This window comes from Ambystoma mexicanum, unplaced genomic scaffold (assembly GCF_040938575.1).
Source record: "Ambystoma mexicanum isolate Mex_15411 unplaced genomic scaffold, UKY_AmexF1_1 Mex_scaf4, whole genome shotgun sequence".
In the NCBI taxonomy this organism is placed as follows: domain Eukaryota; kingdom Metazoa; phylum Chordata; class Amphibia; order Caudata; family Ambystomatidae; genus Ambystoma; species Ambystoma mexicanum.
Genome location: NW_027182455.1, coordinates 3367460 through 3439548, shown reverse-complemented (window position 1 = coordinate 3439548; position 72089 = coordinate 3367460).

Sequence of the window (72089 nt, the reverse complement as noted above, 5' to 3'; positions counted from 1 at the left end):
TCAGGTTTGGTAATAGAATCATTGAGATATCACATCTCATGCTGTAGGAAGTGTCTAAGGATTGGAATGGGAAGGACTTGGATATCACATCTCATGCTATAGGTAGACTCTCAGGTTTGGAAAGGGAAGGAGTGGGATATCACATTTCATGTTCAAGGAAGGATCTCAGGTTTGGTATTAGAGGCATTGAGATATCACATCTCATGCTATAGGAAGGGTCTCAGGATTGGAATGGGAAGGAGTTGTATATGACATCTCATGCCATAGGAAGGGTCTCAGGTTTGGTATCAGCATTGAGATATCACATCTCTGCTATCGGAAGGGTCTCAGGATTGGAATGGGAAGGAGTTGGATATCCCATCTTATGTTATAGGAAGGGTCTCAGGTTTGGTATTAGAAGCATTGAGATATCACATCTCATGCTATAGGAAGGCTCTCACGTTTGGAAAGGGAAGGAGTTGGATATCACATTTCATGTTAGAGGTAGGATCTCAGGTTTGGTATTAGAGGCATTGAATATCACATCTCTTGCTATCAGAAGGGTCTCAGGATTGGAATGGGAAGGAGTTGGATATCACATCTCATGCTAAAGGGAGGGTCTCAGGTTTGGAAGGGGAAGGATTTTGATATCACATCTCATGTTATAGGAAGGATCTCAGGTTTGGTATTAGAGGGATTGAGATATCACATCTCATGCTATCGGAAGGGTATCAGGATTGGATTTGGAAGTAGTTGGATATCCCATCTCATGCTATAGGAAGGGTCTCAGGTTGGAATGGGAAGGAGTTGGATATCACATCTCATGTTATAGGAAGGGTCTCAGGATTGGAATGGGAAATACTTCGATATCACATCTCATGCTATAGGAAGGCTCTCAGGTTTGCAAGGGGAAGGAGTTGGATATCACATTTCATGTTAGAGGTAGGATCTCAGTTTTGGTATTAGAGGCATTGAGATATCACATCTCATGCTATCAGAAATGTCTCAGGATTGGAATGGGAAGGAGTTGGATATCACATCTCATGCTAAAGGGAGGGTCTCTGGTTTGGAAGGGGAAGGATTTGGATATCACATCTCATGTTATAGGAAGGATCTCAGGTTTGGTATTAGAAGCATTGAGATATCACATCTCATGCTATAGGAAGGGTCTCAGGTTTGGAATGGGAAGGAATTGGATATCACATCTCATGTCATAGGAAGGATCTCAGGTTTGGTATTAGAAGCATTGAGATATCACATCTCATGCTATAGGAATGGTCTCAGGATTGGAATGGGAAGGAGTTGGATATTAGATTCTTGCTATAGAAAGGGTCTCAGGTTTGGAACGGGAAGGAGTTGGATATCACATCTCATGTTATAGGAAGGGTCTCAGGTTTGGTCTAAGCATTGAGATATCACATCTCTGCTATCAGAAGTTTCTCAGGATTGAAATGGGAAGGAGTTGGATATCCCATCTCATGTTATAGGACGGGTCTCAGGTTTGGTAATAGAATCATTGAGATATCACATCTCATGCTGTAGGAAGTGTCTAAGGATTGGAATGGGAAGGACTTGGATATCACATCTCATGCTATAGGTAGACTCTCAGGTTTGGAAAGGGAAGGAGTGGGATATCACATTTCATGTTCAAGGAAGGATCTCAGGTTTGGTATTAGAGGCATTGAGATATCACATCTCATGCTATAGGAAGGGTCTCAGGATTGGAATGGGGAGGATTTGGATATCACATCTCATGCTATAGGAAGGATCTCAGGTTTGGTATAAGCATTGAGATATCACATCTCATGCTATAGGAAGGGTCTCAGGATTGGAATGGGAAGGAGTTGGATATCACATCTCATGCCAAAGGAAGGGTCTCAGGTTTGGTACAAGCATTGAGATATCACATCTCTACTATCGGAAGGGTCTCAGGATAGGAATGGGAAGGAGTTGGATATCACATCTCAAGCTATCTCAGGATTGGAATGGGAAGGAGTTGGATATCACATCTCAAGCTATCACAGGATTGGAATGGGAAGGAGTTTGATATCACATCTCAAGCTATAGGAAGGGTCTCAGGTTTGGAAAGGGAAGGATTTGGATTTCACATCTCATGTTATAGGATGGTTCTCATGTTTGGTTTTAGAAGCATTGAGATATCACATCTAATGCTATCGGAAGGGTCTCAGGTTTGGAAAGGGAAGGATTTGGATTTCACATATGTTATTGGATGGTTCTCAGGTTTGGTTTTAGAAGCATTAAGATATCACATCTCATGCTATAGGAAGGGTCTCAGGTTTTGGAATGGGAAGGAGTTGGATACACATCTCATGTTATAGGAAGGATCTCAGGTTTGGTATTAGAAAAATTGTGATATCACATATCTTGCTATAGGAAGGGTCTCAGGATTGGAATGGGAAGGAGTTGGATATGACATCTCATGCCACAGGAAGGGTCTCAGGTTTGGTATAAGCATTGAGAAATCACATCTCTGCTATCAGAAGTTTCTCAGGATTGAAATGGGAAGGAGTTGGATATCCCATCTCATGTTATAGGACGGGTCTCAGGTTTGGTAATAGAATCATTGAGATATCACATCTCATGCTGTAGGAAGTGTCTAAGGATTGGAATGGGAAGGACTTGGATATCACATCTCATGCTATAGGTAGACTCTCAGGTTTGGAAAGGGAAGGAGTGGGATATCACATTTCATGTTCAAGGAAGGATCTCAGGTTTGGTATTAGAGGCATTGAGATATCACATCTCATGCTATAGGAAGGGTCTCAGGATTGGAATGGGGAGGATTTGGATATCACATCTCATGCTATAGGAAGGATCTCAGGTTTGGTATAAGCATTGAGATATCACATCTCATGCTATAGGAAGGGTCTCAGGATTGGAATGGGAAGGAGTTGGATATCACATCTCATGCCAAAGGAAGGGTCTCAGGTTTGGTACAAGCATTGAGATATCACATCTCTACTATCGGAAGGGTCTCAGGATAGGAATGGGAAGGAGTTGGATATCACATCTCAAGCTATCTCAGGATTGGAATGGGAAGGAGTTGGATATCACATCTCAAGCTATCACAGGATTGGAATGGGAAGGAGTTTGATATCACATCTCAAGCTATAGGAAGGGTCTCAGGTTTGGAAAGGGAAGGATTTGGATTTCACATCTCATGTTATAGGATGGTTCTCATGTTTGGTTTTAGAAGCATTGAGATATCACATCTAATGCTATCGGAAGTTTCTCAGGATTGAAATGGGAAGGAGTTGGATATCCCATCTCATGTTATAGGACGGGTCTCAGGTTTGGTAATAGAATCATTGAGATATCACATCTCATGCTGTAGGAAGTGTCTAAGGATTGGAATGGGAAGGACTTGGATATCACATCTCATGCTATAGGTAGACTCTCAGGTTTGGAAAGGGAAGGAGTGGGATATCACATTTCATGTTCAAGGAAGGATCTCAGGTTTGGTATTAGAGGCATTGAGATATCACATCTCATGCTATAGGAAGGGTCTCAGGATTGGAATGGGGAGGATTTGGATATCACATCTCATGCTATAGGAAGGATCTCAGGTTTGGTATAAGCATTGAGATATCACATCTCATGCTATAGGAAGGGTCTCAGGATTGGAATGGGAAGGAGTTGGATATCACATCTCATGCCAAAGGAAGGGTCTCAGGTTTGGTACAAGCATTGAGATATCACATCTCTACTATCGGAAGGGTCTCAGGATAGGAATGGGAAGGAGTTGGATATCACATCTCAAGCTATCTCAGGATTGGAATGGGAAGGAGTTGGATATCACATCTCAAGCTATCACAGGATTGGAATGGGAAGGAGTTTGATATCACATCTCAAGCTATAGGAAGGGTCTCAGGTTTGGAAAGGGAAGGATTTGGATTTCACATCTCATGTTATAGGATGGTTCTCATGTTTGGTTTTAGAAGCATTGAGATATCACATCTAATGCTATCGGAAGGGTCTCAGGTTTGGAAAGGGAAGGATTTGGATTTCACATATGTTATTGGATGGTTCTCAGGTTTGGTTTTAGAAGCATTAAGATATCACATCTCATGCTATAGGAAGGGTCTCAGGTTTTGGAATGGGAAGGAGTTGGATACACATCTCATGTTATAGGAAGGATCTCAGGTTTGGTATTAGAAAAATTGTGATATCACATATCTTGCTATAGGAAGGGTCTCAGGATTGGAATGGGAAGGAGTTGGATATGACATCTCATGCCACAGGAAGGGTCTCAGGTTTGGTATAAGCATTGAGAAATCACATCTCTGCTATCGGAAGGGTCTCAGGATTGGAATGGGAAGGAGTTGGATATCCCATCTTATGTTATAGGAAGGGTCTCAGGTTTGGTATCAGCATTGAGATATCACATCTCTACTATCGGAAGGGTCTCAGGATTGGAATGGGAAGGAGTTGGATATCCCATCTTATGTTATAGGAAGGGTCTCAGGTTTGGTATTAGAAGCATTGAGATATCACATCTCATGCTATAGGAAGGGTCTCAGGATTGGAATGGGAAGGACTTGAATATCCCATCTCATGCTATAGGGAGGCTCTCACGTTTGGAAAGGGAAGGAGTTGGATATCACATTTCATGTTAGAGGTAGGATCTCAGGTTTGGTATTAGAGGCATTGAATATCACATCTCATGCTATCAGAAGGGTCTCAGGTTTGGAAGGGGAAGGATTTTGATATCACATCTCATGTTATAGGAAGGATCTCAGGTTTGGTATTAGAGGGATTGAGATATCACATCTCATGCTATCGGAAGGGTATCAGGATTGGATTTGGAAGTAGTTGGATATCCCATCTCATGCTATAGGAAGGGTCTCAGGTTGAAATGGGAAGGAGTTGGATATCACATCTCATGTTATAGGAAGGGTCTCAGGATTGGAATGGGAAATACTTCGATATCACATCTCATGCTATAGGAAGGCTCTCAGGTTTGCAAGGGGAAGGAGTTGGATATCACATTTCATGTTAGAGGTAGGATCTCAGGTTTGGTATTAGAGGCATTGAGATATCACATCTCATGCTATCAGAAATGTCTCAGGATTGGAATGGGAAGGAGTTGGATATCACATCTCATGCTATAGGAAGGGTCTCAGGTTTGGAATGGGAAGGAATTGGATATCACATCTCATGTCATAGGAAGGATCTCAGGTTTGGTATTAGAAGCATTGAGATATCACATCTCATGCTATAGGAATGGTCTCAGGATTGGAATGGGAAGGAGTTGGATATTAGATTCTTGCTATAGAAAGGGTCTCAGGTTTGGAACGGGAAGGAGTTGGATATCACATCTCATGTTATAGGAAGGGTCTCAGGTTTGGTCTAAGCATTGAGATATCACATCTCTGCTATCAGAAGTTTCTCAGGATTGAAATGGGAAGGAGTTGGATATCCCATCTCATGTTATAGGACGGGTCTCAGGTTTGGTAATAGAATCATTGAGATATCACATCTCATGCTGTAGGAAGTGTCTAAGGATTGGAATGGGAAGGACTTGGATATCACATCTCATGCTATAGGTAAACTCTCAGGTTTGGAAAGGGAAGGAGTGGGATATCACATTTCATGTTCAAGGAAGGATCTCAGGTTTGGTATTAGAGGCATTGAGATATCACATCTCATGCTATAGGAAGGGTCTCAGGATTGGAATGGGAAGGATTTGGATATCACATCTCATGCTATAGGAAGGGTCTCAGGTTTGGTATAAGCATTGAGATATCACATCTCATGCTATAGGAAGGGTCTCAGGATTGGAATGGGAAGGAGTTGGATATCACATCTCATGCTATAGGAAGGGTCTCAGGATTGGAATGGGAAGGATTTGGATATCACATCTCATGCTATAGGAAGGGTCTCAGGTTTGGTATAAGCATTGAGATATCACATCTCTGCTATCGGAAGGGTCTCAGGATAGGAATGGGAAGGAGTTGGATATCACATCTCAAGCTATCTCAGGATTGGAATGGGAAGGAGTTGGATATCACATCTCAAGCTATCACAGGATTGGAATGGGAAGGAGTTTAATATCACATCTCAAGCTATAGGAAGGGTCTCAGGTTTGGAAAGGGAAGGATTTGGATTTCACATCTCATGTTATAGGATGGTTCTCATGTTTGGTTTTAGAAGCATTGAGATATCACATCTAATGCTATCGGAAGGGTCTCAGGTTTGGAAAGGGAAGGATTTGGATTTCACATATGTTATTGGATGGTTCTCAGGTTTGGTTTTAGAAGCATTAAGATATCACATCTCATGCTATAGGAAGGGTCTCAGGTTTTGGAATGGGAAGGAGTTGGATACACATCTCATGTTATAGGAAGGATCTCAGGTTTGGTATTAGAAAAATTGTGATATCACATATCATGCTATAGGAAGGGTCTCAGGATTGGAATGGGAAGGAGTTGGATATGACATCTCATGCCACAGGAAGGGTCTCAGGTTTGGTATAAGCATTGAGATATCACATCTCTGCTATCGGAAGGGTCTCAGGATTGGAATGGGAAGGAGTTGGATATCCCATCTTATGTTATAGGAAGGGTCTCAGGTTTGGTATTAGAAGCATTGAGATATCACATCTCATGCTATCAGAAGGGTCTCAGGATTGGAATGGGAAGGAGTCGGATATCACATCTCATGCTAAAGGGAGGGTCTCAGGTTTGGTATTAGAAGCATTGAGATATCACATCTCATGTTATAGGAAGAATCTCTGGTTTGGTATTAGAGGCATTGAGATATCACATCTCATGCTATCAGAAGGGTCTCAGGATTGGAATGGGAAGGAGTCGGATATCACATCTCATGCTAAAGGGAGGGTCTCAGGTTTGGTATTAGAAGCATTGAGATATCACATCTCATGTTATAGGAAGAATCTCAGGTTTGGTATTAGAGGCATTGAGATATCACATCTCATGTTATAGGAAGGGTCTCAGGATTGGAATGGGAAGGATTTGGATATCACATCTCTTGCTATAGGAAGAGTCTCAGGTTTTTTATTAGAAACATTGAGATATCACATCTCATGCTAAAGGAAGGGTCTCAGGTTTGGAAGGGGAAGGATTTGGATATCATATCTCATGTTATAGGACGGGTCCCAGGTTTGGTATTAGAAGCTTTGAAATATCACATCTCATGCTATAGGAAGGGTCTCAGGATTGGAATGGGAAGGAGTTGGATATCACATCTCATGCTAAAGGAAGGGACTCAGGTTTGATAGAAGCATTGAGATATCACATCTCATGCTATAGGAAGCGTCTCAAGATTGGAATGGGAAGGAGTTGGATATCACATCTCATGCCATAGGAAGGGTCTCAGGTTTGGTCCAAGCATTGAGATATCACATCTCTGCTATCGGAAGGGTCTCAGGATAGGAATGGGAAGGACTTAGATATCACATCTCATGCTATAGGGAGGGTCTCAGGTTTGGAAAGGGAAGGATTTGGATTTCACATCTCATGTTATAGGATGGTTCTCATGTTTGGTTTTAGAAGCATTGAGATATCACATCTAATGCTATCGGAAGGGTCTCAGGTTTGGAAAGGGAAGGATTTGGATTTCACATATGTTATTGGATGGTTCTCAGGTTTGGTTTTAGAAGCATTAAGATATCACATATCAGGCTATAGGAAGGGTCTCAGGTTTGGAATGGGAAGGAGTTGGATACACATCTCATGTTATAGGAAGGATCTCAGGTTTGGTATTAGAAAAATTGTGATATCACATATCATGCTATAGGAAGGGTCTCAGGATTGGAATGGGAAGGAGTTGGATATCACATCTCATGCTAAAGGAAAGATCTCAGGTTTGGAAGGGGAAGGATTTGGACATCACATCTCATGTTTTAGGACGGGTGTCAGGTTTGGTATTAGAAGCATTGAGATATCACATCTCATGGTATAGGAAGGGTCTCAGGATTGGAATGGGAAGGAGTTGGATATCACATCTCATGCTAAAGGCAAGATCTCAGGTTTGGAAGGGGAAGGATTTGGACATCACATCTCATGTTTTAGGACGGGTGTCAGGTTTGGTATTAGAAGCATTGAGATATCACATCTCATGGTATAGGAAGGGTCTCAGGATTGGAATGGGAAGGAGTTGGATATCACATCTCATGCTAAAGGAAAGATCTCAGGTTTGGAAGGGGAAGGATTTGGACATCACATCTCATGTTTTAGGACGGGTGTCAGGTTTGGTATTAGAGTATTAGAAGCATTGAGATATCACATCTCATGGTATAGGAAGGGTCTCAGGATTGGAATGGGAAGGAGTTTGATATCACATCTCATGCAATCGGAAGGGTCTCAGGTTTGGAATGCGAAGGAGTTGGATATCACATCTCATGTTATAGGAAGGATCTCAGGTTTATTATTAGAAGCATTGAGATATCACATCTCATGCTATAGGAAGGGTCTCAGGATTGGAATCGGAAGGAGTTGTATTTGACATCTCATGCCATAGGAAGGGTCTCAGGTTTGGTATAAGCATTGAGATATCACATCTCTGCTATCCGAAGGGTCTCAGGATTGGAATGGGAAGGAGTTGGATATCCCATCTCATTATAGGAAGGGTCTCAGGTTTGGTATTAGAAGCATTGAGATATCACATCTCATGCTATAGGAAGGGTCTCAGGATTGGAATGGGAAGGACTTGAATATCACATCTCATGTTATAGCAAGGGTCTCACGTTTGGTATTAGAAGCATTGAGATATCACATCTCATGCTATAGGAAGGGTCTCAGGATTGGAATGGGAACGACTTGGATATCACATCTCATGGTAAAGGAAGGGTCTAAGGTTTGGAAGGGGAAGGATTTGGATATCACATCTCATGTTATAGGACCGGTCTCAGGTTTGGTATTAGAAGCATTGAGATATCAAGTCCCATGGTATAGGACGGGTCTCAGAATTGGAATGGGAAGGAGTTGGATATCACATCTCAAGCTATAGGAAGGGTGTCAGGATTGGAATGGGAAGGAGTTTGATATCACATCTCATGCCATGTTATGGGTCTCAGGTTTTGTAGAAGCATTGGGATATCACATCTCATGCTATCGGAAGGGTATCAGGATTGGATTTGGAAGGAGTTGGATATCCCATCTCATGCTATAGGAAGGGTCTCAGGTTGGAATGGGAACGAGTTGGATATCACATCTCATGTTATAGGAAGGGTATCAGGATTGGAATGGGAAGGACTTGGATATCACATCTCATGCTATAGGAAGGCTATCAGGTTTGGAAGGGGAAGGAGTTGCATATCAAATTTCATTATAGAGGTAGGATCTCAGGTTTGGTATTAGAGGCATTGAGATATCACATCTCATGCTATAGGAAGGGTCTCACGATTAGAATGGGAAGGATTTGGATATCACATCTCATGCTATAGGAAGGGTCTCAGGTTTGGTATAAGCATTGAGATATCACATCTCATGCTATAGAAACGGTCTCAAGATTGCAATGGGAAGGAGTTGGATATCACATCCCATGTTATAGGAAGGATCTCAGATTTGGTATTAGAAGCATTGAGACATCACATCTCATGCTATAGGAAGGGTCTCAGGATTGGAATGGGAAGGAGTTGGATATCACATCTCATGTTATAGGAAGGGTCTCAGGATTGGAATGGGAAGCACTTCGATATCACATCTCATGTTATAGGAAGGCTCCCAGGTTTAGAAGGGGAAGGAGTTGGATATCACATTTCATGTTAGAGGTAGGATCTCAGGTTTGGTATTAGAGGCATTGAGATATAACATCTCCTGCTATAGGAAGGGTCTCAGGATTGGAATGGGAAGGATTTGGATATCACATCTCATGCTATAGGAAGGGTCTCAGGTTTGGTATAAGCATTGAGATATCACATCTCATGCTATAGGAAGGGTCTCAGGATTGGAATGGGAAGGAGTTGGATATCACATCTCATGCTATAGGTAGGCTCTCAGTTTTGGAAAGGGAAGGTTTTGGATATCACATCTCATGCTATAGGAAGGGTCTCACGATTGGAATGGGAAGGATTTGGATATCACGTCTCATGCTATAGGAAGGGTCTCAGGATTGGAATGGGAAGGAGTTGGATATCACATCTCATGCTATAGGAAGGGTCTCAGGAATGGAATGGGAAGGAGTTTTATATGACATCTCATGCCATAGGAAGGATCTCAGGTTTGGTATTAGAAGCATTGAGACATCACATCTCATGTTATAGGAAGGGTCTCAGGATTGGAATGGGAAGGAGTTGGATATCACATCTCATGCTATAGGAAGGGTCTCAGGTTTGGTATAAGCATTGAGATATCACATCCCATGCTATAGGAAGGGTCTCAGGATTGGAATGGGAAGGAGTTGTATATGACATCTCATGCCATAGGAAGGGTCTCAGGTTTGGTATCAGCATTGAGATATCACATCTCTGCTATCGGAAGGGTCTCAGGATTGGAATGGGAAGGAGTTGGATATCCCATCTTATGTTATAGGAAGGGTCTCAGGTTTGGTATTAGAAGCATTGAGATATCACATCTCATGCTATAGGAAGGGTCTCAGGATTGGAATGGGAAGGACTTGAATATCCCATCTCATGCTATAGGGAGGCTCTCACGTTTGGAAAGGGAAGGAGTTGGATATCACATTTCATGTTAGAGGTAGGATCTCAGGTTTGGTATTAGAGGCATTGAATATCACATCTCATGCTATCAGAAGGGTCTCAGGATTGGAATGGGAAGGAGTTGGATATCACATCTCATGCTAAAGGGAGGGTCTCAGGTTTGGAAGGGGAAGGATTTTGATATCACATCTCATGTTATAGGAAGGATCTCAGGTTTGGTATTAGAGGCATTGAATATCACATCTCATGCTATCAGAAGGGTCTCAGGATTGGAATGGGAAGGAGTTGGATATCACATCTCATGCTAAAGGGAGGGTCTCAGGTTTGGAAGGGGAAGGAGTTTGATATCACATCTCATGCAATCGGAAGGGTCTCAGGTTTGGAATGCGAAGGAGTTGGATATCACATCTCATGTTATAGGAAGGATCTCAGGTTTATTATTAGAAGCATTGAGATATCACATCTCATGCTATAGGAAGGGTCTCAGGATTGGAATCGGAAGGAGTTGTATTTGACATCTCATGCCATAGGAAGGGTCTCAGGTTTGGTATAAGCATTGAGATATCACATCTCTGCTATCCGAAGGGTCTCAGGATTGGAATGGGAAGGAGTTGGATATCCCATCTCATTATAGGAAGGGTCTCAGGTTTGGTATTAGAAGCATTGAGATATCACATCTCATGCTATAGGAAGGGTCTCAGGATTGGAATGGGAAGGACTTGAATATCACATCTCATGTTATAGCAAGGGTCTCACGTTTGGTATTAGAAGCATTGAGATATCACATCTCATGCTATAGGAAGGGTCTCAGGATTGGAATGGGAACGACTTGGATATCACATCTCATGATAAAGGAAGGGTCTAAGGTTTGGAAGGGGAAGGATTTGGATATCACATCTCATGTTATAGGACCGGTCTCAGGTTTGGTATTAGAAGCATTGAGATATCAAGTCCCATGGTATAGGACGGGTCTCAGAATTGGAATGGGAAGGAGTTGGATATCACATCTCAAGCTATAGGAAGGGTGTCAGGATTGGAATGGGAAGGAGTTTGATATCACATCTCATGCCATGGTATGGGTCTCAGGTTTTGTAGAAGCATTGGGATATCACATCTCATGCTATCGGAAGGGTATCAGGATTGGATTTGGAAGGAGTTGGATATCCCATCTCATGCTATAGGAAGGGTCTCAGGTTGGAATGGGAAGGAGTTGGATATCACATCTCATGTTATAGGAAGGGTATCAGGATTGGAATGGGAAGGACTTGGATATCACATCTCATGCTATAGGAAGGCTATCAGGTTTGGAAGGGGAAGGAGTTGCATATCAAATTTCATTATAGAGGTAGGATCTCAGGTTTGGTATTAGAGGCATTGAGATATCACATCTCATGCTATAGGAAGGGTCTCACGATTAGAATGGGAAGGATTTGGATATCACATCTCATGCTATAGGAAGGGTCTCAGGTTTGGTATAAGCATTGAGATATCACATCTCATGCTATAGAAACGGTCTCAAGATTGCAATGGGAAGGAGTTGGATATCACATCCCATGTTATAGGAAGGATCTCAGATTTGGTATTAGAAGCATTGAGACATCACATCTCATGCTATAGGAAGGGTCTCAGGATTGGAATGGGAAGGAGTTGGATATCACATCTCATGTTATAGGAAGGGTCTCAGGATTGGAATGGGAAGCACTTCGATATCACATCTCATGTTATAGGAAGGCTCCCAGGTTTAGAAGGGGAAGGAGTTGGATATCACATTTCATGTTAGAGGTAGGATCTCAGGTTTGGTATTAGAGGCATTGAGATATAACATCTCCTGCTATAGGAAGGGTCTCAGGATTGGAATGGGAAGGATTTGGATATCACATCTCATGCTATAGGAAGGGTCTCAGGTTTGGTATAAGCATTGAGATATCACATCTCATGCTATAGGAAGGGTCTCAGGATTGGAATGGGAAGGAGTTGGATATCACATCTCATGCTATAGGTAGGCTCTCAGTTTTGGAAAGGGAAGGTTTTGGATATCACATCTCATGCTATAGGAAGGGTCTCACGATTGGAATGGGAAGGATTTGGATATCACATCTCATGCTATAGGAAGGGTCTCAGGATTGGAATGGGAAGGAGTTGGATATCACATCTCATGCTATAGGAAGGGTCTCAGGAATGGAATGGGAAGGAGTTTTATATGACATCTCATGCCATAGGAAGGATCTCAGGTTTGGTATTAGAAGCATTGAGACATCACATCTCATGTTATAGGAAGGGTCTCAGGATTGGAATGGGAAGGAGTTGGATATCACATCTCATGCTATAGGAAGGGTCTCAGGTTTGGTATAAGCATTGAGATATCACATCCCATGCTATAGGAAGGGTCTCAGGATTGGAATGGGAAGGAGTTGTATATGACATCTCATGCCATAGGAAGGGTCTCAGGTTTGGTATCAGCATTGAGATATCACATCTCTGCTATCGGAAGGGTCTCAGGATTGGAATGGGAAGGAGTTGGATATCCCATCTTATGTTATAGGAAGGGTCTCAGGTTTGGTATTAGAAGCATTGAGATATCACATCTCATGCTATAGGAAGGGTCTCAGGATTGGAATGGGAAGGACTTGAATATCCCATCTCATGCTATAGGGAGGCTCTCACGTTTGGAAAGGGAAGGAGTTGGATATCACATTTCATGTTAGAGGTAGGATCTCAGGTTTGGTATTAGAGGCATTGAATATCACATCTCATGCTATCAGAAGGGTCTCAGGATTGGAATGGGAAGGAGTTGGATATCACATCTCATGCTAAAGGGAGGGTCTCAGGTTTGGAAGGGGAAGGATTTTGATATCACATCTCATGTTATAGGAAGGATCTCAGGTTTGGTATTAGAGGGATTGAGATATCACATCTCATGCTATCGGAAGGGTATCAGGATTGGATTTGGAAGTAGTTGGATATCCCATCTCATGCTATAGGAAGGGTCTCAGGTTGGAATGGGAAGGACTTGGATATCACATCTCATGATAAAGGAAGGGTCTAAGGTTTGGAAGGGGAAGGATTTGGATATCACATTTCATGTTAGAGGTAGGATCTCAGGTTTGGTATTAGAGGCATTGAATATCACATCTCATGCTATCAGAAGGGTCTCAGGATTGGAATGGGAAGGAGTTGGATATCACATCTCATGCTAAAGGGAGGGTCTCAGGTTTGGAATGGGAAATACTTCGATATCACATCTCATGCTATAGGAAGGCTCTCAGGTTTGCAAGGGGAAGGAGTTGGATATCACATTTCATGTTAGAGGTAGGATCTCAGGTTTGGTATTAGAGGCATTGAATATCACATCTCATGCTATCAGAAGGGTCTCAGGATTGGAATGGGAAGGAGTTGGATATCACATCTCATGCTAAAGGGAGGGTCTCAGGTTTGGAAGGGGAAGGATTTTGATATCACATCTCATGTTATAGGAAGGGTCTCAGGTTTGGTATAAGCATTGAGATATCACATCTCTGCTATCGGAAGTGTCTCAGGATTGGAATGGGAAGGAGTTGGATATCCCATCTCATGTTATAGGACGGGTCTCAGGTTTGTTATTAGAATCATTGAGATATCATATTGCATGCTGTAGGAAGGGTCTAAGGATTGGAATGGGAAGGACTTGGATATCACATCTCATGCTATAGGTAGGCTCTCAGGTTTGGAAAGGGAAGGAGTTGGATATCACATTTCATGTTAGAGGAAGGATCTCAGGTTTGGTATTAGAGGCATTGAGATATCACATCTCATGCTATAGGAAGAGTCTCAGGATTGGAATGGGAAGGAGTTGGATATCACATCTCATGCTATAGGAAGGGTCTCAGGTTTGGTATAAGCATTGAGATATCACATCTCATGCTATAAGAAGGGTCTCGGGATTGGAATGGGAAGGAGTTGGATATCACATCTCATGTTATAGGAAGGATCTCAGGTTTGGTATTAGAAGCATTGAGACATCACATCTCATGCTATAGGAAGGGTCTCAGGATTGGAATGGGAAGGAGTTGGATATCACATCTCATGCTATAGGAAGGGTCTCAGGTTTGGTATAAGCATTGAGATATCACATCTCATGCTATAGGAAGGGTCTCAGGATTGGAATGGGAAGGAGTTGTGTATGACATCTCATGCCATATGAAGGGTCTTAGGTTTGGTATAAGCATTGAGATATCACATCTCTGCTATCGGAAGGGTCTCAGGATTGGAATGGGAAGGAGTTGGATATCCCATCTCATGTTATAGGAAGAGTCTCAGGTTTGGTATTAGAAGCATTGAGACATCACATCGCATGTTGTAGGAAGGGTCTCAGGATTGGAATGGGAAGGACTTGGGTATCACATCTCATGCTATAGGGAGGGTCACAAGTTTGATATTAGAAGCATTGAGATATCACATCTCATGCTATAGAAAGGGTCTCAGGATTGGAATGGGAAGGAGTTGGATATCACATCTCATGCTATAGGAAGGGTCTCAGGTTTGGTATAAGCAGTGAGATATCACATCTCATGCTATAGGAAGTGTCTCAGGATTGGAATGGGAAGGAGTTGGATATCACATCTCATGTTATAGGAAGGATCTCAGGTTTGGTATAAGCATTGAGATATCACATCTCTGCTATCGGAAGGGTCTCAGGATTGGAATGGGAAGGAGTTGGATATTCCCATCTCATGTTATAGGAAGGGTCTCAGGTTTGGTATTAGAAGCATTGAGATATCACATCTCATGCTATAGGAAGGGTCTCAGGATTGGAATGGGAAGGACTTGGATATCACATCTCATGCTATAGGGAGGGTCTCAAGTTTGATATTAGAAGCATTGAGATATCACATCTCATGATATCGGAAGAGTCTCAGGATTGGAATGGGAAGGAGTTGGATATCACATCTCATGATAAAGGAAGGGTCTAAGGTTTGGAAGGGGAAGGATTTGGATATCACATCTCATGTTATAGGACGGGTCTCAGGTTTGGTATTAGAAGCATTGAGATATCAAGTCTCGTTGTATAGGAAGGGTCTCAGAATTGGAATGGGAAGGAGTTGGATATCACATCTCAAGCTATAGGAAGGGTCACAGGATTGGAATGGGAAGGAGTTTGATATCACATCTCATGCCATAGTATGGGTCTCAGGTTTGGTAGAAGCATTGGGATATCACATCTCATGCTATCGGAAGGGTATCAGGATTGGATTTGGAAGGGGTTGGATATCCCATCTCATGCTATAGGAAGGGTCTCAGGTTGGAATGGGAAGGAGTTGGATATCACATCTCATGTTATAGGAAGGGTCTCAGGATTGGAATGGGAAGGACTTGGATATCACATCTCATGCTATAGGAAGGCTCTCAGGTTTGCAACGGGAAAGAGTTGGATATCACATTTCATGTTAGAGGTAGGATCTCAGGTTTGGTATTAGAGGCATTGATATATCACATCTCATGCTATCAGAAGAGTCTCAGAATTGGAATGGGAAGGAGTTGGATATCACATCTCATGCCATAGTATGGGTCTCAGGTTTGGTAGAAGCATTGGGATATCACATCTCATGCTATCGGAAGGATTTCAGGATTGGATTTGGAAGGAGTTGGATATCCCATCTCATGCTATAGGAAGGGTCTCAGGTTGGAATGGGAAGGAGTTTGATATCACATCTCATGCCATAGTATGGGTCTCAGGTTTGGTAGAAGCATTGGGATATCACATCTCATGCTATCGGAAGGGTATCAGGATTGGATTTGGAAGGAGTTGGATATCCCATCTCATGCTATAGGAAGGGTCTCAGGTTGGAATGGGAAGGAGTTGGATATCACATCTCATGATATAGGAAGGGTCTCAGGATTGGAATGGAAAGGACTTGGATACCATATCTCATGCTATAGGAAGTTTCTCAGGTTTGGAAGGGGAAGGAGTTGCATATCAAATTTCATTTTAGAGGTAGGATCTCAGGTTTGGTATTAGAGGCATTGAGATATCACATCTCATGCTATAGGAAGGGTCTCACGATTGGAATGGGAAGGATTTGGATATCACATCTCATGCTATAGGAAGGGTCTCAGGTTTGGTATAAGCATTGAGATATCACATCTCATGCTATAGAAACGGTCTCAAGATTGTAATGGGAAGGAGTTGGATATCACATCTCATGTTATAGGAAGGATCTCAGATTTGGTATTAGAAGCATTGAGACATCCCATCTCATGCTATAGGAAGGGTCTCAGGATTGGAATGGGAAGGAGTTGGATATCACATCTCATGTTATAGGAAGGGTCTCAGGATTGGAATGGGAAGCACTTCGATATCACATCTCATGTTATAGGAAGGCTCCCAGGTTTAGAAGGGGAAGGAGTTGGATATCACATTTCATGTTAGAGGTAGGATCTCAGGTTTGGTATTAGAGGCATTGAGATATAACATCTCATGCTATCAGAAGGGTCTCAGGATTGGAATGGGAAGGAGTTGGATATAACATCTCATGCTAAAGGGAGGGTCTCAGGTTTGGAAGGGGAAGGATTTGGATATCACATCTCATGCTATAGGAAGGGTCTCAGGATTGGAATGGGAAGGATTTGGATATCACATCTCATGCTATAGGAAGGGTCTCAGGTTTGGTATAAGCATTGAGATATCACATCTCATGCTATAGGAAGGGTCTCAGGATTGGAATGGAAAGGAGTTGGATATCACATTTCATGCTATAGGTAGGCTCTCAGTTTTGGAAAGGGAAGGTTTTGGATATCACATCTCATGCTATAGGAAGGGTCTCACGATTGGAATGGGAAGGATTTGGATATCACATCTCATGCTATAGGAAGGGTCTCAGGATTGGAATGGGAAGGAGTTGGATATCACATCTCATGCTATAGGAAGGGTCTCAGGAATGGAATGGGAAGGAGTTTTATATGACATCTCATGCCATCGGAAGGATCTCAGGTTTGGTATTAGAAGCATTGAGACATCACATCTCATGTTATAGGAAGGGTCTCAGGATTGGAATGGGAAGGAGTTGGATATCACATCTCATGCTATAGGAAGGGTCTCAGGTTTGGTATAAGCATTGAGATATCACATCTCATGCTATAGGAAGGGTCTCAGGATTGGAATGGGAAGGAGTTGTATATGACATCTCATGCCATAGGAAGGGTCTCAGGTTTGGTATCAGCATTGAGATATCACATCTCTGCTATCGGAAGGGTCTCAGGATTGGAATGGGAAGGAGTTGGATATCCCATCTTATGTTATAGGAAGGGTCTCAGGTTTGGTATTAGAAGCATTGAGATATCACATCTCATGCTATAGGAAGGCTCTCACGTTTGGAAAGGGAAGGAGTTGGATATCACATTTCATGTTAGAGGTAGGATCTCAGGTTTGGTATTAGAGGCATTGAATATCACATCTCTTGCTATCAGAAGGGTCTCAGGATTGGAATGGGAAGGAGTTGGATATCACATCTCATGCTAAAGGGAGGGTCTCAGGTTTGGAAGGGGAAGGATTTTGATATCACATCTCATGTTATAGGAAGGATCTCAGGTTTGGTATTAGAGGGATTGAGATATCACATCTCATGCTATCGGAAGGGTATCAGGATTGGATTTGGAAGTAGTTGGATATCCCATCTCATGCTATAGGAAGGGTCTCAGGTTGGAATGGGAAGGAGTTGGATATCACATCTCATGTTATAGGAAGGGTCTCAGGATTGGAATGGGAAATACTTCGATATCACATCTCATGCTATAGGAAGGCTCTCAGGTTTGCAAGGGGAAGGAGTTGGATATCACATTTCATGTTAGAGGTAGGATCTCAGTTTTGGTATTAGAGGCATTGAGATATCACATCTCATGCTATCAGAAATGTCTCAGGATTGGAATGGGAAGGAGTTGGATATCACATCTCATGCTAAAGGGAGGGTCTCTGGTTTGGAAGGGGAAGGATTTGGATATCACATCTCATGTTATAGGAAGGATCTCAGGTTTGGTATTAGAAGCATTGAGATATCACATCTCATGCTATAGGAAGGGTCTCAGGTTTGGAATGGGAAGGAATTGGATATCACATCTCATGTCATAGGAAGGATCTCAGGTTTGGTATTAGAAGCATTGAGATATCACATCTCATGCTATAGGAATGGTCTCAGGATTGGAATGGGAAGGAGTTGGATATTAGATTCTTGCTATAGAAAGGGTCTCAGGTTTGGAACGGGAAGGAGTTGGATATCACATCTCATGTTATAGGAAGGGTCTCAGGTTTGGTCTAAGCATTGAGATATCACATCTCTGCTATCAGAAGTTTCTCAGGATTGAAATGGGAAGGAGTTGGATATCCCATCTCATGTTATAGGACGGGTCTCAGGTTTGGTAATAGAATCATTGAGATATCACATCTCATGCTGTAGGAAGTGTCTAAGGATTGGAATGGGAAGGACTTGGATATCACATCTCATGCTATAGGTAGACTCTCAGGTTTGGAAAGGGAAGGAGTGGGATATCACATTTCATGTTCAAGGAAGGATCTCAGGTTTGGTATTAGAGGCATTGAGATATCACATCTCATGCTATAGGAAGGGTCTCAGGATTGGAATGGGAAGGAGTTGTATATGACATCTCATGCCATAGGAAGGGTCTCAGGTTTGGTATCAGCATTGAGATATCACATCTCTGCTATCGGAAGGGTCTCAGGATTGGAATGGGAAGGAGTTGGATATCCCATCTTATGTTATAGGAAGGGTCTCAGGTTTGGTATTAGAAGCATTGAGATATCACATCTCATGCTATAGGAAGGCTCTCACGTTTGGAAAGGGAAGGAGTTGGATATCACATTTCATGTTAGAGGTAGGATCTCAGGTTTGGTATTAGAGGCATTGAATATCACATCTCTTGCTATCAGAAGGGTCTCAGGATTGGAATGGGAAGGAGTTGGATATCACATCTCATGCTAAAGGGAGGGTCTCAGGTTTGGAAGGGGAAGGATTTTGATATCACATCTCATGTTATAGGAAGGATCTCAGGTTTGGTATTAGAGGGATTGAGATATCACATCTCATGCTATCGGAAGGGTATCAGGATTGGATTTGGAAGTAGTTGGATATCCCATCTCATGCTATAGGAAGGGTCTCAGGTTGGAATGGGAAGGAGTTGGATATCACATCTCATGTTATAGGAAGGGTCTCAGGATTGGAATGGGAAATACTTCGATATCACATCTCATGCTATAGGAAGGCTCTCAGGTTTGCAAGGGGAAGGAGTTGGATATCACATTTCATGTTAGAGGTAGGATCTCAGTTTTGGTATTAGAGGCATTGAGATATCACATCTCATGCTATCAGAAATGTCTCAGGATTGGAATGGGAAGGAGTTGGATATCACATCTCATGCTAAAGGGAGGGTCTCTGGTTTGGAAGGGGAAGGATTTGGATATCACATCTCATGTTATAGGAAGGATCTCAGGTTTGGTATTAGAAGCATTGAGATATCACATCTCATGCTATAGGAAGGGTCTCAGGTTTGGAATGGGAAGGAATTGGATATCACATCTCATGTCATAGGAAGGATCTCAGGTTTGGTATTAGAAGCATTGAGATATCACATCTCATGCTATAGGAATGGTCTCAGGATTGGAATGGGAAGGAGTTGGATATTAGATTCTTGCTATAGAAAGGGTCTCAGGTTTGGAACGGGAAGGAGTTGGATATCACATCTCATGTTATAGGAAGGGTCTCAGGTTTGGTCTAAGCATTGAGATATCACATCTCTGCTATCAGAAGTTTCTCAGGATTGAAATGGGAAGGAGTTGGATATCCCATCTCATGTTATAGGACGGGTCTCAGGTTTGGTAATAGAATCATTGAGATATCACATCTCATGCTGTAGGAAGTGTCTAAGGATTGGAATGGGAAGGACTTGGATATCACATCTCATGCTATAGGTAGACTCTCAGGTTTGGAAAGGGAAGGAGTGGGATATCACATTTCATGTTCAAGGAAGGATCTCAGGTTTGGTATTAGAGGCATTGAGATATCACATCTCATGCTATAGGAAGGGTCTCAGGATTGGAATGGGGAGGATTTGGATATCACATCTCATGCTATAGGAAGGATCTCAGGTTTGGTATAAGCATTGAGATATCACATCTCATGCTATAGGAAGGGTCTCAGGATTGGAATGGGAAGGAGTTGGATATCACATCTCATGCCAAAGGAAGGGTCTCAGGTTTGGTACAAGCATTGAGATATCACATCTCTACTATCGGAAGGGTCTCAGGATAGGAATGGGAAGGAGTTGGATATCACATCTCAAGCTATCTCAGGATTGGAATGGGAAGGAGTTGGATATCACATCTCAAGCTATCACAGGATTGGAATGGGAAGGAGTTTGATATCACATCTCAAGCTATAGGAAGGGTCTCAGGTTTGGAAAGGGAAGGATTTGGATTTCACATCTCATGTTATAGGATGGTTCTCATGTTTGGTTTTAGAAGCATTGAGATATCACATCTAATGCTATCGGAAGGGTCTCAGGTTTGGAAAGGGAAGGATTTGGATTTCACATATGTTATTGGATGGTTCTCAGGTTTGGTTTTAGAAGCATTAAGATATCACATCTCATGCTATAGGAAGGGTCTCAGGTTTTGGAATGGGAAGGAGTTGGATACACATCTCATGTTATAGGAAGGATCTCAGGTTTGGTATTAGAAAAATTGTGATATCACATATCTTGCTATAGGAAGGGTCTCAGGATTGGAATGGGAAGGAGTTGGATATGACATCTCATGCCACAGGAAGGGTCTCAGGTTTGGTATAAGCATTGAGAAATCACATCTCTGCTATCAGAAGTTTCTCAGGATTGAAATGGGAAGGAGTTGGATATCCCATCTCATGTTATAGGACGGGTCTCAGGTTTGGTAATAGAATCATTGAGATATCACATCTCATGCTGTAGGAAGTGTCTAAGGATTGGAATGGGAAGGACTTGGATATCACATCTCATGCTATAGGTAGACTCTCAGGTTTGGAAAGGGAAGGAGTGGGATATCACATTTCATGTTCAAGGAAGGATCTCAGGTTTGGTATTAGAGGCATTGAGATATCACATCTCATGCTATAGGAAGGGTCTCAGGATTGGAATGGGGAGGATTTGGATATCACATCTCATGCTATAGGAAGGATCTCAGGTTTGGTATAAGCATTGAGATATCACATCTCATGCTATAGGAAGGGTCTCAGGATTGGAATGGGAAGGAGTTGGATATCACATCTCATGCCAAAGGAAGGGTCTCAGGTTTGGTACAAGCATTGAGATATCACATCTCTACTATCGGAAGGGTCTCAGGATAGGAATGGGAAGGAGTTGGATATCACATCTCAAGCTATCTCAGGATTGGAATGGGAAGGAGTTGGATATCACATCTCAAGCTATCACAGGATTGGAATGGGAAGGAGTTTGATATCACATCTCAAGCTATAGGAAGGGTCTCAGGTTTGGAAAGGGAAGGATTTGGATTTCACATCTCATGTTATAGGATGGTTCTCATGTTTGGTTTTAGAAGCATTGAGATATCACATCTAATGCTATCGGAAGTTTCTCAGGATTGAAATGGGAAGGAGTTGGATATCCCATCTCATGTTATAGGACGGGTCTCAGGTTTGGTAATAGAATCATTGAGATATCACATCTCATGCTGTAGGAAGTGTCTAAGGATTGGAATGGGAAGGACTTGGATATCACATCTCATGCTATAGGTAGACTCTCAGGTTTGGAAAGGGAAGGAGTGGGATATCACATTTCATGTTCAAGGAAGGATCTCAGGTTTGGTATTAGAGGCATTGAGATATCACATCTCATGCTATAGGAAGGGTCTCAGGATTGGAATGGGGAGGATTTGGATATCACATCTCATGCTATAGGAAGGATCTCAGGTTTGGTATAAGCATTGAGATATCACATCTCATGCTATAGGAAGGGTCTCAGGATTGGAATGGGAAGGAGTTGGATATCACATCTCATGCCAAAGGAAGGGTCTCAGGTTTGGTACAAGCATTGAGATATCACATCTCTACTATCGGAAGGGTCTCAGGATAGGAATGGGAAGGAGTTGGATATCACATCTCAAGCTATCTCAGGATTGGAATGGGAAGGAGTTGGATATCACATCTCAAGCTATCACAGGATTGGAATGGGAAGGAGTTTGATATCACATCTCAAGCTATAGGAAGGGTCTCAGGTTTGGAAAGGGAAGGATTTGGATTTCACATCTCATGTTATAGGATGGTTCTCATGTTTGGTTTTAGAAGCATTGAGATATCACATCTAATGCTATCGGAAGGGTCTCAGGTTTGGAAAGGGAAGGATTTGGATTTCACATATGTTATTGGATGGTTCTCAGGTTTGGTTTTAGAAGCATTAAGATATCACATCTCATGCTATAGGAAGGGTCTCAGGTTTTGGAATGGGAAGGAGTTGGATACACATCTCATGTTATAGGAAGGATCTCAGGTTTGGTATTAGAAAAATTGTGATATCACATATCTTGCTATAGGAAGGGTCTCAGGATTGGAATGGGAAGGAGTTGGATATGACATCTCATGCCACAGGAAGGGTCTCAGGTTTGGTATAAGCATTGAGAAATCACATCTCTGCTATCGGAAGGGTCTCAGGATTGGAATGGGAAGGAGTTGGATATCCCATCTTATGTTATAGGAAGGGTCTCAGGTTTGGTATCAGCATTGAGATATCACATCTCTACTATCGGAAGGGTCTCAGGATTGGAATGGGAAGGAGTTGGATATCCCATCTTATGTTATAGGAAGGGTCTCAGGTTTGGTATTAGAAGCATTGAGATATCACATCTCATGCTATAGGAAGGGTCTCAGGATTGGAATGGGAAGGACTTGAATATCCCATCTCATGCTATAGGGAGGCTCTCACGTTTGGAAAGGGAAGGAGTTGGATATCACATTTCATGTTAGAGGTAGGATCTCAGGTTTGGTATTAGAGGCATTGAATATCACATCTCATGCTATCAGAAGGGTCTCAGGTTTGGAAGGGGAAGGATTTTGATATCACATCTCATGTTATAGGAAGGATCTCAGGTTTGGTATTAGAGGGATTGAGATATCACATCTCATGCTATCGGAAGGGTATCAGGATTGGATTTGGAAGTAGTTGGATATCCCATCTCATGCTATAGGAAGGGTCTCAGGTTGAAATGGGAAGGAGTTGGATATCACATCTCATGTTATAGGAAGGGTCTCAGGATTGGAATGGGAAATACTTCGATATCACATCTCATGCTATAGGAAGGCTCTCAGGTTTGCAAGGGGAAGGAGTTGGATATCACATTTCATGTTAGAGGTAGGATCTCAGGTTTGGTATTAGAGGCATTGAGATATCACATCTCATGCTATCAGAAATGTCTCAGGATTGGAATGGGAAGGAGTTGGATATCACATCTCATGCTATAGGAAGGGTCTCAGGTTTGGAATGGGAAGGAATTGGATATCACATCTCATGTCATAGGAAGGATCTCAGGTTTGGTATTAGAAGCATTGAGATATCACATCTCATGCTATAGGAATGGTCTCAGGATTGGAATGGGAAGGAGTTGGATATTAGATTCTTGCTATAGAAAGGGTCTCAGGTTTGGAACGGGAAGGAGTTGGATATCACATCTCATGTTATAGGAAGGGTCTCAGGTTTGGTCTAAGCATTGAGATATCACATCTCTGCTATCAGAAGTTTCTCAGGATTGAAATGGGAAGGAGTTGGATATCCCATCTCATGTTATAGGACGGGTCTCAGGTTTGGTAATAGAATCATTGAGATATCACATCTCATGCTGTAGGAAGTGTCTAAGGATTGGAATGGGAAGGACTTGGATATCACATCTCATGCTATAGGTAAACTCTCAGGTTTGGAAAGGGAAGGAGTGGGATATCACATTTCATGTTCAAGGAAGGATCTCAGGTTTGGTATTAGAGGCATTGAGATATCACATCTCATGCTATAGGAAGGGTCTCAGGATTGGAATGGGAAGGATTTGGATATCACATCTCATGCTATAGGAAGGGTCTCAGGTTTGGTATAAGCATTGAGATATCACATCTCATGCTATAGGAAGGGTCTCAGGATTGGAATGGGAAGGAGTTGGATATCACATCTCATGCTATAGGAAGGGTCTCAGGATTGGAATGGGAAGGATTTGGATATCACATCTCATGCTATAGGAAGGGTCTCAGGTTTGGTATAAGCATTGAGATATCACATCTCTGCTATCGGAAGGGTCTCAGGATAGGAATGGGAAGGAGTTGGATATCACATCTCAAGCTATCTCAGGATTGGAATGGGAAGGAGTTGGATATCACATCTCAAGCTATCACAGGATTGGAATGGGAAGGAGTTTAATATCACATCTCAAGCTATAGGAAGGGTCTCAGGTTTGGAAAGGGAAGGATTTGGATTTCACATCTCATGTTATAGGATGGTTCTCATGTTTGGTTTTAGAAGCATTGAGATATCACATCTAATGCTATCGGAAGGGTCTCAGGTTTGGAAAGGGAAGGATTTGGATTTCACATATGTTATTGGATGGTTCTCAGGTTTGGTTTTAGAAGCATTAAGATATCACATCTCATGCTATAGGAAGGGTCTCAGGTTTTGGAATGGGAAGGAGTTGGATACACATCTCATGTTATAGGAAGGATCTCAGGTTTGGTATTAGAAAAATTGTGATATCACATATCATGCTATAGGAAGGGTCTCAGGATTGGAATGGGAAGGAGTTGGATATGACATCTCATGCCACAGGAAGGGTCTCAGGTTTGGTATAAGCATTGAGATATCACATCTCTGCTATCGGAAGGGTCTCAGGATTGGAATGGGAAGGAGTTGGATATCCCATCTTATGTTATAGGAAGGGTCTCAGGTTTGGTATTAGAAGCATTGAGATATCACATCTCATGCTATCAGAAGGGTCTCAGGATTGGAATGGGAAGGAGTCGGATATCACATCTCATGCTAAAGGGAGGGTCTCAGGTTTGGTATTAGAAGCATTGAGATATCACATCTCATGTTATAGGAAGAATCTCTGGTTTGGTATTAGAGGCATTGAGATATCACATCTCATGCTATCAGAAGGGTCTCAGGATTGGAATGGGAAGGAGTCGGATATCACATCTCATGCTAAAGGGAAGGTCTCAGGTTTGGTATTAGAAGCATTGAGATATCACATCTCATGTTATAGGAAGAATCTCAGGTTTGGTATTAGAGGCATTGAGATATCACATCTCATGTTATAGGAAGGGTCTCAGGATTGGAATGGGAAGGATTTGGATATCACATCTCTTGCTATAGGAAGAGTCTCAGGTTTTTTATTAGAAACATTGAGATATCACATCTCATGCTAAAGGAAGGGTCTCAGGTTTGGAAGGGGAAGGATTTGGATATCATATCTCATGTTATAGGACGGGTCCCAGGTTTGGTATTAGAAGCTTTGAAATATCACATCTCATGCTATAGGAAGGGTCTCAGGATTGGAATGGGAAGGAGTTGGATATCACATCTCATGCTAAAGGAAGGGACTCAGGTTTGATAGAAGCATTGAGATATCACATCTCATGCTATAGGAAGCGTCTCAAGATTGGAATGGGAAGGAGTTGGATATCACATCTCATGCCATAGGAAGGGTCTCAGGTTTGGTCCAAGCATTGAGATATCACATCTCTGCTATCGGAAGGGTCTCAGGATAGGAATGGGAAGGACTTAGATATCACATCTCATGCTATAGGGAGGGTCTCAGGTTTGGAAAGGGAAGGATTTGGATTTCACATCTCATGTTATAGGATGGTTCTCATGTTTGGTTTTAGAAGCATTGAGATATCACATCTAATGCTATCGGAAGGGTCTCAGGTTTGGAAAGGGAAGGATTTGGATTTCACATATGTTATTGGATGGTTCTCAGGTTTGGTTTTAGAAGCATTAAGATATCACATATCAGGCTATAGGAAGGGTCTCAGGTTTGGAATGGGAAGGAGTTGGATACACATCTCATGTTATAGGAAGGATCTCAGGTTTGGTATTAGAAAAATTGTGATATCACATATCATGCTATAGGAAGGGTCTCAGGATTGGAATGGGAAGGAGTTGGATATCACATCTCATGCTAAAGGAAAGATCTCAGGTTTGGAAGGGGAAGGATTTGGACATCACATCTCATGTTTTAGGACGGGTGTCAGGTTTGGTATTAGAAGCATTGAGATATCACATCTCATGGTATAGGAAGGGTCTCAGGATTGGAATGGGAAGGAGTTGGATATCACATCTCATGCTAAAGGCAAGATCTCAGGTTTGGAAGGGGAAGGATTTGGACATCACATCTCATGTTTTAGGACGGGTGTCAGGTTTGGTATTAGAAGCATTGAGATATCACATCTCATGGTATAGGAAGGGTCTCAGGATTGGAATGGGAAGGAGTTGGATATCACATCTCATGCTAAAGGAAAGATCTCAGGTTTGGAAGGGGAAGGATTTGGACATCACATCTCATGTTTTAGGACGGGTGTCAGGTTTGGTATTAGAGTATTAGAAGCATTGAGATATCACATCTCATGGTATAGGAAGGGTCTCAGGATTGGAATGGGAAGGAGTTTGATATCACATCTCATGCAATCGGAAGGGTCTCAGGTTTGGAATGCGAAGGAGTTGGATATCACATCTCATGTTATAGGAAGGATCTCAGGTTTATTATTAGAAGCATTGAGATATCACATCTCATGCTATAGGAAGGGTCTCAGGATTGGAATCGGAAGGAGTTGTATTTGACATCTCATGCCATAGGAAGGGTCTCAGGTTTGGTATAAGCATTGAGATATCACATCTCTGCTATCCGAAGGGTCTCAGGATTGGAATGGGAAGGAGTTGGATATCCCATCTCATTATAGGAAGGGTCTCAGGTTTGGTATTAGAAGCATTGAGATATCACATCTCATGCTATAGGAAGGGTCTCAGGATTGGAATGGGAAGGACTTGAATATCACATCTCATGTTATAGCAAGGGTCTCACGTTTGGTATTAGAAGCATTGAGATATCACATCTCATGCTATAGGAAGGGTCTCAGGATTGGAATGGGAACGACTTGGATATCACATCTCATGGTAAAGGAAGGGTCTAAGGTTTGGAAGGGGAAGGATTTGGATATCACATCTCATGTTATAGGACCGGTCTCAGGTTTGGTATTAGAAGCATTGAGATATCAAGTCCCATGGTATAGGACGGGTCTCAGAATTGGAATGGGAAGGAGTTGGATATCACATCTCAAGCTATAGGAAGGGTGTCAGGATTGGAATGGGAAGGAGTTTGATATCACATCTCATGCCATGGTATGGGTCTCAGGTTTTGTAGAAGCATTGGGATATCACATCTCATGCTATCGGAAGGGTATCAGGATTGGATTTGGAAGGAGTTGGATATCCCATCTCATGCTATAGGAAGGGTCTCAGGTTGGAATGGGAACGAGTTGGATATCACATCTCATGTTATAGGAAGGGTTTCAGGATTGGAATGGGAAGGACTTGGATATCACATCTCATGCTATAGGAAGGCTATCAGGTTTGGAAGGGGAAGGAGTTGCATATCAAATTTCATTATAGAGGTAGGATCTCAGGTTTGGTATTAGAGGCATTGAGATATCACATCTCATGCTATAGGAAGGGTCTCACGATTAGAATGGGAAGGATTTGGATATCACATCTCATGCTATAGGAAGGGTCTCAGGTTTGGTATAAGCATTGAGATATCACATCTCATGCTATAGAAACGGTCTCAAGATTGCAATGGGAAGGAGTTGGATATCACATCCCATGTTATAGGAAGGATCTCAGATTTGGTATTAGAAGCATTGAGACATCACATCTCATGCTATAGGAAGGGTCTCAGGATTGGAATGGGAAGGAGTTGGATATCACATCTCATGTTATAGGAAGGGTCTCAGGATTGGAATGGGAAGCACTTCGATATCACATCTCATGTTATAGGAAGGCTCCCAGGTTTAGAAGGGGAAGGAGTTGGACATCACATTTCATGTTAGAGGTAGGATCTCAGGTTTGGTATTAGAGGCATTGAGATATAACATCTCCTGCTATAGGAAGGGTCTCAGGATTGGAATGGGAAGGATTTGGATATCACATCTCATGCTATAGGAAGGGTCTCAGGTTTGGTATAAGCATTGAGATATCACATCTCATGCTATAGGAAGGGTCTCAGGATTGGAATGGGAAGGAGTTGGATATCACATCTCATGCTATAGGTAGGCTCTCAGTTTTGGAAAGGGAAGGTTTTGGATATCACATCTCATGCTATAGGAAGGGTCTCACGATTGGAATGGGAAGGATTTGGATATCACGTCTCATGCTATAGGAAGGGTCTCAGGATTGGAATGGGAAGGAGTTGGATATCACATCTCATGCTATAGGAAGGGTCTCAGGAATGGAATGGGAAGGAGTTTTATATGACATCTCATGCCATAGGAAGGATCTCAGGTTTGGTATTAGAAGCATTGAGACATCACATCTCATGTTATAGGAAGGGTCTCAGGATTGGAATGGGAAGGAGTTGGATATCACATCTCATGCTATAGGAAGGGTCTCAGGTTTGGTATAAGCATTGAGATATCACATCCCATGCTATAGGAAGGGTCTCAGGATTGGAATGGGAAGGAGTTGTATATGACATCTCATGCCATAGGAAGGGTCTCAGGTTTGGTATCAGCATTGAGATATCACATCTCTGCTATCGGAAGGGTCTCAGGATTGGAATGGGAAGGAGTTGGATATCCCATCTTATGTTATAGGAAGGGTCTCAGGTTTGGTATTAGAAGCATTGAGATATCACATCTCATGCTATAGGAAGGGTCTCAGGATTGGAATGGGAAGGACTTGAATATCCCATCTCATGCTATAGGGAGGCTCTCACGTTTGGAAAGGGAAGGAGTTGGATATCACATTTCATGTTAGAGGTAGGATCTCAGGTTTGGTATTAGAGGCATTGAATATCACATCTCATGCTATCAGAAGGGTCTCAGGATTGGAATGGGAAGGAGTTGGATATCACATCTCATGCTAAAGGGAGGGTCTCAGGTTTGGAAGGGGAAGGATTTTGATATCACATCTCATGTTATAGGAAGGATCTCAGGTTTGGTATTAGAGGCATTGAATATCACATCTCATGCTATCAGAAGGGTCTCAGGATTGGAATGGGAAGGAGTTGGATATCACATCTCATGCTAAAGGGAGGGTCTCAGGTTTGGAAGGGGAAGGAGTTTGATATCACATCTCATGCAATCGGAAGGGTCTCAGGTTTGGAATGCGAAGGAGTTGGATATCACATCTCATGTTATAGGAAGGATCTCAGGTTTATTATTAGAAGCATTGAGATATCACATCTCATGCTATAGGAAGGGTCTCAGGATTGGAATCGGAAGGAGTTGTATTTGACATCTCATGCCATAGGAAGGGTCTCAGGTTTGGTATAAGCATTGAGATATCACATCTCTGCTATCCGAAGGGTCTCAGGATTGGAATGGGAAGGAGTTGGATATCCCATCTCATTATAGGAAGGGTCTCAGGTTTGGTATTAGAAGCATTGAGATATCACATCTCATGCTATAGGAAGGGTCTCAGGATTGGAATGGGAAGGACTTGAATATCACATCTCATGTTATAGCAAGGGTCTCACGTTTGGTATTAGAAGCATTGAGATATCACATCTCATGCTATAGGAAGGGTCTCAGGATTGGAATGGGAACGACTTGGATATCACATCTCATGATAAAGGAAGGGTCTAAGGTTTGGAAGGGGAAGGATTTGGATATCACATCTCATGTTATAGGACCGGTCTCAGGTTTGGTATTAGAAGCATTGAGATATCAAGTCCCATGGTATAGGACGGGTCTCAGAATTGGAATGGGAAGGAGTTGGATATCACATCTCAAGCTATAGGAAGGGTGTCAGGATTGGAATGGGAAGGAGTTTGATATCACATCTCATGCCATGGTATGGGTCTCAGGTTTTGTAGAAGCATTGGGATATCACATCTCATGCTATCGGAAGGGTATCAGGATTGGATTTGGAAGGAGTTGGATATCCCATCTCATGCTATAGGAAGGGTCTCAGGTTGGAATGGGAAGGAGTTGGATATCACATCTCATGTTATAGGAAGGGTATCAGGATTGGAATGGGAAGGACTTGGATATCACATCTCATGCTATAGGAAGGCTATCAGGTTTGGAAGGGGAAGGAGTTGCATATCAAATTTCATTATAGAGGTAGGATCTCAGGTTTGGTATTAGAGGCATTGAGATATCACATCTCATGCTATAGGAAGGGTCTCACGATTAGAATGGGAAGGATTTGGATATCACATCTCATGCTATAGGAAGGGTCTCAGGTTTGGTATAAGCATTGAGATATCACATCTCATGCTATAGAAACGGTCTCAAGATTGCAATGGGAAGGAGTTGGATATCACATCCCATGTTATAGGAAGGATCTCAGATTTGGTATTAGAAGCATTGAGACATCACATCTCATGCTATAGGAAGGGTCTCAGGATTGGAATGGGAAGGAGTTGGATATCACATCTCATGTTATAGGAAGGGTCTCAGGATTGGAATGGGAAGCACTTCGATATCACATCTCATGTTATAGGAAGGCTCCCAGGTTTAGAAGGGGAAGGAGTTGGATATCACATTTCATGTTAGAGGTAGGATCTCAGGTTTGGTATTAGAGGCATTGAGATATAACATCTCCTGCTATAGGAAGGGTCTCAGGATTGGAATGGGAAGGATTTGGATATCACATCTCATGCTATAGGAAGGGTCTCAGGTTTGGTATAAGCATTGAGATATCACATCTCATGCTATAGGAAGGGTCTCAGGATTGGAATGGGAAGGAGTTGGATATCACATCTCATGCTATAGGTAGGCTCTCAGTTTTGGAAAGGGAAGGTTTTGGATATCACATCTCATGCTATAGGAAGGGTCTCACGATTGGAATGGGAAGGATTTGGATATCACATCTCATGCTATAGGAAGGGTCTCAGGATTGGAATGGGAAGGAGTTGGATATCACATCTCATGCTATAGGAAGGGTCTCAGGAATGGAATGGGAAGGAGTTTTATATGACATCTCATGCCATAGGAAGGATCTCAGGTTTGGTATTAGAAGCATTGAGACATCACATCTCATGTTATAGGAAGGGTCTCAGGATTGGAATGGGAAGGAGTTGGATATCACATCTCATGCTATAGGAAGGGTCTCAGGTTTGGTATAAGCATTGAGATATCACATCCCATGCTATAGGAAGGGTCTCAGGATTGGAATGGGAAGGAGTTGTATATGACATCTCATGCCATAGGAAGGGTCTCAGGTTTGGTATCAGCATTGAGATATCACATCTCTGCTATCGGAAGGGTCTCAGGATTGGAATGGGAAGGAGTTGGATATCCCATCTTATGTTATAGGAAGGGTCTCAGGTTTGGTATTAGAAGCATTGAGATATCACATCTCATGCTATAGGAAGGGTCTCAGGATTGGAATGGGAAGGACTTGAATATCCCATCTCATGCTATAGGGAGGCTCTCACGTTTGGAAAGGGAAGGAGTTGGATATCACATTTCATGTTAGAGGTAGGATCTCAGGTTTGGTATTAGAGGCATTGAATATCACATCTCATGCTATCAGAAGGGTCTCAGGATTGGAATGGGAAGGAGTTGGATATCACATCTCATGCTAAAGGGAGGGTCTCAGGTTTGGAAGGGGAAGGATTTTGATATCACATCTCATGTTATAGGAAGGATCTCAGGTTTGGTATTAGAGGGATTGAGATATCACATCTCATGCTATCGGAAGGGTATCAGGATTGGATTTGGAAGTAGTTGGATATCCCATCTCATGCTATAGGAAGGGTCTCAGGTTGGAATGGGAAGGACTTGGATATCACATCTCATGATAAAGGAAGGGTCTAAGGTTTGGAAGGGGAAGGATTTGGATATCACATTTCATGTTAGAGGTAGGATCTCAGGTTTGGTATTAGAGGCATTGAATATCACATCTCATGCTATCAGAAGGGTCTCAGGATTGGAATGGGAAGGAGTTGGATATCACATCTCATGCTAAAGGGAGGGTCTCAGGTTTGGAATGGGAAATACTTCGATATCACATCTCATGCTATAGGAAGGCTCTCAGGTTTGCAAGGGGAAGGAGTTGGATATCACATTTCATGTTAGAGGTAGGATCTCAGGTTTGGTATTAGAGGCATTGAATATCACATCTCATGCTATCAGAAGGGTCTCAGGATTGGAATGGGAAGGAGTTGGATATCACATCTCATGCTAAAGGGAGGGTCTCAGGTTTGGAAGGGGAAGGATTTTGATATCACATCTCATGTTATAGGAAGGGTCTCAGGTTTGGTATAAGCATTGAGATATCACATCTCTGCTATCGGAAGTGTCTCAGGATTGGAATGGGAAGGAGTTGGATATCCCATCTCATGTTATAGGACGGGTCTCAGGTTTGTTATTAGAATCATTGAGATATCATATTGCATGCTGTAGGAAGGGTCTAAGGATTGGAATGGGAAGGACTTGGATATCACATCTCATGCTATAGGTAGGCTCTCAGGTTTGGAAAGGGAAGGAGTTGGATATCACATTTCATGTTAGAGGAAGGATCTCAGGTTTGGTATTAGAGGCATTGAGATATCACATCTCATGCTATAGGAAGAGTCTCAGGATTGGAATGGGAAGGAGTTGGATATCACATCTCATGCTATAGGAAGGGTCTCAGGTTTGGTATAAGCATTGAGATATCACATCTCATGCTATAAGAAGGGTCTCGGGATTGGAATGGGAAGGAGTTGGATATCACATCTCATGTTATAGGAAGGATCTCAGGTTTGGTATTAGAAGCATTGAGACATCACATCTCATGCTATAGGAAGGGTCTCAGGATTGGAATGGGAAGGAGTTGGATATCACATCTCATGCTATAGGAAGGGTCTCAGGTTTGGTATAAGCATTGAGATATCACATCTCATGCTATAGGAAGGGTCTCAGGATTGGAATGGGAAGGAGTTGTGTATGACATCTCATGCCATATGAAGGGTCTTAGGTTTGGTATAAGCATTGAGATATCACATCTCTGCTATCGGAAGGGTCTCAGGATTGGAATGGGAAGGAGTTGGATATCCCATCTCATGTTATAGGAAGAGTCTCAGGTTTGGTATTAGAAGCATTGAGACATCACATCGCATGTTGTAGGAAGGGTCTCAGGATTGGAATGGGAAGGACTTGGGTATCACATCTCATGCTATAGGGAGGGTCACAAGTTTGATATTAGAAGCATTGAGATATCACATCTCATGCTATAGAAAGGGTCTCAGGATTGGAATGGGAAGGAGTTGGATATCACATCTCATGCTATAGGAAGGGTCTCAGGTTTGGTATAAGCAGTGAGATATCACATCTCATGCTATAGGAAGTGTCTCAGGATTGGAATGGGAAGGAGTTGGATATCACATCTCATGTTATAGGAAGGATCTCAGGTTTGGTATAAGCATTGAGATATCACATCTCTGCTATCGGAAGGGTCTCAGGATTGGAATGGGAAGGAGTTGGATATTCCCATCTCATGTTATAGGAAGGGTCTCAGGTTTGGTATTAGAAGCATTGAGATATCACATCTCATGCTATAGGAAGGGTCTCAGGATTGGAATGGGAAGGACTTGGATATCACATCTCATGCTATAGGGAGGGTCTCAAGTTTGATATTAGAAGCATTGAGATATCACATCTCATGATATCGGAAGAGTCTCAGGATTGGAATGGGAAGGAGTTGGATATCACATCTCATGATAAAGGAAGGGTCTAAGGTTTGGAAGGGGAAGGATTTGGATATCACATCTCATGTTATAGGACGGGTCTCAGGTTTGGTATTAGAAGCATTGAGATATCAAGTCTCGTTGTATAGGAAGGGTCTCAGAATTGGAATGGGAAGGAGTTGGATATCACATCTCAAGCTATAGGAAGGGTCACAGGATTGGAATGGGAAGGAGTTTGATATCACATCTCATGCCATAGTATGGGTCTCAGGTTTGGTAGAAGCATTGGGATATCACATCTCATGCTATCGGAAGGGTATCAGGATTGGATTTGGAAGGGGTTGGATATCCCATCTCATGCTATAGGAAGGGTCTCAGGTTGGAATGGGAAGGAGTTGGATATCACATCTCATGTTATAGGAAGGGTCTCAGGATTGGAATGGGAAGGACTTGGATATCACATCTCATGCTATAGGAAGGCTCTCAGGTTTGCAACGGGAAAGAGTTGGATATCACATTTCATGTTAGAGGTAGGATCTCAGGTTTGGTATTAGAGGCATTGATATATCACATCTCATGCTATCAGAAGAGTCTCAGAATTGGAATGGGAAGGAGTTGGATATCACATCTCATGCCATAGTATGGGTCTCAGGTTTGGTAGAAGCATTGGGATATCACATCTCATGCTATCGGAAGGATTTCAGGATTGGATTTGGAAGGAGTTGGATATCCCATCTCATGCTATAGGAAGGGTCTCAGGTTGGAATGGGAAGGAGTTTGATATCACATCTCATGCCATAGTATGGGTCTCAGGTTTGGTAGAAGCATTGGGATATCACATCTCATGCTATCGGAAGGGTATCAGGATTGGATTTGGAAGGAGTTGGATATCCCATCTCATGCTATAGGAAGGGTCTCAGGTTGGAATGGGAAGGAGTTGGATATAACATCTCATGATATAGGAAGGGTCTCAGGATTGGAATGGAAAGGACTTGGATACCATATCTCATGCTATAGGAAGTTTCTCAGGTTTGGAAGGGGAAGGAGTTGGATATCACATTTCATGTTAGAGGAAGGATCTCAGGTTTGGTATTAGAGGCATTGAGATATCACATCTCATGCTATAGGAAGGGTCTCAGGATTGGAATGGGAAGGAGTTGGATATCACATCTCAAGCTATAGGAAGGGTCTCAGGTTGGGTATAAGCATTGAGATATCACATCTCATGCTATAGGAATGGTCTCAGGATTGGAATGGGAAGGAGATGGATATCACATCTCATGTTATAGGAAAGATCTCAGGTTTGGTATTAGAAGCATTGAGATATCACATCTCATGCTATAAGCAGGGTCTCAGGATTGGAATGGGAAGGAGTTGTATATGGCATCTCATGCCATAGGAAGGGTCTCAGGTTTGGTATAAGCATTGAGACATCACATCTCATGCTATAGGAAGGGTCTCAGGATTGGAATGGGAAGGACTTGGATATCACATCTCATGCTATAGGCAGGATCTCAGGTTTGGAAAGGGAAGGAGTTGGATATCATATTTCATGTTAGAGGTAGGATCTCAGGTTTGGTATTAGAGGCATTGAGATATCACATCTCATGCTATCAGAAGGGTCTCAGGATTGGAATGGGAAGGAGTTGGATATCACATCTCATGTTATAGGAAGGATCTCAGGTTTGGTATTAGAAGCATTGAGATATCACATCTCATGCTATCGGAAGTATCTCAGGTTTGGTATTAGAGGCATTGAGATATCACATCTCATGCTATCATAAGGGTCTCAGGATTGGAATGGGAAGGAGTTGGATATCACATTTCATGCTAAAGGGAGGGTCTCAGGTTTGGAAGGGGAAGGATTTGGATATCACATCACATGTTATAAGAAGGATCTCAGGTTTGGTATTAGAAGCATTGAGATATCACATCTCATGCTATCGGAAGGGTCTCAGGATTGGAATGGGAAGGAGTTGGATATCACATCTTATGCTATAGGAAGGGTCTCAGGTTTGGAACGGGAAGGAGTTGGATATCACATCTCATGTTATAGGAAGAGTCTCAGGTTTGGTATAAGCATTGAGATATCACATCTCTGCAATCGGAAGTGTCTCAGGATTGGGATGGGAAGGAGTTGGATATCACATCTCATGCTATAGGAAGGGTCTCAGGTTTGGAACGGGAAGGAGTTGGATATCCCATCTCATGTTATAGGACGGGTCTCAGGTTTGGTATTAGAAGCATTGAGATATCACATCGCATGCTGTAGGAAGGGTCTGAGGATTGGAATGGGAAGGAGTTGGATATTACATTCTTGCTATAGGAAGGGTCTCATGTTTGGAATGGGAAGGAGTTGGATATCACATATGCTATAGGAAGGGTCTCAGGTTTGGAACGGGAAGGATTTGGATATCACATCTCATGCTATAGGAAGGGTCTCAGGTTTGGAATAAGCATTGAGATATCACATCTCTGCTATCGGAAGTGTCTCAGGATTGGAATGGGAAGGAGTTGGATATCACATCTCATGTTATAGGACGGGTCTCAGGTTTGTTATTAGAATCATTGAGATATCATATTGTATGCTGTAGGAAGGGTTCTAAGGATTGGAATGGGAAGGTCTTGGATATCACATCTCATGCTATAGGTAGGCTCTCAGGTTTGGAAAGGGAAGGAGTTGGATATCACATTTCATGTTAGAGGAAGGATTTCAGGTTTGGTATTAGAGGCATTGAGATATCACATCTCATGCTATAGGAAGGGCCTCAGGATTGGAATGGGAAGGAGTTGCATATGACATCTCAGGCCATAGGAAGGGTCTCAGGTTTGGTATAAGCATTGAGATATCACATCTCTGCTATCGGAAGGGTCTCAGGATTGGAATGGGAAGGAGTTGGATATCCCAAATCATGTTATAGGAAGGGTCTCAGGTTTGGTATTAGAAGCATTGAGATATCACATCTCATGCTATAGGAAGGGTCTCAGGATTGGAATGGGGAGGACTTGGATGTCACATCTCATGTTATAGGGAGGGTCTCAAGTTTGATATTAGAAGCATTGAGATAACAAATCTCATGATATCGGAAGGGTCTCAGGATTGGAATGGGAAGGAATTGGATATCACATCTCATGATAAAGGAAGGGTCTAAGGTTTGGAAGGGGATGGATTTGGATATCACATCTCATGTTATAGGACGGGTCTCAGGTTTGGTATTAGAAGCATTGAGATATCAAGTCTCATGGTATAGGAAGGCTCTCAGAATTGGAATGGGAAGGAGTTGGATATCACATCTCAAGCTATAGGTAGGGTCTCAGGATTGGAATGGGAAGGAGTTTGATATCACATCTCATGCCATAGTATGGGTCTCAGGTTTGGTAGAAGCATTGTGATATCACATCTCATGCTATCGGAAGGGTATCAGTATTGGATTTGGAAGGAGTTGGATATCCCATCTCATGCTATAGGAAGGGTCTCAGGTTGGAATGGGAAGGAATTGGATATCACATTTCATGTTATAGGAAGGCTCTCAGGTTTGGAAGGGGAAGGAGTTGGATATCACATTTCATGTTAGAGGAAGGATCTCAGGTTTGGTATTAGAGGCCTTGAGATATCACATCTCATGCTATAGGAAGGGTCTCAGGATTGGAATGGGAAGGAGTTGGATATCACATCTCAAGCTATAGGAAGGGTCTCAGGTTTGGTATAAGCATTGAGATATCACATCTCATGGGGTCTCAGGGTCTCAGGATTGGAATGGGAAGGAGTTGGATATCACATCTCATGTTATAGGAAAGATCTCAGGTTTGGTATTAGAAGCATTGAGACATCACATCTCATGTTATAGGAAGGGTCTCAGGATTGGAATGGGAAGAAGTTGGATATCACATCTCATGCTATAGGAAGAGTCTCAGGTTTGGAAGGGGAAGGAGTTGGATATCCAATCTCATGTTATAGGACTGGTCTCGGGTTTGGTATTAGAAGCATTGAGATATCACATCGCATGCTGTAGGAAGGTTCTCAGGTTTGGAATGGGGAGGAATTGGATATCACATCTCATGTCATAGGAAGGATCTCAGGTTTGGTATTAGAAGCATTGAGATATCACATCTCATGCTATAGGAATGGTCTCAGGATTGGAATGGGAAGGAGTTGGATATTACACTCTTGCTATCGGAAGGGTCTCATGTTTGGAATGGGAAGGAGTTGGATATCACATATGCTATAGGAAGGGTCTCAGGTTTGGACCGGGAAGGAGTTGGATATCACATCTCATGTTATAGGAAGGGTCTCAGGTTTGGTATAAGCATTGAGATATCACATCTCTGCTATCGGAAGTGTCTCAGGATTGGAATGGGAAGGAGTTGGATATCCCATCTCATGTTATAGGACGGGTCTCAGGTTTGTTATTAGAATCATTGAGATATCATATTGCATGCTGTAGGAAGGGTCTAAGGATTGGAATGGGAAGGAGTTGGATATCACATCTTATGCTATAGGAAGGGTCTCAGGTTTGGAACGGGAAGGAGTTGGATATCACATCTCATGTTATAGGAAGAGTCTCAGGTTTGGTATAAGCATTGAGATATCACATCTCTGCAATCGGAAGTGTCTCAGGATTGGGATGGGAAGGAGTTGGATATCACATCTCATGCTATAGGAAGGGTCTCAGGTTTGGAACGGGAAGGAGTTGGATATCCCATCTCATGTTATAGGACGGGTCTCAGGTTTGGTATTAGAAGCATTGAGATATCACATCGCATGCTGTAGGAAGGGTCTGAGGATTGGAATGGGAAGGAGTTGGATATTACATTCTTGCTATAGGAAGGGTCTCATGTTTGGAATGGGAAGGAGTTGGATATCACATATGCTATAGGAAGGGTCTCAGGTTTGGAAAGGGAAGGAGTTGGATATCACATCTCATGCTATAGGAAGGGTCTCAGGTTTGGAATAAGCATTGAGATATCACATCTCTGCTATCGGAAGTGTCTCAGGATTGGAATGGGAAGGAGTTGGATATCACATCTCATGTTATAGGACGGGTCTCAGGTTTATTAGAATCATTGAGATATCATATTGTATGATGTAGGAAGGGTCTAAGGATTGGAATGGGAAGGTCTTGGATATCACATCTCATGCTATAGGTAGGCTCTCAGGTTTGGAAAGGGAAGGAGTTGGATATCACATTTCATGTTAGGGGAAGGATTTCAGGTTTGGTATTAGAGGCATTGAGATATCACATCTCATGCTAATGGAAGGGTCTCAGGATTGGAATGGGAAGGAGTTGCATATGACATCTCAGGCCATAAGAAGGGTCTCAGGTTTGGTATAAGCATTGAGATATCACATCTCTGCTATCGGAAGGGTCTCAGGATTGGAATGGGAAGGAGTTGGATATCCCAAATCATGTTATAGGAAGGGTCTCAGGTTTGGTATTAGAAGCATTGAGATATCACATCTCATGCTATAGGAAGGGTCTCAGGATTGGAATGGGGAGGACTTGGATGTCACATCTCATGTTATAGGGAGGGTCTCAAGTTTGATATTAGAAGCATTGAGATAACAAATCTCATGATATCGGAAGGGTCTCAGGATTGGAATGGGAAGGAATTGGATATCACATCTCATGATAAAGGAAGGGTCTAAGGTTTGGAAGGGGAAGGATTTGGATATCACATCTCATGTTATAGGACGGGTCTCAGGTTTGGTATTAGAAGCATTGAGATATCAAGTCTCATGGTATAGGAAGGGTCTCAGAATTGGAATGGGAAGGAGTTGGATATCACATCTCAAGCTATAGGTAGGGTCTCAGGATTGGAATGGGAAGGAGTTTGATATCACATCTCATGCCATAGTATGGGTCTCAGGTTTCGTAGAAGCATTGGGATATCACATCTCATGCTATCGGAAGGGTATCAGTATTGGATTTGGAAGGAGTTGGATATCCCATCTCATGCTATAGGAAGGGTCTCAGGTTGGAATGGGAAGGAATTGGATATCACATTTCATGTTATAGGAAGGCTCTCAGGTTTGGAAGGGGAAGGAGTTGGATATCACATTTCATGTTAGAGGAAGGATCTCAGGTTTGGTATTAGAGGCCTTGAGATATCACATCTCATGCTATAGGAAGGGTCTCAGGATTGGAATGGGAAGGAGTTGGATATCACATCTCAAGCTATAGGAAGGGTCTCAGGTTTGGTATAAGCATTGAGATATCACATCTCATGCTATAGGAAGGGTCTCAGGATTGGAATGGGAAGGAGTTGGATATCACATCTCATGTTATAGGAAAGATCTCAGGTTTGGTATTAGAAGCATTGAGACATCACATCTCTCATGTTATAGGAAGGGTCTCAGGATTGGAATGGGAAGAAGTTGGATATCACATCTCATGCTATAGGAAGAGTCTCAGGTTTGGAAGGGGAAGGAGTTGGATATCCAATCTCATGTTATAGGACTGGTCTCGGGTTTGGTATTAGAAGCATTGAGATATCACATCGCATGCTGTAGGAAGGTTCTCAGGTTTGGAATGGGGAGGAATTGGATATCACATCTCATGTCATAGGAAGGATCTCAGGTTTGGTATTAGAAGCATTGAGATATCACATCTCATGCTATAGGAATGGTCTCAGGATTGGAATGGGAAGGAGTTGGATATTACACTCTTGCTATAGGAAGGGTCTCATGTTTGGAATGGGAAGGAGTTGGTTATCACATATGCTATATGAAGGGTCTCAGGTTTGGACCGGGAAGGAGTTGGATATCACATCTCATGTTATAGGAAGGGTCTCAGGTTTGGTATAAGCATTGAGATATCACATCTCTGCTATCGGAAGTGTCTCAGGATTGGAATGGAAGGAGTTGGATATCCCATCTCATGTTATAGGACGGGTCTCAGGTTTGTTATTAGAATCATTGAGATATCATATTGCATGCTGTAGGAAGGGTCTAAGGATTGGAATGGGAAGGACTTGGATATCACATCTCATGCTATAGGTAGGCTCTCAGGTTTGTAAAGGGAAGGAGTTGGATATCACATTTCATGTTAGAGGAAGGATCTCAGGTTTGGTATTAGAGGCATTGAGATATCACATCTCATGCTATAGGAAGAGTCTCAGGATTGGAATGGGAAGGAGTTGGATATCACATCTCATGCTATAGGAAGGGTCTCAGGTTTGGTATAAGCATTGAGATATCACATCTCATGCTATAGGAAGGGTCTCGGGATTGGAATGGGAAGGAGTTGGATATCACATCTCATGTTATAGGAAGGATCTCAGGTTTGGTATTAGAAGCATTGAGACATCACATCTCATGCTATAGGAAGGGTCTCAGGATTGGAATGGGAAGGAGTTGGATATCACATCTCATGCTATAGGAAGGGTCTCAGGTTTGGTATAAGCATTGAGATATCACATCTCATGCTATAGGAAGGGTCTCAGGATTGGAATGGGAAGGAGTTGTATATGACATCTCATGCCATAGGAAGGGTCTTAGGTTTGGTATAAGCATTGAGATATCACATCTCTGCTATCGGAAGGGTCTCACGATTGGAATGGGAAGGAGTTGGATATCCCATCTCATGTTATAGGAAGAGTCTCAGGTTTGGTATTAGAAGCATTGAGACATCACATCGCATGCTGTAGGAAGGGTCTCAGGATTGGAATGGGAAGGACTTGGGTATCACATCTCATGCTATAGGGAGGGTCTCAAGTTTGATATTAGAAGCATTGAGATATCACATCTCATGCTATAGGAAGGGTCTCAGGATTGGAATGGGAAGGAGTTGGATATCACATCTCATGCTATAGGAAGGGTCTCAGGTTTGGTATAAGCAGTGAGATATCACATCTCATGCTATAGGAAGTGTCTCAGGATTGGAATGGGAAGGAGTTGGATATCACATCTCATGCTATAGGAAGGGTCTCAGGTTTGGTATAAGCAGTGAGATATCACATCTCTGCTATCGGAAGGGTCTCAGGATTGGAATGGGAAGGAGTTGGATATTCCCATCTCATGTTATAGGAAGGGTCTCAGGTTTGGTATTAGAAGCATTGAGATATCACATCTCATGCTATAGGAAGGGTCTCAGGATTGGAATGGGAAGGACTTGGATATCACATCTCATGCTATAGGGAGGGTCTCAAGTTTGATATTAGAAGCATTGAGATATCACATCTCATGATATCGGAAGAGTCTCAGGATTGGAATGGGAAGGAGTTGGATATCACATCTCATGATAAAGGAAGGGTCTAAGGTTTGGAAGGGGAAGGATTTGGATATCACATCTCATGTTATAGGACGGCTCTCAGGTTTGGTATTAGAAGCATTGAGATATCAAGTCTCATTGTATAGGAAGGGTCTCAGAATTGGAATGGGAAGGAGTTGGATATCACATCTCAAGCTATAGGAAGGGTCACAGGATTGGAATGGGAAGGAGTTTGATATCACATCTCATGCCATAGTATGGGTCTCAGGTTTGGTAGAAGCATTGGGATATCACATCTCATGCTATCGGAAGGGTATCAGGATTGGATTTGGAAGGAGTTGGATATCCCATCTCATGCTATAGGAAGGGTCTCAGGTTGGAATGGGAAGGAGTTGGATATCACATCTCATGTTATAGGAAGGGTCTCAGGATTGGAATGGGAAGGACTTGGATATCACATCTCATGCTATAGGAAGGCTCTCAGGTTTGCAACGGGAAAGAGTTGGATATGACATTTCATGTTAGAGGTAGGATCTCACGTTTGGTATTAGAGGCATTGAGATATCACATCTCATGCTATCAGAAGAGTCTCAGAATTGGAATGGGAAGGAGTTGGATATCACATCTCATGCCATAGTATGGGTCTCAGGTTTGGTAGAAGCATTGGGATATCACATCTCATGCTATCGGAAGGATTTCAGGATTGGATTTGGAAGGAGTTGGATATCCCATCTCATGCTATAGGAAGGGTCTCAGGTTAGAATTGGAAGCAGTTTGATATCACATCTCATGCCATAGTATGGGTCTCAGGTTTGGTAGAAGCATTGGGATATCACATCTCATGCTATCGGAAGGGTATCAGGATTGGATTTGGAAGGAGTTGGATATCCCATCTCATGCTATAGGAAGCGTCTCAGGTTGGAATGGGAAGGAGTTGGATATCACATCTCATGCTATAGGAAGGGTCTCAGGTTTGGTATAAGCAGTGAGATATCACATCTCTGCTATCGGAAGGGTCTCAGGATTGGAATGGGAAGGAGTTGGATATTCCCATCTCATGTTATAGGAAGGGTCTCAGGTTTGGTATTAGAAGCATTGAGATATCACATCTCATGCTATAGGAAGGGTCTCAGGATTGGAATGGGAAGGACTTGGATATCACATCTCATGCTATAGGGAGGGTCTCAAGTTTGATATTAGAAGCATTGAGATATCACATCTCATGATATCGGAAGAGTCTCAGGATTGGAATGGGAAGGAGTTGGATATCACATCTCATGATAAAGGAAGGGTCTAAGGTTTGGAAGGGGAAGGATTTGGATATCACATCTCATGTTATAGGACGGCTCTCAGGTTTGGTATTAGAAGCATTGAGATATCAAGTCTCATTGTATAGGAAGGGTCTCAGAATTGGAATGGGAAGGAGTTGGATATCACATCTCAAGCTATAGGAAGGGTCACAGGATTGGAATGGGAAGGAGTTTGATATCACATCTCATGCCATAGTATGGGTCTCAGGTTTGGTAGAAGCATTGGGATATCACATCTCATGCTATCGGAAGGGTATCAGGATTGGATTTGGAAGGAGTTGGATATCCCATCTCATGCTATAGAAAGGGTCTCAGGTTGGAATGGGAAGGAGTTGGATATCACATCTCATGTTATAGGAAGGGTCTCAGGATTGGAATGGGAAGGACTTGGATATCACATCTCATGCTATAGGAAGGCTCTCAGGTTTGCAACGGGAAAGAGTTGGATATCACATTTCATGTTAGAGGTAGGATCTCAGGTTTGGTATTAGAGGCATTGAGATATCACATCTCATGCTATCAGAAGAGTCTCAGAATTGGAATGGGAAGGAGTTGGATATCACATCTCATGCCATAGTATGGGTCTCAGGTTTGGTAGAAGCATTGGGATATCACATCTCATGCTATCGGAAGGATTTCAGGATTGGATTTGGAAGGAGTTGGATATCCCATCTCATGCTATAGGAAGGGTCTCAGGTTAGAATTGGAAGCAGTTTGATATCACATCTCATGCCATAGTATGGGTCTCAGGTTTGGTAGAAGCATTGGGATATCACATCTCATGCTATCGGAAGGGTATCAGGATTGGATTTGGAAGGAGTTGGATATCCCATCTCATGCTATAGGAAGGGTCTCAGGTTGGAATGGGAAGGAGTTGGATATCACATCTCATGTTATAGGAAGGGTCTCAGGATTGGAATGGAAAGGACTTGGATATCATATCTCATGCTATAGGAAGGCTCTCAGGTTTGGAAGGGGAAGGAGTTGGATATCACATTTCATGTTAGAGGAAGGATCTCAGGTTTGGTATAGAGGCATTGAGAATTCACATCTCATGCTATAGGAAGGGTCTCAGGATTGGAATGGGATGGAGTTGGATATCACATCTCAAGCTATAGGAAGGGTCTCAGGTTTGGTATAAGCATTGAGATATCACATCTCATGCTATAGGAATGGTCTCAGGATTGGAATGGGAAGGAGTTGGATATCACATCTCATGTTATAGGAAAGATCTCAGGTTTGGCATTAGAAGCATTGAGATATCACATCTCATGCTATAAGCAGGGTCTCAGGATTGGAATGGGAAGGAGTTGTATATGGCATCTCATGCCATAGGAAGGGTCTCAGGTTTGGTATAAGCATTGAGATATCACATCTCATGCTATAGGAAGGGTCTCAGGATTGGAATGGGAAGGACTTGGATATCACATCTCATGCTATAGGCAGGATCTCAGGTTTGGAAAGGGAAGGAGTTGGATATCATATTTCATGTTAGAGGTAGGATCTCAGGTTTGGTATTAGAGGCATTGAGATATCACATCTCATGCTATCAGAAGGGTCTCAGGATTGGAATGGGAAGGAGTTGGATATCACATCTCATGCTAAAGGGAGGGTCTCAGGTTTGGAAGGGGAAGGATTTGGATATCACATCTCATGTTATAGGAAGGATCTCAGGTTTGGTATTAGAAGCATTGAGATATCACATCTCATGCTATCGGAAGTATCTCAGGTTTGGTATTAGAGGCATTGAGATATCACATCTCATGCTATCATAAGGGTCTCAGGATTGGAATGGGAAGGAGTTGGATATCACATTTCATGCTAAAGGGAGGGTCTCAGGTTTGGAAGGGGAAGGATTTGGATATCACATCATATGTTATAAGAAGGATCTCAGGTTTGGTATTAGAAGCATTGAGATATCACATCTCATGCTATCGGAAGGGTCTCAGGATTGGAATGGGAAGGAGTTGGATATCACATCTTATGCTATAGGAAGGGTCTCAGGTTTGGAACGGGAAGGATTTGGATATCACATCTCATGTTATAGGAAGAGTCTCAGGTTTGGTATAAGCATTGAGATATCACATCTCTGCAATCGGAAGTGTCTCAGGATTGGGATGGGAAGGAGTTGGATATCACATCTCATGCTATAGGAAGGGTCTCAGGTTTGGAACGGGAAGGAGTTGGATATCCCATCTCATGTTATAGGACGGGTCTCAGGTTTGGTATTAGAAGCATTGAGATATCACATTGCATGCTGTAGGAAGGGTCTCAGGATTGGAATGGGAAGGAGTTGGATATTACATTCTTGCTATAGGAAGGGTCTCATGTTTGGAATGGGAAGGAGTTGGATATCACATATGCTATAGGAAGGGTCTCAGGTTTGGAACGGGAAGGAGTTGGATATCACATCTCATGCTATAGGAAGGGTCTCAGGTTTGGAATAAGCATTGAGATATCACATCTCTGCTATCGGAAGTGTCTCAGGATTGGAATGGGAAGGAGTTGGATATCACATCTCATGTTATAGGACGGGTCTCAGGTTTGTTATTAGAATCATTGAGATATCATATTGTATGCTGTAGGAAGGGTCTAAGGATTGGAATGGGAAGGTCTTGGATATCACATCTCATGCTATAGGTAGGCTCTCAGGTTTGGAAAGGGAAGGAGTTGGATATCACATTTCATGTTAGAGGAAGGATTTCAGGTTTGGTATTAGAGGCATTGAGATATCACATCTCATGCTATAGGAAGGGTCTCAGGATTGGAATGGGAAGGAGTTGGATATCACATCTCATGCTATAGGAAGGGTCTCATGTTTGGAATGGGAAGGAGTTGGATATCACATATGCTATAGGAAGGGTCTCAGGTTTGGAACGGGAAGGAGTTGGATATCACATCTCATGCTATAGGAAGGGTCTCAGGTTTGGAATAAGCATTGAGATATCACATCTCTGCTATCGGAAGTGTCTCAGGATTGGAATGGGAAGGAGTTGGATATCACATCTCATGTTATAGGACGGGTCTCAGGTTTGTTATTAGAATCATTGAGATATCATATTGTATGCTGTAGGAAGGGTCTAAGGATTGGAATGGGAAGGTCTTGGATATCACATCTCATGCTATAGGTAGGCTCTCAGGTTTGGAAAGGGAAGGAGTTGGATATCACATTTCATGTTAGAGGAAGGATCTCAGATTTGGTATTAGAGGCATTGAGATATCACATCTCATGCTATAGGAAGGGTCTCAGGATTGGAATGAGAAGGAGTTGGATATCACATCTCATGCTATAGGAAGGGTCTCAGGTTTGGTATGAACATTGAGATATCACATCTCATGCTATAGGAAGGGTCTCAGGATTGGAATGGGAAGGAGTTGGATATCACATCTGATGTTATAGGAAGGATCTCAGGTTTGGTATTAGAAGCATTGAGACATCACATCTCATGCTATAGGAAGGGTCTCAGGATTGAAATGGGAAGGAGTTGGATATCACATCTCATGCTATAGGAAGGGTCTCAGGTTTGGTATAAGCATTGAGATATCACATCTCATGCTATAGGAAGGGTCTCAGGATTGGAATGGGAAGGAGTTGTATATGACATCTCATGCTATAGGAAGGGTCTCAGGTTTGGTATAAGCATTGAGATATCACATCTCTGCTATCGGAAGGGTCTCAGGATTGGAATGGGAAAGAGTTGGATATCCCATCTCATGTTATAGGAAGAGTCTCAGGTTTGGTATTAGAAGCATTGAGATATCACATCTCATGCTATAGGAAGTGTCTCAGGATTGGAATGGGAAGGAGTTTGATATCACATCTCATGCCATGTATGGGTCTCAGGTTTTGTAGAAGCATTGGGATATCACATCTCATGCTATCGGAAGGGTATCAGGATTGGATTTGGAAGGAGTTGGATATCCCATCTCATGCTATAGGAAGGGTCTCAGGTTGGAATGGGAAGGAATTGGATATCACATCTCATATTATAGGAAGGGTATCAGGATTGGAATGGGAAGGACTTGGATATCACATCTCATGCTATAGGAAGGCTATCAGGTTTGGAAGGGGAAGGAGTTGCATATCAAATTTCATTTTAGAGGTAGGATCTCAGGTTTGGTATTAGAGGCATTGAGATATCACATCTCATGCTATAGGAAGGGTCTCACGATTGGAATGGGAAGGATTTGGATATCACATCTCATGCTATAGGAAGGGTCTCAGGTTTGGTATAAGCATTGAGATATCACATCTCATGCTATAGAAACGGTCTCAAGATTGTAATGGGAAGGAGTTGGATATCACATCTCATGTTATAGGAAGGATCTCAGATTTGGTATTAGAAGCATTGAGACATCCCATCTCATGCTATAGGAAGGGTCTCAGGATTGGAATGGGAAGGAGTTGGATATCACATCTCATGTTATAGGAAGGGTCTCAGGATTGGAATGGGAAGCACTTCGATATCACATCTCATGTTATAGGAAGGCTCCCAGGTTTAGAAGGGGAAGGAGTTGGATATCACATTTCATGTTAGAGGTAGGATCTCAGGTTTGGTATTAGAGGCATTGAGATATAACATCTCATGCTATCAGAAGGGTCTCAGGATTGGAATGGGAAGGAGTTGGATATCACATCTCATGCTAAAGGGAGGGTCTCAGGTTTGGAAGGGGAATGATTTGGATATCACATCTCATGCTATAGGAAGGGTCTCAGGATTGGAATGGGAAGGATTTGGATATCACATCTCATGCTATAGGAAGGGTCTCAGGTTTGGTATAAGCATTGAGATATCACATCTCATGCTATAGGAAGGGTCTCAGGATTGGAATGGAAAGGAGTTGGATATCACATTTCATGCTATAGGTAGGCTCTCAGTTTTGGAAAGGGAAGGTTTTGGATATCACATCTCATGCTATAGGAAGGGTCTCACGATTGGAATGGGAAGGATTTGGATATCACATCTCATGCTATAGGAAGGGTCTCAGGATTGGAATGGGAAGGAGTTGGATATCACATCTCATGCTATAGGAAGGGTCTCAGGAATGGAATGGGAAGGAGTTTTATATGACATCTCATGCCATCGGAAGGATCTCAGGTTTGGTATTAGAAGCATTGAGACATCACATCTCATGTTATAGGAAGGGTCTCAGGATTGGAATGGGAAGGAGTTGGATATCACATCTCATGCTATAGGAAGGGTCTCAGGTTTGGTATAAGCATTGAGATATCACATCTCATGCTATAGGAAGGGTCTCAGGATTGGAATGGGAAGGAGTTGTATATGACATCTCATGCCATAGGAAGGGTCTCAGGTTTGGTATCAGCATTGAGATATCACATCTCTGCTATCGGAAGGGTCTCAGGATTGGAATGGGAAGGAGTTGGATATCCCATCTTATGTTATAGGAAGGGTCTCAGGTTTGGTATTAGAAGCATTGAGATATCACATCTCATGCTATAGGAAGGCTCTCACGTTTGGAAAGGGAAGGAGTTGGATATCACATTTCATGTTAGAGGTAGGATCTCAGGTTTGGTATTAGAAGCATTGAGATATCACATCTCTTGCTATCAGAAGGGTCTCAGGATTGGAATGGGAAGGAGTTGGATATCACATCTCATGCTAAAGGGAGGGTCTCAGGTTTGGAAGGGGAAGGATTTTGATATCACATCTCATGTTATAGGAAGAATCTCAGGTTTGGTATTAGAGGGATTGAGATATCACATCTCATGCTATCGGAAGGGTATCAGGATTGGATTTGGAAGTAGTTGGATATCCCATCTCATGCTATAGGAAGGGTCTCAGGTTGGAATGGGAAGGAGTTGGATATCACATCTCATGTTATAGGAAGGGTCTCAGGATTGGAATGGGAAATACTTCGATATCACATCTCATGCTATAGGAAGGCTCTCAGGTTTGCAAGGGGAAGGAGTTGGATATCACATTTCATGTTAGAGGTAGGATCTCAGTTTTGGTATTAGAGGCATTGAGATATCACATCTCATGCTATCAGAAATGTCTCAGGATTGGAATGGGAAGGAGTTGGATATCACATCTCATGCTAAAGGGAGGGTCTCTGGTTTGGAAGGGGAAGGATTTGGATATCACATCTCATGTTATAGGAAGGATCTCAGGTTTGGTATTAGAAGCATTGAGATATCACATCTCATGCTATAGGAAGGGTCTCAGGTTTGGAATGGGAAGGAATTGGATATCACATCTCATGTCATAGGAAGGATCTCAGGTTTGGTATTAGAAGCATTGAGATATCACATCTCATGCTATAGGAATGGTCTCAGGATTGGAATGGGAAGGAGTTGGATATTAGATTCTTGCTATAGAAAGGGTCTCAGGTTTGGAACGGGAAGGAGTTGGATATCACATCTCATGTTATAGGAAGGGTCTCAGGTTTGGTCTAAGCATTGAGATATCACATCTCTGCTATCAGAAGTTTCTCAGGATTGAAATGGGAAGGAGTTGGATATCCCATCTCATGTTATAGGACGGGTCTCAGGTTTGGTAATAGAATCATTGAGATATCACATCTCATGCTGTAGGAAGTGTCTAAGGATTGGAATGGGAAGGACTTGGATATCACATCTCATGCTATAGGTAGACTCTCAGGTTTGGAAAGGGAAGGAGTGGGATATCACATTTCATGTTCAAGGAAGGATCTCAGGTTTGGTATTAGAGGCATTGAGATATCACATCTCATGCTATAGGAAGGGTCTCAGGATTGGAATGGGAAGGATTTGGATATCACATCTCATGCTATAGGAAGGATCTCAGGTTTGGTATAAGCATTGAGATATCACATCTCATGCTATAGGAAGGGTCTCAGGATTGGAATGGGAAGGAGTTGGATATCACATCTCATGCCATAGGAAGGGTCTCAGGTTTGGTACAAGCATTGAGATATCACATCTCTACTATCGGAAGGGTCTCAGGATAGGAATGGGAAGGAGTTGGATATCACATCTCAAGCTATCTCAGGATTGGAATGGGAAGGAGTTGGATATCACATCTCAAGCTATCACAGGATTGGAATGGGAAGGAGTTTGATATCACATCTCAAGCTATAGGAAGGGTCTCAGGTTTGGAAAGGGAAGGATTTGGATTTCACATCTCATGTTATAGGATGGTTCTCATGTTTGGTTTTAGAAGCATTGAGATATCACATCTAATGCTATCGGAAGGGTCTCAGGTTTGGAAAGGGAAGGATTTGGATTTCACATATGTTATTGGATGGTTCTCAGGTTTGGTTTTAGAAGCATTAAGATATCACATCTCATGCTATAGGAAGGGTCTCAGGTTTTGGAATGGGAAGGAGTTGGATACACATCTCATGTTATAGGAAGGATCTCAGGTTTGGTATTAGAAAAATTGTGATATCACATATCTTGCTATAGGAAGGGTCTCAGGATTGGAATGGGAAGGAGTTGGATATGACATCTCATGCCATAGGAAGGGTCTCAGGTTTGGTATAAGCATTGAGATATCATATCTCTGCTATCGGAAGGGTCTCAGGATTGGAATGGGAAGGAGTTGGATATCCCATCTTATGTTATAGGAAGGGTCTCAGGTTTGGTATCAGCATTGAGATATCACATCTCTGCTATCGGAAGGGTCTCAGGATTGGAATGGGAAGGAGTTGGATATCCCATCTTATGTTATAGGAAGGGTCTCAGGTTTGGTATTAGAAGCATTGAGATATCACATCTCATGCTATAGGAAGGGTCTCAGGATTGGAATGGGAAGGACTTGAATATCCCATCTCATGCTATAGGGAGGCTCTCACGTTTGGAAAGGGAAGGAGTTGGATATCACATTTCATGTTAGAGGTAGGATCTCAGGTTTGGTATTAGAGGCATTGAATATCACATCTCATGCTATCAGAAGGGTCTCAGGTTTGGAAGGGGAAGGATTTTGATATCACATCTCATGTTATAGGAAGGATCTCAGGTTTGGTATTAGAGGGATTGAGATATCACATCTCATGCTATCGGAAGGGTATCAGGATTGGATTTGGAAGTAGTTGGATATCCCATCTCATGCTATAGGAAGGGTCTCAGGTTGGAATGGGAAGGAGTTGGATATCACATCTCATGTTATAGGAAGGGTCTCAGGATTGGAATGGGAAATACTTCGATATCACATCTCATGCTATAGGAAGGCTCTCAGGTTTGCAAGGGGAAGGAGTTGGATATCACATTTCATGTTAGAGGTAGGATCTCAGGTTTGGTATTAGAGGCATTGAGATATCACATCTCATGCTATCAGAAATGTCTCAGGATTGGAATGGGAAGGAGTTGGATATCACATCTCATGCTATAGGAAGGGTCTCAGGTTTGGAATGGGAAGGAATTGGATATCACATCTCATGTCATAGGAAGGATCTCAGGTTTGGTATTAGAAGCATTGAGATATCACATCTCATGCTATAGGAATGGTCTCAGGATTGGAATGGGAAGGAGTTGGATATTAGATTCTTGCTATAGAAAGGGTCTCAGGTTTGGAACGGGAAGGAGTTGGATATCACATCTCATGTTATAGGAAGGGTCTCAGGTTTGGTCTAAGCATTGAGATATCACATCTCTGCTATCAGAAGTTTCTCAGGATTTAAATGGGAAGGAGTTGGATATCCCATCTCATGTTATAGGACGGGTCTCAGGTTTGGTAATAGAATCATTGAGATATCACATCTCATGCTGTAGGAAGTGTCTAAGGATTGGAATGGGAAGGACTTGGATATCACATCTCATGCTATAGGTAAACTCTCAGGTTTGGAAAGGGAAGGAGTGGGATATCACATTTCATGTTCAAGGAAGGATCTCAGGTTTGGTATTAGAGGCATTGAGATATCACATCTCATGCTATAGGAAGGGTCTCAGGATTGGAATGGGAAGGATTTGGATATCACATCTCATGCTATAGGAAGGGTCTCAGGTTTGGTATAAGCATTGAGATATCACATCTCATGCTATAGGAAGGGTCTCAGGATTGGAATGGGAAGGAGTTGGATATCACATCTCATGCTATCACAGGATTGGAATGGGAAGGAGTTTAATATCACATCTCAAGCTATAGGAAGGGTCTCAGGTTTGGAAAGGGAAGGATTTGGATTTCACATCTCATGTTATAGGATGGTTCTCATGTTTGGTTTTAGAAGCATTGAGATATCACATCTAATGCTATCGGAAGGGTCTCAGGTTTTGGAATGGGAAGGAGTTGGATACACATCTCATGTTATAGGAAGGATCTCAGGTTTGGTATTAGAAAAATTGTGATATCACATATCATGCTATAGGAAGGGTCTCAGGATTGGAATGGGAAGGAGTTGGATATGACATCTCATGCCACAGGAAGGGTCTCAGGTTTGGTATAAGCATTGAGATATCACATCTCTGCTATCGGAAGGGTCTCAGGATTGGAATGGGAAGGAGTTGGATATCCCATCTTATGTTATAGGAAGGGTCTCAGGTTTGGTATTAGAAGCATTGAGATATCACATCTCATGCTATCAGAAGGGTCTCAGGATTGGAATGGGAAGGAGTCGGATATCACATCTCATGCTAAAGGGAGGGTCTCAGGTTTGGTATTAGAAGCATTGAGATATCACATCTCATGTTATAGGAAGAATCTCTGGTTTGGTATTAGAGGCATTGAGATATCACATCTCATGCTATCAGAAGGGTCTCAGGATTGGAATGGGAAGGAGTCGGATATCACATCTCATGCTAAAGGGAGGGTCTCAGGTTTGGTATTAGAAGCATTGAGATATCACATCTCATGTTATAGGAAGAATCTCAGGTTTGGTATTAGAGGCATTGAGATATCACATCTCATGTTATAGGAAGGGTCTCAGGATTGGAATGGGAAGGATTTGGATATCACATCTCTTGCTATAGGAAGAGTCTCAGGTTTTTTATTAGAAACATTGAGATATCACATCTCATGCTAAAGGAAGGGTCTCAGGTTTGGAAGGGGAAGGATTTGGATATCATATCTCATGTTATAGGACGGGTCCCAGGTTTGGTATTAGAAGCTTTGAAATATCACATCTCATGCTATAGGAAGGGTCTCAGGATTGGAATGGGAAGGAGTTGGATATCACATCTCATGCTAAAGGAAGGGACTCAGGTTTGATAGAAGCATTGAGATATCACATCTCATGCTATAGGAAGCGTCTCAAGATTGGAATGGGAAGGAGTTGGATATCACATCTCATGCCATAGGAAGGGTCTCAGGTTTGGTCCAAGCATTGAGATATCACATCTCTGCTATCGGAAGGGTCTCAGGATAGGAATGGGAAGGACTTAGATATCACATCTCATGCTATAGGGAGGGTCTCAGGTTTGGAAAGGGAAGGATTTGGATTTCACATCTCATGTTATAGGATGGTTCTCATGTTTGGTTTTAGAAGCATTGAGATATCACATCTAATGCTATCGGAAGGGTCTCAGGTTTGGAAAGGGAAGGATTTGGATTTCACATATGTTATTGGATGGTTCTCAGGTTTGGTTTTAGAAGCATTAAGATATCACATATCAGGCTATAGGAAGGGTCTCAGGTTTGGAATGGGAAGGAGTTGGATACACATCTCATGTTATAGGAAGGATCTCAGGTTTGGTATTAGAAAAATTGTGATATCACATATCATGCTATAGGAAGGGTCTCAGGATTGGAATGGGAAGGAGTTGGATATCACATCTCATGCTAAAGGAAAGATCTCAGGTTTGGAAGGGGAAGGATTTGGACATCACATCTCATGTTTTAGGACGGGTGCCAGGTTTGGTATTAGAAGCATTGAGATATCACATCTCATGGTATAGGAAGGGTCTCAGGATTGGAATGGGAAGGAGTTGGATATCACATCTCATGCTAAAGGAAAGATCTCAGGTTTGGAAGGGGAAGGATTTGGACATCACATCTCATGTTTTAGGACGGGTGTCAGGTTTGGTATTAGAAGCATTGAGATATCACATCTCATGGTATAGGAAGGGTCTCAGGATTGGAATGGGAAGGAGTTTGATATCACATCTCATGCAATCGGAAGGGTCTCAGGTTTGGAATGGGAAGGAGTTGGATATCACATCTCATGTTATAGGAAGGATCTCAGGTTTATTATTAGAAGCATTGAGATATCACATCTCATGCTATAGGAAGGGTCTCAGGATTGGAATCGGAAGGAGTTGTATTTGACATCTCATGCCATAGGAAGGGTCTCAGGTTTGGTATAAGCATTGAGATATCACATCTCTGCTATCGGAAGGGTCTCAGGATTGGAATGGAAAGGAGTTGGATATCCCATCTCATTATAGGAAGGGTCTCAGGTTTGGTATTAGAAGCATTGAGATATCACATCTCATGCTATAGGAAGGGTCTCAGGATTGGAATGGGAAGGACTTGAATATCACATCTCATGTTATAGCAAGGGTCTCAGGTTTGGTATTAGAAGCATTGAGATATCACATCTCATGCTATAGGAAGGGTCTCAGGATTGGAATGGGAACGACTTGGATATCACATCTCATGATAACGGAAGGGTCTAAGGTTTGGAAGGGGAAGGATTTGGATATCACATCTCATGTTATAGGACCGGTCTCAGGTTTGGTATTAGAAGCTTTGAGATATCAAGTCCCATGGTAATGGACGGGTCTCAGAATTGGAATGGGAAGGAGTTGGATATCACATCTCAAGCTATAGGAAGGGTGTCCGGATTGGAATGGGAAGGAGTTTGATATCACATCTCATGCCATGGTATGGGTCTCAGGTTTTGTAGAAGCATTGGGATATCACATCTCATGCTATCGGAAGGGTATCAGGATTGGATTTGGAAGGAGTTGGATATCCCATCTCATGCTATAGGAAGGGTCTCAGGTTGGAATGGGAAGGAGTTGGATATCACATCTCATGTTATAGGAAGGGTATCAGGATTGGAATGGGAAGGACTTGGATATCACATCTCATGCTATAGGAAGGCTATCAGGTTTGGAAGGGGAAGGAGTTGCATATCAAATTTCATTATAGAGGTAGGATCTCAGGTTTGGTATTAGAGGCATTGAGATATCACATCTCATGCTATAGGAAGGGTCTCACGATTGGAATGGGAAGGATTTGGATATCACATCTCATGCTATAGGAAGGGTCTCAGGTTTGGTATAAGCATTGAGATATCACATCTCATGCTATAGAAACGGTCTCAAGATTGCAATGGGAAGGAGTTGGATATCACATCCCATGTTATAGGAAGGATCTCAGATTTGGTATTAGAAGCATTGAGACATCACATCTCATGCTATAGGAAGGGTCTCAGGATTGGAATGGGAAGGAGCTGGATATCACATCTCATGTTATAGGAAGGGTCTCAGGATTGGAATGGGAAGCACTTCGATGTCACATCTCATGTTATAGGAAGGCTCCCAGGTTTAGAAGGGGAAGGAGTTGGATATCACATTTCATGTTAGAGGTAGGATCTCAGGTTTGGTATTAGAGGCATTGAGATATAACATCTCCTGCTATAGGAAGGGTCTCAGGATTGGAATGGGAAGGATTTGGATATCACATCTCATGCTATAGGAAGGGTCTCAGGTTTGGTATAAGCATTGAGATATCACATCTCATGCTATAGGAAGGGTCTCAGGATTGGAATGGGAAGGAGTTGGATATCACATCTCATGCTATAGGTAGGCTCTCAGTTTTGGAAAGGGAAGGTTTTGGATATCACATCTCATGCTATAGGAAGGGTCTCACGATTGGAATGGGAAGGATTTGGATATCACATCTCATGCTATAGGAAGGGTCTCAGGATTGGAATGGGAAGGAGTTGGATATCACATCTCATGCTATAGGAAGGGTCTCAGGAATGGAATGGGAAGGAGTTTTATATGACATCTCATGCCATAGGAAGGATCTCAGGTTTGGTATTAGAAGCATTGAGACATCACATCTCATGTTATAGGAAGGGTCTCAGGATTGGAATGGGAAGGAGTTGGATATCACATCTCATGCTATAGGAAGGGTCTCAGGTTTGGTATAAGCATTGAGATATCACATCCCATGCTATAGGAAGGGTCTCAGGATTGGAATGGGAAGGAGTTGTATATGACATCTCATGCCATAGGAAGGGTCTCAGGTTTGGTATCAGCATTGAGATATCACATCTCTGCTATCGGAAGGGTCTCAGGATTGGAATGGGAAGGAGTTGGATATCCCATCTTATGTTATAGGAAGGGTCTCAGGTTTGGTATTAGAAGCATTGAGATATCACATCTCATGCTATAGGAAGGGTCTCAGGATTGGAATGGGAAGGACTTGAATATCCCATCTCATGCTATAGGGAGGCTCTCACGTTTGGAAAGGGAAGGAGTTGGATATCACATTTCATGTTAGAGGTAGGATCTCAGGTTTGGTATTAGAGGCATTGAATATCACATCTCATGCTATCAGAAGGGTCTCAGGATTGGAATGGGAAGGAGTTGGATATCACATCTCATGCTAAAGGGAGGGTCTCAGGTTTGGAAGGGGAAGGATTTTGATATCACATCTCATGTTATAGGAAGGATCTCAGGTTTGGTATTAGAGGGATTGAGATATCACATCTCATGCTATCGGAAGGGTATCAGGATTGGATTTGGAAGTAGTTGGATATCCCATCTCATGCTATAGGAAGGGTCTCAGGTTGGAATGGGAAGGAGTTGGATATCACATCTCATGTTATAGGAAGGGTCTCAGGATTGGAATGGGAAATACTTCGATATCACATCTCATGCTATAGGAAGGCTCTCAGGTTTGCAAGGGGAAGGAGTTGGATATCACATTTCATGTTAGAGGTAGGATCTCAGGTTTGGTATTAGAGGCATTGAGATATCACATCTCATGCTATCAGAAATGTCTCAGGATTGGAATGGGAAGGAGTTGGATATCACATCTCATGCTAAAGGGAGGGTCTCTGGTTTGGAAGGGGAAGGATTTGGATATCACATCTCATGTTATAGGAAGGATCTCAGGTTTGGTATTAGAAGCATTGAGATATCACATCTCATGCTATAGGAAGGGTCTCAGGTTTGGAATGGGAAGGAATTGGATATCACATCTCATGTCATAGGAAGGATCTCAGGTTTGGTATTAGAAGCATTGAGATATCACATCTCATGCTATAGGAATGGTCTCAGGATTGGAATGGGAAGGAGTTGGATATTAGATTCTTGCTATAGAAAGGGTCTCAGGTTTGGTCTAAGCATTGAGATATCACATCTCTGCTATCGGAAGTTTCTCAGGATTGGAATGGGAAGGAGTTGGATATCACATCTCATGCTATAGGTAGGCTCTCAGGTTTGGAAAGGGAAGGATTTGGATATCACATTTCATGTTAGAGGAAGGATCTCATGTTTGGTATTAGAGGCATTGAGATATCACATCTCATGCTATAGGAAGGGTCTCACGATTGGAATGGGAAGGATTTGGATATCACATCTCATGCTATAGGAAGGGTCTCAGGTTTGCTATAAGCATTGAAATATCACATCCCATGCTATAGGAAGGGTCTCAGGATTGGAATGGAAGGAGTTGGATATCACATCTCATGTTATAGGAAGGATCTCAGATTTGGTATTAGAAGCATTGAGACATCACATCTCATGCTATAGGAAGGGTCTCAGGATTGGAATGGGAAGGAGTTGGATATCACATCTCATGTTATAGGAAGGGTCTCAGGATTGGAATGGGAAGGACTTCGATATCACATCTCATGTTATAGGAAGGCTCCCAGGTTTGGAAGGGGAAGGAGTTGGATATCACATTTCATGTTAGAGGTAGAATCTCAGGTTTGGTATTAGAGGCATTGAGATATAACATCTCATGCTATCAGAAGGGTCTCAGGATTGGAATGGGAAGGAGTTGGATATCACATCTCATGCTAAAGGGAGGGTCTCAGGTTTGGAAGGGGAAGGATTTGAATATCACATCTCGTGTTATAGGAAGGATCTCAGGTTTGGTATTAGAAGAATTGAAATATCACATCTCATGCTATCGGAAGGATCTCAGGTTTGGTATTAGAAGCATTGAGATATCACATCTCATGCTATCAGAACGGTCTCAGGATTGGAATGGGAAGGAGTTGGATATCACATCTCATGCTAAAGGGAGGGTCTCAGGATTGGAATGGGAAGGACTTGGATATCACATCTCATGTTATAGGAAGGGTCTCAGGTTTGGTATTAGAAGCATTGAGATATCACATCTCATGCTATAGGAATGGTCTCAGGGTTGGAATGGGAAGGAGTTGGATATTAGATTCTTGCTATAGAAAGGGTCTCAGGTTTGGAACGGGAAGGAGTTGGATATCACATCTCATGTTATAGGAAGGGTCTCAGGTTTGGTCTAAGCATTGAGATATCACATCTCTGCTATCGGAAGTTTCTCAGGATTGAAATGGGAAGGAGTTGGATATCCCATCTCATGTTATAGGACGGGTCTCAGGTTTGGTAATAGAATCATTGAGATATCACATCTCATGCTGTAGGAAGTGTCTAAGGATTGGAATGGGAAGGACTTGGATATCACATCTCATGCTATAGGTAGACTCTCAGGTTTGGAAAGGGAAGGAGTGGGATATCACATTTCATGTTCAAGGAAGGATCTCAGGTTTGGTATTAGAGGCATTGAGATATCACATCTCATGCTATAGGAAGGGTCTCAGGATTGGAATGGGAAGGATTTGGATATCACATCTCATGCTATAGGAAGGGTCTCAGGTTTGGTATAAGCATTGAGATATCACATCTCATGCTATAGGAAGGGTCTCAGGATTGGAATGGGAAGGAGTTGGATATCACATCTCATGCTATAGGTAGGCTCTCAGGTTTGGAAAGGGAAGGATTTGGATATCACATTTCATGTTAGAGGAAGGATCTCAGGTTTGGTATTAGAGGCATTGAGATATCACATCTCATGCTATAGGAAGGGTCTCACGATTGGAATGGGAAGGATTTGGATATCACATCTCATGCTATAGGAAGGGTCTCAGGTTTGCTATAAGCATTGAAATATCACATCCCATGCTATAGGAAGGGTCTCAGGATTGGAATGGAAGGAGTTGGATATCACATCTCATGTTATAGGAAGAATCTCAGATTTGGTATTAGAAGCATTGAGACATCACATCTCATGCTATAGGAAGGGTCTCAGGATTGGAATGGGAAGGAGTTGGATATCACATCTCATGTTATAGGAAGGGTCTCAGGATTGGAATGGGAAGGACTTCGATATCACATCTCATGTTATAGGAAGGCTCCCAGGTTTGGAAGGGGAAGGAGTTGGATATCACATTTCATGTTAGAGGTAGAATCTCAGGTTTGGTATTAGAGGCATTGAGATATAACATCTCATGCTATCAGAAGGGTCTCAGGATTGGAATGGGAAGGAGTTGGATATCACATCTCATGCTAAAGGGAGGGTCTCAGGTTTGGAAGGGGAAGGATTTGAATATCACATCTCGTGTTATAGGAAGGATCTCAGGTTTGGTATTAGAAGAATTGAAATATCACATCTCATGCTATCGGAAGGATCTCAGGTTTGGTATTAGAAGCATTGAGATATCACATCTCATGCTATCAGAACGGTCTCAGGATTGGAATGGGAAGGAGTTGGATATCACATCTCATGCTAAAGGGAGGGTCTCAGGATTGGAATGGGAAGGAGTTGGATATCACATCTCATGTTATAGGAAGGGTCTCAGGATTGGAATGGGAAGGACTTCGATATCACATCTCATGTTATAGGAAGGCTCCCAGGTTTGGAAGGGGAAGGAGTTGGATATCACATTTCATGTTAGAGGTAGAATCTCAGGTTTGGTATTAGAGGCATTGAGATATAACATCTCATGCTATCAGAAGGGTCTCAGGATTGGAATGGGAAGGAGTTGGATATCACATCTCATGCTAAAGGGAGGGTCTCAGGTTTGGAAGGGGAAGGATTTGAATATCACATCTCATGTTATAGGAAGGATCTCAGGTTTGGTATTAGAAGAATTGAAATATCACATCTCATGCTATCGGAAGGATCTCAGGTTTGGTATTAGAAGCATTGAGATATCACATCTCATGCTATCAGAACGGTCTCAGGATTGGAATGGGAAGGAGTTGGATATCACATCTCATGCTAAAGGGAGGGTCTCAGGATTGGAATGGGAAGGACTTGGATATCACATCTCATGTTATAGGAAGGGTCTCAGGTTTGGTATTAGAAGCATTGAGATATCACATCTCATGCTATAGGAAGGGTCTCAGGAATGGAATGGGAAGGACTTGGATATCACATCTCATGATAAAGGAAGGGTCTAAGGTTTGGAAGGGGAAGGATTTGGATATCACATCTCATGTTATAGGACGGGTCTCAGGTTTGGTATTAGAAGCATTGTGATATCACATCTCATGCTATAGGAAGTGTCTCAGGATTGGAATGGGAAGGAGTTGGATATCACTTCTCATGCTATAGGAAGGGTTTCAGGTTTGGTAGAAGCATTGAGATATCACATCTCATGCTATAGGAAGAGTCTCAGGTTTGGGAAGGGAAGGATTTGGATTTCACATCTCATGTTATAGGATGGTTCTCATGTTTGGTTTTTGAAGCATTGAGATATCACATCTCATGCTATCGGAAGGGTCTCAGGTTTGGAATGGGAAGGAGTTGGATATCACATCTCATGTTATAGGAAGGATCTCATGTTTGGTATTAGAAGCATTGAGATATCACATCTCATGCTATAGGAAGGGTCTCCGGATTGGAATGTGAAGGATTTGGATATTACATCTCATGCTAAAGGAAGGATCTCAGGTTTGGAATGGGAAGGAGTTGGATATGACATCTCTTGTTATAGGGAGGGTCTCAGGATTTGAATGGCAAGGAGTTGGATATCACATCTCATGCCATAGGAAGGGTCTCAGGTTTGGTATAAGCATTGAGATATCACATCTCTGCTATCGGAAGGGTCTCAGGATTGGATTGGGAAGGAGTTGGATATCCCTTCTCATGCTATAGGAAGGGTCTCAGGTTGGAATGGGAAGGAGTTGGATATCACATCTCATGTTATAGGAAGGGTCTCAGGATTGGAATGGGAAGGATTTGGATATCGCATCTCTTGCTATAGGAAGGGTCTCAGGTTTTTTATTAGAAACATTGAGATATCACATCTCATGCTATAGGAAGGGTTTTAGGATTGGAATGGGAAGTATTTGGATATCACATCTCATGCTAAAGGAAGGTTCTCAGGTTTGGAAGGGGAAGGATTTGGATATCATATCTCATGTTATAGGACGGGACCCAGGTTTGGTATTAGAAGCATTGAGATATCACATCTCATGGCATAGGAAGGGTCTCAGGGTTGGAATGGGAAGGAGTTGGATATCACATCTCATCCAATAGTAAGGGTCTCAGGTTTGGAATCGGAAGGAATTGGATATCACATCTCATGTTATAGGAAGGGTCTCAGGTTTGGTAGAAGCGTTGAGATATCACATCTCTGCTATCGGAAGGGTCTCAGGATTGGATTGGGAAGGAGTTGGATATCCCTTCTCATGCTATAGGAAGGGTCTCAGGATTTGAATGGCAAGGAGTTGGATATCACATATCATGCCATAGGAAGGGTCTCAGGTTTGGCATAAGAAGGAGTTGGATATCCCATCTCATGCTATAGGAAGGGTCTCAGGTTGGAATGGGAAGGAGTTGGATATGACATCTCATGTTATAGGAAGGGTCTCAGGATTGGAATGGGAAGGACTTGGATATCACATCTCATGCTGTAGGAAGGCTCTCAGGTTTGGAAAGGGAAGGAGTTGGATATCACATTTCATGTTAGAGGTAGGATCTCAGGTTTGGTATTAGAGGCATTGAGATATCACATCTCATGCTATCAGAAGGGTATCAGGATTGGAATGGGAAGGAGTGGGATATCACATCTCATGCTAAAGGGAGGGTCTCAGGTTCGGAAGGGGAAGGATTTGGATATCACATCTCATGTTATAGGAAGGATCTCATGTTTGGTATTAGAAGCATTGAGATATCACATCTCATGCTATCGGAAGGATCTCAGGTTTGGTATTAGAAGCATTGAGATATCACATCTCATGCTATAGGAAGGGTCTCAGGATTGGAATGGGAAGGAGTTGGATATCACATCTCATGTTATAGGAAGGATCTCAGGTTTGGTATTAGAAGCATTGAGATATCACATCTCATGCTATAGGACTGGTCTCAGGATTGGAATGGGAAGGAGTTGGATATCACATCTCATGCTAAAGGAAGGGTCTCGGTTTTGGTAGAAGCATTGAGATTTCACATATCATGCTATAGGACTGGTCTCAGGATTGGAATGGGAAGGAGTTGGATATCACATCTCATGCTATAGGAAGGGTCTCAGGATTGGAATGGGAAGGAGTTGGATATCACATCTCATGCTATAGGAAGGGTCTCAGGTTTGGTATAAGCATTGAGATATCACATCTCTGCTATCGGAAGGGTCTCAGGATTGGAATGGGAAGGACTTAGATATCACATCTCATGCTATAGGGAGGGTCTCAGTATTGATATTAGAAGCATTGAGATATCACATCTCAAGCTATCGGAAGGGTCTCAGGATTGGAATGGGAAGGAGTTGGATATCACATCTCATGCTATAGGAAGGGTCTCAGGTTAGGAAGGGGAAGGAGTTGGATATCACATTTCATGTTAGAGGAAGGATCTCAGGTTTGGTATTAGAGGCCTTGAGATATCACATCTCATGCTATAGGAAGGGTCTCAGGATTGGAATGGGAAGGAGTTGGATATCACATCTCAAGCTATAGGAAGGGTCTCAGGTTTGGTATAAGCATTGAGATATCACATCTCATGCTATAGGAAGGGTCTCAGGATTGGAATGGGAAGGAGTTGGATATCACATCTCATGTTATAGGAAAGATCTCAGGTTTGGTATTAGATGCATTGAGACATCACATCTCATGTTATAGGAAGGGTCTTAGGATTGGAATGGGAAGAAGTTGGATATCACATCTCATGCTATAGGAAGGGTCTCAGGTTTGGTATACGCATTGAGATATCACATCACATGCTATAGGAAGGGTCTCAGGATTGGAATGGGAAGGACTTGAATATCACATCTCATGCTATAGGCAGGGTCTCAGGTTTGGAAAGGGAAGGAGATGGATATCACATTTCATGTTAGAGGTAGGATCTCAGGTTTGGTATTAGAGGCATTGAGATATCACATCTCATGCTATCAGAAGGGTCTCAGGATTGGAATGGGAAGGAGTTGTATATCACATCTCATGCTAAAGGGAGGGTCTCAGGTTTGGAAGGGGAAGGATTTGGAAATCACATCTCATGTTATAGGAAGGATCTCAGGTTTGGTATTAAAAGCATTGAGATATCACATCTCATGCTATCGGAAGTATCTCAGGTTTGGTATTAGAGGCATTGAGATATCACATCTCATGCTATCATAAGGGTCTCAGGATTGGAATGGGAAGGAGTTGGATATCACATCTCATGTTATAGGAAGGATCTCAGGTGTTGTATTAGAAGCATTGAGATATCACATCTCATGCTATAGGAAGGGTCTCAGGATTGGAATGGGAAGCAGTTGGATATCACATCTTATGCTATAGGAAGGGTCTCAGATTTGGTATAAGCAGTGAGATATCACATCTCATGCTATAGGAAGGGTCTCAGGATTGGAATGGGAAGGAGTTGGATATCACATCTCATGCTATAGGAAGGGTCTCAGGTTTGGAACGGGAAGGAGTTAGATATCACATCTCATGTTATAGGAAGAGTCTCAGGTTTGGTATAAGCATTGAGATATCACATCTCTGCTATCGGAGGTGTCTCAGGATTGGGATGGGAAGGAATTGGATATCACATCACATGCTATAGGAAGGGTATCAGGTTTGGAACGGGAAGGAGTTGGATATCCCATCTCATGTTATAGGACAGGTCTCAGGTTTGATATTAGAAGCATTGAGATATCACATCTCTGCTATTGGAAGGGTCTCAGGATTGGAATGGGAAGGACTTGGATATCAGAATTCATGTTATAGGAAGGGTCTCAGGTTTGGTATTAGAAGCATTGAGATATCACATCTCATGCTATAGGAAGGGTCTCAGGATTTAAATGGGAAGGACTTGGATATCACATCTCATGTTATAGGAAGGGTCTCATGTTTGGTATTAGAAGCATTGAGATATCACATCTCATGCTATAGGAAGGGTCTCAGGAATGGAATGGGAAGGACTTGGATATCACATCTCATGATAAAGGAAGGGTCTAAGGTTTGGAAGGGGAAGGATTTGGATATCACATCTCATGTTATTGGACCGGTCTCAGGTTTGGTATTAGAAGCATTGAGATATCAAGTCTCATGGTATAGGACGGGAGTTTGATATCACATCTCATGCTATCGGAAGGGTATCAGGATTGGATTTGGAAGGAGTTGGATATCCCATCTCATGCTATAGGAAGGGTCTCAGGTTGGAATGGGAAGGAGTTGGATATGACATCTCATGTTATAGGAAGGGTCTCAGGATTGGAATGGGAAGGACTTGGATATCACATCTCATGCTGTAGGAAGGCTCTCAGGTTTGGAAAGGGAAGGAGTTGGATATCACATTTCATGTTAGAGTTAGGATCTCAGGTTTGGTATTAGAGGCATTGAGATATCACATCTCATGCTATCAGAAGGGTATCAGGATTGGAATGGGAAGGAGTTGGATATCACATCTCATGCTAAAGGGAGGGTCTCAGGTTCAGAAGGGGAAGGATTTGGATATCACATCTCATGTTATAGGAAGGATCTCAGGTTTGGTATTAGAAGCATTGAGATATCACATCTCATGCTATCGGACGGATCTCAGGTTTGGTATTAGAAGCATTGAGATATCACATCTCATGCTATAGGAAGGGTCTCAGGATTGGAATGGGAAGGAGTTGGATATCACATCTCATGTTATAGGAAGGATCTCAGGTTTGGTATTAGAAGCATTGAGATATCACATCTCATGCTATAGGACTGGTCTCAGGATTGGAATGGGAAGGAGTTGGATATCACATCTCATGCTAAAGGAAGGGTCTCAGTTTTGGTAGAAGCATTGAGATTTCACATATCATGCTATAGGAAGGGTCTCAGGATTGGAATGGGAAGGAGTTGGATATCACATCTCATGCTATAGGAAGGGTCTCAGGTTTGGTATAAGCATTGAGATATCACATCTCTGCTATCAGAAGGGTCTCAGGATTGGAATGGGAAGGACTTAGATATCACATCTCATGCTATAGGGAGGGTCTCAGTATTGATATTAGAAGCATTGAGATATCACATCTCAAGCTATCAGAAGGGTCTCAGGATTGGAATGGGAAGGAGTTGGATATCACATCTCATGTTATAGGAAGAGTCTCATGCTAAGACCTGATAGACCCTTCCTATAACATGAGATGGGAATATCCAACTCCTTCCCATTCCAATCCTGAGACCCTTCCGATAGCAGAGATGTGATATCTCAATGCTTATACCAAACCTGAGACCCTTCCTATAGCATGAGATGTGATATCCAACTCCTTCCCATTCCAATACTGAGACCCTTCCTATAGCATGAGATGTGATATCTCAATGCTTCTAATATCAAACTTGAGACCCTCCCTATAGCATGAGATGTGATATCCAAGTCCTTCCCATTCCAATCCTGAGACACTTCCTATAGCATGAGATGTGATATCTCAATGCTTCTAATACCAAACCTGAGACTCTTCCTATAACATGAGATGGGATATCCAACTCCTTCCCATTCCAATCCTGAGACCCTTCCGAAAGCAGAGATGTGATATCTCAATGCTTATACCAAACCTGAGACCCTTCCTATGGCATGAGATGTCATATACAGATCCTTCCCATTCCAATCCTGAGACCCTTCCTATAGCATGAGATGTGATATCTCAATGCTTATACCAAACCTAAAGCCCTTCCTATAGCATGAGATGTGATATCCAACTCCTTCCCATTCCAATCCTGAGACCCTTCCTATAGCATGAGATGTGATATCCAATGGCTCTAATACCAAACCTGAGATCCTTCCTCTAACATGAAATGTGATATCCAACTCCTTCCCTTTCCAAACCTGAGAGCCTACCTATAGCATGAGATGTGATATCAAAGTCCTTCCCATTCCAATCCTTAGACCCTTCCTACAGCATGCAATATGATATCTCAATGATTCTAATAACAAACCTGAGACCCGTCCTATAACATGAGATGTGATATCCAACTCCTTCCCATTCCAATCCTGAGACACTTCCGATAGCAGAGATGTGATATCTCAATGCTTATACCAAACCTGAGACCCTTCCTATAACATGAGATGTGATATCCAATTCCTTCCCATTCCAAACCTGAGACCCTTCCTACAGCATGTGATGTGATATCTCAATGCTTCTAATACCAAACCTGAGACCAGTCCTATAACATGAGATGGGATATCCAACTCCTTCCCGTTCCAAACCTGAGACCCTTCCTATAGCATGAGATGTGATATCCAACTCCTTCCCGTTCCAAACCTGAGATCCTTCCTATAGCATGAGTTGTGATATCCAACTCCTTCCCATTCCAATCCTGAGACCCTTATGATAGCATGAGATGTAATATCTCAATGCCTCTAATACCAAATCTGAGATTCTTCCGATAGCATGAGATGTGATATCTCAATGCTTCTTATACCAAACCTGAGATCCTTCCTATAACATGAGATGTGATATCCAAATCCTTCCCCTTCCAAACCTGAGACCCTCCCTTTAGCATGAGATGTGATATCCAAGTCCTTCCCATTCCAATCCTGAGACCCTTCCTATAGCATGTGATGGGATATCTCAATGCTTATACCAAACCTGAGACCCTTCCTATGGCATGAGATGTCATATACAACTCCTTCCCATTCCAATCCTGAGCCCTTCCTATATCATGAGATGTGATATCTCAATGCTTATACCAAACCTGAGACTCTTCCTATAGCATGAGATGTGATATCCAACTTCTTCCCATTCCAATCCTGAGACCCTTCCTATAACATGAGATGTGATGTCTCAATGCTTCTAATACCAAACCTGAGATCTTTCCTATAACATGAGATGTGATATCCAACTCCTTCCCATTCCAATCCTGAGACCCTTCCTATAGCATGTGATGTGATATCTCAATGCTTATACCAAACCTGAGACCCTTCCTATAGCTTGAGATGTGATATCCAACTCCTTCGCATTCCAATCCTGAGACCCTTCCTATAGCATGAGATGTGATATCTCAATACTTCTAATACCAAACCTGAGATCCTTCTGATAACATGAGATGTGATATCCAAATCCTTCCCCTTCCAAACCTGAGACCCTCCCTTTAGCATGAGATGTGATATCCAACTCCTTCCGATTCCAATCCTGAGACCATTCTGATAGCATGAGATGTGATATCTCAATGCTTCTAATACCAAACCTGAGATCCTTCCGATAGCATGAGATGTGATATCTCAATGCTTCTAATACCAAACCTGAGATCCTTCCTATAACATGAGATGTGATATCCAAATCCTTCCCCTTCCAAACCTGAGACCCTCCCTTTAGCATGAGATGTGATATCCAACTCCTTCCCATTCCAATCCTGAGACCCTTCTGATAGCATGAGATGTGATATCTCAATGCCTCTAATACCAAACCTGAGATCCTACCTCTAACATGAAATGTGATATCCAACTCTTTCCCCTTCCAAACCTGAGAGCCTTCCTATAGCATGAGATGTGATATCCAAGTCCTTCCCATTCCAATCCTGAGACCCTTCCTATAACATGAGATGTGATATCCAACTCCTTCCCATTCCAACCTGAGACCCTTCGTATAGCATGAGATGGGATATCCAGCTCCTTCCAAATCCAATCCTGATACCCTTCCAATAGCATGAGATGTGATATCCCAATGCTTATACCAAACCTGAGACCCATACTATTGCATGAGATGTGATATCAAACTCCTTCCCATTCCAATCCTGAGACCCTTCCTATAGCTTGAGATGTGATATCCAACTCCTTCTGATTCCAATTCTGAGACCCTTCCTATACCATGAGACTTGATATCTCAGTGCTTCTAATACCAAACCTGAGACCCGTCCTATAACATGAGATGTGATATCCAAATCCTTCCCCTTCAAACCTAAGACCCTTCCTTTATCATGAGATGTGATATCCAACTCCTTCCCATTCCAATCCTGAGACCCTTCTGATATCGTGAGATGTGATATCTCAATGCTTCTAATATCAAACTTGAGACCCTCCCTATAGCATGAGATGTGATATCCAAGTCCTTCCCATTCCAATCCTGAGACCCTTCCTATAGCATGAGATGTGATATCTCAATGCTTCTAATACCAAACCTGAGACCCTTCCTATAACATGAGATGGGAATATCCAACTCTTCCCATTCCAATCCTGAGACACTTCCGATAGAAGAGATGTGATATCTCAATGCTTATACCAAACCTGAGATCCTTCCTATAGCATGAGATGTGATATCCTACTCCTTCCCATTCCAATCCTGAGACCCTTCCTATAGCATAAGATGTGATATCTCAATGCTTCTAATATCAAACTTGAGACCCTCCCTATAGCATGAGATGTGATATCCAAGTCCTTCCCATTCCAATCCTGAGACACTTCCTATAGCATGAGATGTGATATCTCAATGCTTCTAATACCAAACCTGAGACTCTTCCTATAACATGAGATGGGATATCCAACTCCTTCCCATTCCAATCCTGAGACCCTTCCGATAGCAGAGATGTGATATCTCAAAGCTTATACCAAACCTGAGACCCTTCCTATGGCTTGAGATGTCATATACAACTCCTTCCCATTCCAATCCTGAGACCCTTCCGATAGCATGAGATGTGATATCTCAATGCTTATACCAAGCCTGAGACCCTTCCTATAGCATGAGATGTGATATCCAACTCCTTCCCATTCCAATCCTGAGACCCTTCCTATAGCATGAGATGTGATGTCTCAATGCTTCTAATACCAAACCTGAGATCCTTCGTTTAACATGAGATGTGATATCCAACTCCTTCCATTCCAATCCTGAGACCCTTCCTATAGCATGAGATGTGATATCTCAATGCTTATACCAAACCTGAGACCCTTCCTATAGCATGAGATGTGATATCCAACTCCTTCCCATTCCAATCCTGAGACCCTTCCTATAGCATGAGATGTGATATCTCAATGCCTCTAATACCAAACCTGAGATCCTTCCTCTAACATGAAATGTGATATCCAACTCCTTCCCTTTCCAAACCTGAGAGCCTATCCATAGCATGAGATGTGATATCCAAGTCCTTCCCATTCCAATCCTTAGACCCTTCCTACAGCATGCAATATATATGATATCTCAATGATTCTAATAACAATCCTGAGACCCGTCCTATAACATGAGATGGGATATCCAACTCCTTCCCATCCCAATCCTGAGACACTTCTGATTGCAGAGATGTGATATCTCAATGCTTATACCAAACCTGAGACTCTTCCTATAACATGAGATGTGATATCTGTTAGGAAAGATTTCGTAATTGTAGGTAATTTTCCTTCCATGTGGCAACCCCTAAACTTTTTGCTGTTGTTTTTCACCTTGTTCTCGACTTTGCCAGAGAAGTGCAGCCTTCTGCCGCACTCCTCTGGGCTTTCGCTCCTTTCTTACGGGGAAACTTGCATGGCCTTAAGACAGTCAGTACCGGGAAACGCTGTTTTCCGTAGTTTCTTTTATCATGTTGCGGCTTTCGTGCAACATGACACAAGAGGGCACTGTAAGCTAAGTTACTGCTCTCTTGGGATTCTAGCCTTCAACAGGCCCTAGATACTCTTTCAGGATTGTAACTGATCGGTGCAAGTGATTCACGGACGGGAATGGTGGCAGCGATCGTTTCTTGTGTTTTCAGCTCCTTTTGGCGTTCTAAGCGCGTTTCTCGCACTTAACCCAAAATGATGCCCTGGCTCCCAAAATTGGCCAGACCACGAGGCTCCTTTGTCCTGTCCGCTGACCGTCTTGCTCCCTTCACCTTCCCCAGGTCGAGCCGACCCGGGGCCTTCCTTATTTGGGCATGTACTTTCCCGCGAAACACAGATGCTTTCGCGGGCTTCTACATGTCTTGTGTGTGCCTCCAGGATGTGGGCTGGGATGTCTGGTCCCGTGTGAATGCCTGGGACCACCGTGGTCCGTGATAGGTCCACGAATGGTGTGAGTGTTGATGAGCGGATCTCCCATTGGGTCCCCACCGTTTTGGCGCGAAGGGAACCGTGGATAAGAGGGGGCTGGAAACACCACTACCATGTCGATCTCCTGAGTTCTCACGAACGAAGGAATACAGGAGCCAAGTATCCTGCAACCAAGAGGCTGAACCGAGGAATCGCTGGTGACCCGCTGAAGGACTGCTCCTCTGCACTGCTGTCGCCTTGTGAAACCCTTTTCACCTTTGATCGAACCAGAAGGCCTGTACTAGTACTTCGACCCTTGGAATAGCGGGGACAGCTATTCTCGGCATCTTCACCAGCTCCTGCTAGTAAGCCTTCGGAAGCGTCTCTGGCCCATCCAGCAGACTGACCAGCCTACACAGGAGTCTTGCTCTGTAACTGCCACCAGGTTGTGTAGTATATTGAGTCCTTGTCACTCTCACACGATTCGTACACTTGGCGTTCCCAGGTCTGAAGTGAGTAGTGTACATTTGGCTCAGATACACACGGCCGCTCCGTTGCACTGCTGTGGTAACAAACTGTGCGGGTTCCTTCGTTTGGGACGTCTTTTACTCAACTCTGCTGCTGCAGACTCAACACGACGACGAGACATCCCCTGCTCTTCTGAACCTGCCAGCGACTGAAACTGACGCGGAGAAGCCTGGGTCTGCTTGCATCGGGGACCGGTGAGTAGCATAGCTAGGAACTGGTCGCCCTCCTGCAGGAACCCATAGCTTTTCC